General features: G+C 42.6%; 1 protein-coding gene across 1 annotated transcript; it reads left to right on the top strand.

Annotated features, from left to right (window-relative positions):
• Positions 1-37,865: 37,865 nt before the first annotated feature.
• LOC308371301 (fatty-acid amide hydrolase 2-A-like) lies at positions 37,866-42,085 on the top strand. Its single transcript, XM_080846146.1, has 8 exons — positions 37,866-38,033; positions 38,815-38,897; positions 39,262-39,401; positions 39,806-40,015; positions 40,862-40,983; positions 41,236-41,299; positions 41,533-41,721; positions 41,902-42,085. The coding sequence occupies exons 1-8, from the start codon at positions 37,884-37,886 to the stop codon at positions 42,075-42,077; spliced, it is 1,134 nt and encodes a 377-aa protein (XP_080702272.1). The 5' UTR covers positions 37,866-37,883; the 3' UTR covers positions 42,078-42,085.
• Positions 42,086-72,089: the final 30,004 nt, after the last annotated feature.

Raw genomic sequence — 72,089 nt, 5'->3', positions numbered from 1 at the left:
CTGAAAAACTAAACTTCTGTCTATGTAAACCTTGTGCGATGTGTTTGTTCTTGCTTCACTTTCAGTCTTGTGCTAGGAGTGAGCCCGATTGTAATTGTTGTTTGTCTAATCAATATACTTATATGCAGCTCCGGAGTCCTGAGGTAACTAGGGTGAATTCTCACTTATCAATGCTGATCATAAACTATACATTTAAGTTGTGTAACACTTGTGTGACACTCTTTTGTATCATCCTTGTTCACTGTTCATTCTTGGCCACTGCTTTTTGTTTGTTGTATGCTGTATATAGTATGCTTACTCTTGTTTGTCCAGATCTGGAGCTTGAGATCAGTGTTCTTCTGGCTCGAACCTAGACATAGAAGCGGCCAACATGTAAATTATTTAGCATAATTTTGGTCTTACAAGTCTAACTTCCTGTAGAAAAAAAACGAAGACACTTCATGGATGTGTGCTTAGCTTATTTATACTGTCCAGCTGTCATACAAAGATGTACAGTAGGTGTTCAATAAAGATTTAGTTAATTATTTGACTGTTATTTTATGTGGCCCTTTGCTCTCAGAATTAATTTGTTTCTGAACAAACAAGCAAACAAATAAAGGCACATACAGAGCTGTTATATTCCAGGAGGAAGATCTGAGTGACTTTAGTGACTATACATACCTTACTATCCAAGTTGGTCCCAAACACCAAAATGAAGAAACCCTTTTAAAGAGAAAAACACATGAGAGAATATATACAACAAATACAACGTACAGAACAATTTTAAAAGTGAATTCAGTTGATATAATTTATGGTAATTCAAATACATACCTGCAAAGAATTCTGGAATGCAAAAACAACATGCAGTCCAAAATTATCCGGTTCAATCAAGATGCCAATGCCAAATCCCCAGGGCCTCGTTTCCCGATAACGATGTATCTTAACGTTCTACGTGGATTTTCGCGACATCGTTGACGGCCGAACTCTTTCTACTTACGAGGGTTTCCCAACCATCAACTTAAAGTCAGGTGCACGAGCGCGACGTGCACGAGTTCTTAAGTAGCTCTTAGGGTGGAGCTGTCCATCACAGTAGTTCTGAAACAACAGCAATCGATGCCAGAAGGGTCGATTTTGAATGAAGTTCCAATATAACAAGTCTCGACATAAGAACAATACCTCAATAATTATATAAAGGCTAGAAAAGATCAAATAAAAACATCACTCAGGGCATAAGCCGCCATAATATGTGACTTAATTCAGATATTTATTGAAAAACAACTACAAAAGGGCGCGTGCTGAATGAATTATTTAAAAACGCGCTCAGATGAACTAGAAAACAGACTATGAATACAAGAAGACCCAAAAGGTAATTGACAAACGCCCACACTTAGGCTTGCCTAGTTGTTCACCTGTGTGATCACTGATTGCAGGTGATTCCAATGTATTGATTATGGACTAGGATTGGCTGATGCATCTTATATTAGGACCTGTGGGTAGTTGTCCGTATGAAAAGATGGATGCTAGAAGAAAAAGACGTGCGGCGTCGTTTGCAAGGGAGGAAATACAAGTACTCCTTGACGAGGTGGAAGAAAATAGGAGCATACTATTCGGCCGCTTTAAAGGGACCGTGTCCAACAAAGCAAAGACTGCTGTCTGGATAGCCACCGCTGAAAAAATGGCTGCTTCCAGCTCCTCCTGCCCAGTCAGAACGTGGACAGACGTGAGGAAGAAATGGCAAGACCTCTCCAGCACCACCAAGACCAGAGGGGCGGTTGTGCGGAGGGAGGCAGTGAAGACTGGTGGTGGCCCCAACACCGTGCTCCCCCTCACCACTGAGGAAAACAGGGTGCTGGCCATCATCGGCCACACTGCCTCCGAAGGGATCCCGGGGGGCATAGATCTGAGGGCGGGGCCTTCCACCTCCCAGCCCCCCGGGGCCTCATCCCCAGTCCTGACGTCCGATGCCTCCTCGCCAACCCACAGAGCCACGCTCACCACATGTGACTTAATTCAGATATTGATTGAAAAACAACTACAAAAGGGCGCGTGCTGAATGAATTACCCAGCTCCCTCCCGACTCGCATCAGACCTCGGACGACAGGTGGCAGGGGGCAGAGTCGCGACTGGCGCTGCACCTGCAGCAAAGGTCTGCTGCAAGTGGAGAGGGAGAGGGCGCAGATAGAGAGGGAGAGGTTGGAGGTGGAAAGGGTGAAGGTGGTGTCTCTGCGGGGAGTGGAGGAGGGGCTGGGGGGAGTGGAGGCGCAGCTGGAGCGCTCCCAAAACTTCGCGCAGGAGTGGCTGGTTATAATGAGGGCCCAACTCTCTATCCAGCAGAGGCAGCTGCTGCTGCAGGAGGAGCAGTCCGCGAGGCCCTCATTAAACCTATTCCTGCCGCCTCAGGGTGAGTAACATTTTACAGTGTCCAATTCTCCAGTGTATTCCATTCAATTTCACTATTCAACCTTTCTTCCTTGCAGATGCCCCACCTCCCGGTCCACCTCTAACCTGATGGCGAGGAGGCATTGGAGCTCCGGCCACCCCTCTGGTGTGGGCGAGTCTTGCCATTTGTTCCTCACGACTGTCCACATTCTGACTGGGCAGGAGCTGGCAGCAGCCATTCTGCTTGCCATAGACAGCGGTCTTTGTTTTGTTTGATGATGTCCCTTTAAGCGGCCCAATAGGATGCTCCTATTCCACCTCGTCAAGGAGTACTTGTATTTCCTCCTTTGCAAACGACGTCGCAATGCCAATAAAGCTCTTTTGTTTATTTGAATTTTATGTGTGTGTGTTTCCTTTACGGTTTCAGTGGAATGGTGTTGGTATTTTGTGCTAAATGTACTTCGTGTCCAGTCATTGTATTATCAAACCTTGCATGAAATGTGTCTGTTTAGACGGTTTATGTCAGGATTCACTTTGAAAAGGAAAGAACACCACATACGTCCTCTATTTAGTTGGCCATGGGCCAGTCGAGGGGTTCAATACTTTGCTACTTATGTTTCGATTAATCATAACCCATATGCTTGGTGATTCTCTGTGCGTAACGTGCGCTTTAAGCATGCAAACTTGGAGCTGGTGAGCTGCTAACGTTGGTTAGCTTTAAGCATGACAATTGTGATTTGATGGGTGCCAAACTGCTGAATGATAACAGTAGGCTCATTGTGGGGTGACATTGGGCTGATGGAGGGGTGGTGTTTGGGTGGTGTTTGTGACAGGTGCTGGAAGTGGGGTGCTTGGTGACTGTAAAGTAAAAGGGGGGGGCGGAAAGAAAAAAGAAAAAAAATGTTTTTAAAAAAGTATAATAAAAAAAAAAAAACGAAAAGGACAAATAAAAAGGAAAATCCAGGAACAAATGTTCAAAAACAGGGGGGAGGGGGGGGGGAGAACAAAACACAAAGGGAAAAACAAAATCAGACAAAGAGGTTGATGATGGTCTGCCGGACCCGAAGACCGGCCTGGTGTAACGCAGCACGACCTTCGGGTGGGGGAGGGTTAGCATCCTCCTCATCATCATCGTCCTCGTCGTCGTCCTCCTCCTCCTCAGGGAGATAGCCCCCTCAGGGTAGCCACTATCCCCGAGGAAGATCCCCCTCCCAAACACTCCTGCGGCCGCATCCCGCCCCACAGCTGAGTCGGCCCAGATGAATGAGTCATGGGCGCTTCCTGGCCATTTCGCCACGATGTCAATGAAGTGGCCTTTAGAGTCGACGACTACCTGGACGTTTAAGGCCGAGTAGCCCTTGCGACAGATGAACGCCCCATCCAGCAGCGTTGGGTTGGCAATTGACCCTTCGCTAAGCCACGCCCAAAAACTGCCCCAGGCCAATCGTAGTTTAGCAACGGGTAACTAAGCGCGGAGGACCTGACAAGCATTTGGCAAAGTGAAGATTCCGAAGCACTGTGCCTATGGGTTGTGCAAAACCGACAGCCGATACCCAAAGAGTTTGGAGGGTGGGGTTGAATTTTTGCTTTCCCAAAACCCAAAACTCAATATGAGAAATGCCGTGAGTGGATAAAGAAGTGTGGGAGGCCCCAATCGTAGCTGAATGTTTACAAAGAACACTTATATTTGCTTACAACAAGCTAATGTTAGCAAGCGAGCTAACTCATCTCAGTATTGCTTGCATACAATTACAGTTCTTTGTTCACAATGCACATATTTTAACGTAAAATGAGACTATAAGATACATATCTACTGTTCTCGTTTGACATACTGTTGAATGTATTTTGGCACTTTGTTAAGTCTCCAACATGAGGACAAGCTAATGTTATCAAGCTAGCGGATAGTTAACTCATCTCAGTATTGCTTGCAAATGATTACGGTTCTTTGTTTAGAATGCGTACATTTTAACGTAAAATAAAATGGTAAGAGACAAGATGCAGGCTCGCTTTGACATACTGTTCAATATATTTTAGCATTTTGTTAAATGACGGCCGACACACGACTTCCCCAATCCGATTGCTGCTCTCCCTGTGTCAGTTCCTACGTGGGAGCATCAGGGGGGTTGCCGGAGGTTTTAATATGTATTTCCCCATTGTCTGACTTCGCGCAGATATCATGTATGTATCCCTCAAAAGCATACTGAAGCCCCTTTTGCCTCGTTCTTTCAGAGATCTCCCCTGAACTCCAGAAATTAGTAATTATCTCTCTGCGGACGTCAGATAACGGCACTTATCATTGAGATTGATATGCCAGGTACGAAAGCTTGTCAGGCGTAGCAACAGTAGTTAAGGTGGGCGGGGCTTAGCGAAGGGTGAATTGGGATCAGGGTGCCATCCACCACCCCAATCACCCGGGGAATGCCCGCCACTTGGTGGAACTGCAGGTTCTCCGTCATCCTCTGCTGTGGCGTCTCTGCCACACGTATGTGTTGCCGTACGTGTTGGGCCAATACAGCCGTGACGGCCGCCACACACTTTGATACGGCTGCCCTGCTGAGCCCGAGTCCATCTCCCACCACCTGTAAGAAACTCCCAGTGGCATAGAATCTCAATGCCGCCAGGAGCTGGACCATGGGACTCAGGGCATGGTTGCGCCTGGTTGCCCTTGTTATCATGGGAGACACGATGTCGAATAACCCGATGATTTCCCCCCGGGGCAGGCGATAGCGCATGAGTACCTCCCCATCTGACAAAATGTCGAGGGGGTTAAAACGTATTCTGAGCTCTGCATTAATGATAACCAGACGGCTGCGGCGTCGCCGAATCCGCTGGTTCATCCGAATTAATCTCAAAACACCTGCCATCTTTACTCCTCGAAGAGTGTAACTCAGCACTACCTTGATATAGGCCTAGCGCAGCGGTCGGGAACCTTTTTTGCCTGGAGAGCCACTTTTACCAATTTTTAATTTTTGTTTTCTCAGAAGAGCCACAAAAAGACAGTTACAAGAAATGTTTTGGATATTTAACTAACAGTTACTTTTATTCGAGTTTTTTTAATACATTTTCTACCAGTTTTAAAAGTTATTGTAGCCTATAACTTGAAATGTAAATGGCAATGGGAAATGACAGAAGTTAACAACGAGCGTAACAACGACATGAAGTTAACAACGTTGACAACACAACACTCGAAATTGAACATTAGGCCTACCAGAGATTAATGCGACTTCTGGTGCTGCATAGACTTGCTGATGGCCTTGTAGTCTGGCTCATATTCAGTGAGGTGAAGCTTCATGCAAGCATTTAGGCTTTCGTTGTTTATAAGCGAGCGCAGGTTCGTCTTTATATTTTTCATATGTGAGAAAGATTTTTCGCATGCATAAGTGGAACCGAACATGGGTAACACAGCAATACTATCATATTGCAATGTGCGATATATGGGCAGTTCATTCCAAGTTTTTAGAAGCAGTTCGTCTTGAGATGGAAGCTCTCCCATGTCAATCCACTTGTGTTCGCTCGCAAGCTGTGCTCGCTGACGTGCGATTCATTCCAGCTGATCGTTCAGTGATTTGAACTTGCCCACCCAGATGCCAGACGAGTCTATTTCGAAATCGCCGATAGAAACACCAGGGATGCACAATACGTTTTTTTCCTTTTCGATATTTTTCTCAAGCCTATCAACTTTAACAATGGAAGTTTTTTCGTTGACTGAAAAGTTTTTTCGTTGATGAGAAATCTATGACTTTGTTAGATATTGGCACGTATTTGACACGAAGCATTGTCATTGTATATAACTAGCATTGACTGTTATTCAAGCCTTCTACTAGGCCTAGGCTGATGCCTTGATTCCACGTTTTTTTTCTCCGTATTTTTTTCCAACCCATTTCTTCCGAGAGCCCCGGCCGTCAGCAAAAGAGCCAGTGGTGGCTCGCGAGCCATAGGTTCCCGACCCATGGCCTAGCGGGTGCAACCCTCTTGATTGATTTCCAGCCCGGCTCAATGACATCAATTTCCTAATATTGCAGCCTAACTACACAAGCCTAACTACACAGTCAGAAAAGCCATCTCCTTAGTTCAATAACATACTATTTTGTATAATCTTTAATGTGTCGAGGGGGTTGAAGCGTACGTCATGCGTATGAGCTATGAAACTAGCGATTGAAAAAAAGTTTCAAGGAAGAACATGGTTGCAAATATATATGTATACAACTGTGTAGGGCACGAAACAACCACCTAGCTATAAAGCTACCATATAAGCCAATGGAGTGGTGGCATAAGCGCTAAATGTGCCATCAAACTACTGTTTGAAAGCTTCAGTCAAGACCTAAATACTCTGCATTGGTCGCGTAGCACATTTCCGATCAAACCGAGTCATTATAAACATACAAAAAGTTGTGTAGATAGCTTTATTCATGTAAAATATTCCTTGCTTCAAGTAGCCATGTTTTTTTTTTTAATTCCCGTTTCTTCCAAACGACGCCCCTGGTGGATTAAATCGCTAAGTGTGAAGTTACTACTGGTCCTGACCACACGTAGAATTCCTCTCAACGAAAGATACACTTAAGCTAAGTGTGGCGTTGGGAAACCCGTCTGCAACGTAGGAATCCTCTTACGAGCGATTTCAAGTGCTTTTTAGGCTAAGTGCGCGTTCGGGAAACGAGGCCCAGGTAAGGCCAAAAAGTGGAGTTAATAAGGCCACACATTTTGCAATGACCATTTCATCATTTTGCAGAGGCTCCGCAACTCCTCCTCTTAGCATTTTGACCAGGACCACAACCATGACACAAAGGTTGATGGCCACAATGACCAAGACAGGGATCACAAAGGCCAACAGGGCCTTAGTCTCAGTCCAGTTAAGCCAGCACATATCATTTGAGTTGATATAGCCATCGCGTCCAGCCGTCGATGCCACAGTTACCACTGTTATAATGAGAGGGCAACCGTAGCCAATAAAAAAGCCAATTAGCATCATGGCCAACCTGGATATGTTTCCGAAGGGCCCCACAATGTGGTACAAGAGCAGTAGGGCAGTTATCAGCATCCAGAAGAACATTGCCAGATAAAAGAAGTGGGCAAAAAACGTAGCTGCAGTGCAGGGCCCCACGTCTGCTCCATTTTCATCCGATACAGCTGCTCCTACGATGAACCAGATGTCAGCAATCAAGAGGGACACAGCAATGTTAACAACGCAGACGTGTCGCATGTAGGCTGTGTCATTCGTTGTCAGGGCACGCCAAACAATGATCTCAATTATTAGGCAGATGACCAAGCTGCCCATTGATATTCCAACTCCAATATATGTTATGTATGCCAGGGCATTTTTGATTTTCTCTGGAATATATGGTGACATGAGAATGGAAAAGGAAGTTGTGTGATTGCACTCGCATGTGACTGTGAAATCTCCATTGAACTTCGGCTTACACCCAAATGAATCCCATCCACCAGTTTTGTTGAAAAGATCAAAGTTCCAAAAGACAAAAAGGGGGTTTGCCAATTCAGTGTTATTTTTCTCAAAGGTCAGAGAGATGTTGTCAAGGCGTTGACTTGTATTGACCAAAACAATGTTGCCATTTAGGGTATTGTCTATGGAGTCATGTAAAGTTCTGACTGGGATTACATTACTAGGGAAAAGAAATACAATAACTGAGACTGAGGTTTTCCTCCCAGAAAGCTTTGTTGCAGGGATCTCAATTTCAGATGAGTTTATCATGAGCAAATTATTGGTTTCAGTCACCACATATTTGTTCAAAGAAAGGGTTTCTGTCACAATCTGATAGGTGTCTTCAATTGCAAGTGCACCTGCCATTTTTTCCATGGCGAGCAACAAGTTGGAGCTGGCGTTTTTACGCGTTTCATTGGCATTACTGTTTAAGCTATTCCAGACAGCATTTGCACCCGGGGACACAAGGACATTCACAGTTTGAAGGAAATTCTGTGAAAATCGATTGACAAAAAAGAATGGGTTAGAAAAGATTTTTGTTGGTAAATGCCACCAAACCATATCAGTTTAACAGAAAACACTCTCAATACGTCGTTTCTGTGGCCAATTCTCAGTTTAAAAAAAAGTTTCAGATTTCAAAACACCATACCTCCATCACTTCCTGGTCCACTTTGATTGCACTGGAAGCTGTTGCAACATTGTCAAGTATGGTCACAATAGATGTGACAGTTGCTTGTGAAGAAACAACTTCAACATCATTCTGCTGTGTGGCATCATTGAGCGCCTCAACAAATGTAGGAAGATCCCCCTCCATTTATGCCCAGTTGCAGTTAATTCATGGGATGGAAATGGATTGTACGGTCATGGAATTTTTGCATTATTTGCAAAAAAAGTATTTTCTTAATCACCACAAGTCAATTTTAAAAGCAATATTTGACAAATCCCACAGCAAATTGATTTTTGGCTGTAACAATCACAACAACCCCTCGCAAGATCTTGGAGGGGCTGGTCTTAAAATAACACAAGGATCAAGAAAATCCTCAATATTTCAACAGAATATTACCTGTGATTGATCTGCCAGGTTTTGGATGACATCTAAAACACAGTTGTCCTGCAGGAGAACCCATTTTCTGTTTGTACACTTATACTGCTGTTGACCAACTTTCCCTTCATCACAGGAAACTGTTAGAATATCTTCTTCTTTTCCAACTCCAAACATATTGTCCTCACAAGATGTTTCTGCAGAAATCAAAGGGACATCAAACATTCAGGACACACTTGTGTGTGTGTTTTGGGTTATGTTACTTATGTACAAAGGCTGTGTATGACAAAGGAATGGCAATATAAGAATAATGCAACTTGAAGCATTGTGTATGCGATGATTTATTTGCTAGTGAACTGGGCCCTGTTCGGCGTACAACTGAAGCTAAGATAATTAATTTAGCTCGCAACTGGAGATTAACTAGCTCGCTAAATGAGAACAGGCCAAGACGGTCTGGCGACGGGCGCTAATTTATTTTAACCTCAAGTTAATTTATCTCGTCAGCTAAATTGCGCGTGCACGTCTTGCTTCAAAAGGCAAGAAAGGTCGATCCCCAAAACCATGATTTTTTTGAAAGGTACAATGGTCTAAACTCAAAGAAAAAGACTCATTTTTTTCTCCGCTAAGGCGGGATATGACCATAAACGCGTTATGAAGAATTCAAGACCATAATCATGTCAAAATTCATCACTGTCGCGACTGCAACAGCATTAAAGAAACTGTCCATAGGCTGTATAAGTAGTGATATCTTTTCTTGACCAAACATGCAACTTTGGTGCAGCGGGCAGAACGTAGGGCTTGCATGCAGTTAATCGCCGGTTCGATTCCCTTCACCTTTGTTGGAATTGTAGTTTTAAATCGCTTTGAATAAAACCGTCTGCTAAATGACTAAATGAAAATGTATTAATAAGAAATTCAATAAATTGAAGCAATGCAAATAAATTGTGTTTCTTTCTTTCTTCTTATCATTCAACCACCTTACCATCCACATCCACCATCCACCACTGCACAAAAACTAGACACGTTTGCAAAACTAAACGTTTGCAATGATGTAAGTTAAAGTAGGTTAAACAACTTTAGCCAAATCTCCGTAATGGTGATGGGTTATGTGCTCAAATTTCCTGGGATCAAAGAAAACGTTAGTATTCATGTGCAAACTAAATATCACGTCTCAGGCTGAGCATGAAAGTTATTTCTGGTTTATCAACTGTACCAATGAATGTCATATAATTATGAGTGCTTTTTTCTCCGCATCGCCGACATTACAAAAATAGAAGACATTCAATGTTCGACGGTGGTGTATGCAATAAATGACTCGAGAAGGTCTTTTAAATTAATTATTCCTTGTCGGGTGGATCGGTAGCACTCATACAAGAACTCATCATGATGGAAAAATGGATCTTCTTGGCGATCGCAAAGAACTCTTCCTACGCTAATCAAACTATTAACCTTGTCAATGGGATCCCTCCTTTTGGCGTGGGTGTGGCAAGTTTAGCCAGCTAAACTTTGCTTAGCCTGTCCTGGAGCAGGCTAGGGCTAAGCGATTAATTACCATGGAAATTGAGCAAAAGTTGCTTTGCCGAATCCGCTAAAACGGTGTTGTCTTTTTTTAGCCTGGAGTTTAGCTCGCGAAACCGCTTAGCGAGTGTCGCCGAATAGTACCCTGGTTGGATATGACTCTACTATGTCTACGTCTCCTGGTAGGCTTAAATCTGAGCTGAACCCTCCAACAATACTCAGACTGACAACGGCTGTATCGTTTTAGCTTTGGCAATATTATGTTTATCAAAGTTTTCAAAATGTTCTCATTTTGGTTCAAGTTTAAGCAAACAACATGCATGTCTGTTGTAGGAGAAAGCCACATCATTCTACAGAACAGTTTTTACTGGACTAATAATTGTATTATATTATATCTACGGCACTGTGTGGTTAAAATGCAAAACAAACAAACAAATAAAAAAGAAAACAATGAGGAAATGTACCTTCATTTTGTGCCCCAACAGTCAATGAAATTTCTTTTTTTCTGTTTTTGAGATTGAGGTTCTTTTCAGTGTCAAGATGGCAAGCAAATGTCAGTGTATTGCCACACTTTTCAGTTTCCGTGAAATATAAAACTTCAGCACAATGCATTTCGCTTCCTGGGATAACTTCCAACATAGACAAAAAGGAAACAACACTATCACTCAAGTTGCCTTACTGTCAAATCTATGACCATCAAAGACCAAACAGTTTAATACTGTAACAACCCCCTGAACCCCGATTAGTCTTGCAGTGGCCTGTGGTTCTTGCAAAACACATCTGCAGAAATCAAAGTAATTGGTCACACCTGCTTAGGTGTTGCCAGTATATCCGGAGCTACCCACGCCTTCCTCCCAGGCTCTCTCTCATATTACTTTGTTTCTCACATACATGCATTTTGACGCACGCACACATACACTCACTCACTTATTCTCACACATAATTACACCTAGATTTTTGATACTAGGATAATCATAACCATGGCGGCGCGTACACACGCAGCGGCTCGGTGCTCTCCAGGCTATTTAATTTAAGTTTCATTTTTAGTAATAGTTAAGTTGTAGTTTTTGTTTAGTTTTTGTTTAGTTCAGTGTAATAGCGACCCGGGATTCTCCCGACGATAAGATTTTACTGTTAGGAAGCGTTTAGTTGTAGTTTTAACTTAGTTTTAGTGCAATCATGTAGTTGGTTACCATGGCGATGTGTAAACAACTTTCCAGACTGCAGTACGAGCGCACTGAACTCCTTGCCATCGGAGAACAGTGTCTGGATTATAATAACGAGGCATATAAAGCTGCACCATCCTCACACCTCGGATCATCAGATCATATCTCCTTGACACTGATTCCATCCTATAAACCAGTTGTCTGTAGATCCAAACCAGTTGTGAAGACAGTGCAGGTATGGAGTGAGGAGGCTGCTACATCATTACAGGACTGTTTTGAGAGCACAGTATGGGAGGTATTTTCGCAGGGAGCCAACCTGGAGGAGTACACCTCTAACGTCCTGAGTTACATTCAGTTTTGCACCGAGACAGTACTGAGCACCAAAACCATCAAGGTGTTCCCTAACCAGAAACCGTGGTTTGACGGTAATGTCAGGTTGCTGCTCAGGACGAGAGATGCTGCCTTCAAGTCAGGTGACACACTGGCCTACAGCACCGCCCGACGAGATCTAAAAAAGGGCATTAAGGAGGCCAAAGGCAAGTACAGGCAGCGCATTGAGGGTCACTTAGTCTAGACAAACATCCTGACACTCCTCCTGGAAGCAGCTCCTCACTGCTGCTCCTGCTTCTTGCCTGCTATCGCTTGCTTTTTTCACATTAATGTTACATTAATGTTACATTAATGCTACTTAGATACTGCCTTACTGCTCTATCCACTATCAAGCCATTTCCTCGGCTCATACGGTGCCTCCCTGGAACTTAAATTCTTTCCTACACCCCTTCGGAACGTAGCCTAGCATAGCTTCAGTTAACCTAGCTTAGCTTAGCCACTCAGCCCCATGACACTCGAAGACTCTCCAGACTGTGTAATCTGTCTCAACTTGAAAAAGAAGATCACGGAGTTGGAGATTCGGGTTTCTGTCCTGTACCAGATCTATGATGGTGAGCGATTTCTGGACGGGATTGCTGATCAGCCAAACCTCGCCGACAAACCTTGCTCTCACCTGGACTTGTCACTATCTGATGAGCCATGGCCTGCTCTTGGCACAAATCCAAAGAGGCCAAGCGCCGCTTCTACCTCCAACGAAAAATGGACTAGCACCCAGGATAAGAAGCGAAAAAAGCGAGGCAGAAACTCTTCCCGCATCACCTCTCCTCCTGTTGCGCTCAGAAATAGTTTTTCACCACTGGAAACCCTCCAAGGGGAGCAATTCTCCACACCCAAGGCCAAAAGGCACAGGAGTGCTATCCGTGCTGCTAACAAGCATAAAGGTCCCGGATCCCCTACACATCATGATGGTCCTCATCTGCTGCACTCGGGAGTCCCCCATTTCAGCCTAAGCCCCTCTCAGACTACTTGGGGCGCTACTCAACCACTACCACAAGATCGCCGAAGACTAAGGTATGCTAACACCACTAGCACTACTGCCGAGGCTTCCCACAGGCCATTAGCACTCAGAGGAGCTAACGCTGCTAGCACTAGCCTTGTAGCTAATACTGTTTACCCAAACAACCCAAGAACTGGCCCCATAACTACTGATAAAGCAACTGTGTGGAATGCAAACACGACGCCACAGATGGCCACTATCTTGGTTGGAGATGCCATGACAGAACATGTCAAACTTGCAAGGACAGAAAATCTTTGCCTTAGCAACACATCAGTCGAGGAACTGTCGTCAGAGATACAAACAATCCTCAAGAATAAACCAAACAATGCAAAGATTATCATCCACACTGGCTCATTTGATATCCTGCAAAAAAAAACTTGCAGCGTGATACTTCAAAAACATTTCACCCAGCTACTGAACACTCTAAACAAACATCAAGATGTGTCTATCAGTGGACCGATTGCATGTTTTCGCAGAGGAAATTAAATCTTCAGTCGACTCCTATCTTTCAACACATGGCTGGCATCTGTCTGTCTTGCACACAACCGGAGATTTATTGACAATTTCAATGTTTTTTGGAATTGTGCAGACCGTTTTCAAGCCGATGGACTCCACCCAAACCGTAGAGGGTCTAGATTACTTACAGCAAACATCAGCCACGCGCTCTTGACGACCTCAAACAGCCATAATCAAGCCTCACTCCCTATTCCTGCTGTGCCTAAGACTGACACACCCCAAACCTCCTTCCATGGAACAGAACAGAACATTCAAACAGCCTCCTCCAAGGACACGGGCCCTGCACAGACCTCCACCACCCCAAGGAATTCCCCTGGGATAAACCACCTTGTGGGGGGAAGCTGTGAAGGCCCATGAACTCAGTAATATGGACTGTCAGCCCGAAAAACAACAATAGAACAGCCACCATGCTATTTCATCAAACATACCGGTCATCATAAACAGCAAATGGCATGGTAAAATGCATGGTTATAAACCCGAAACTCGTCCTAGAAGGTTGAAAACTATCCATGTTCTTCCTATATCTCCCCCAGTTTTACCTGTTAATACCCCACAGATGAAACTGACCCTTCTAAATGTCAGATCACTAAATAACAAAACCTTTCTGGTCAACGATCTGATTAAAGAAAACAACTTAGATTGTATCTGTCTAACAGAAACTTGGCTAAACGATGACGCGGCAACAGCAACTTTGATAGAAGCGTGTCCGCCTGATTACAGCTTCCACCAAGTTTCTAGGAAATCAAAAAGAGGTGGAGGAGTCGCAGCTATTTTCTCATCTAAACTGTTGTTCAAAATCACTGAGCTAGGTGAATTTGCATCAATTGAATATCTTGCTATAGAGCTCAAAACTGAATCAGTACTGTTTGTTATTATATATCGGCCACCCAAACACTCACCAATATTCATACAAGAATTCTCTGAACTATTATCACTATGTGTCACCAGATATGACAAAATAGTCCTGAATGGAGACCTTAACATCCACGTTAATAAAAAAGCAGACCAAAGAACTATTGAGCTTTTAAATCTCCTCACCAGTTTCGATCTAACTCAGCACATAACGGATCCAACACACCAGCACGGAAACACACTAGATCTAGTAATAACAACTGGATTAAACATCAATAATATTTCAATAACTGATCTACCGCTCTCTGACCATCATTGTATACTTTTTGATGTGGAAATCATCTTACCAAAAACCACAAAAGAATTCTTAGTCCATAAAAGACATCTAGACGATGAAGCTACGGAGAGATTTTCTGAGCAGATTGCTCTATATGAGCCAACTAGTCATGACTGCTCTCTAAATGAAATGGTAGAAAACCCAAATGATGCATTATCATCTGTGTTAGACTCTGTAGCCCCACTTAAAACTAAAAAGAAGTTTACAAGTAGGACCTCCCCATGGCTAAAAAATAAAAATGTTAGTGAAATAAAAAGAAAATGTCGCGTAGCAGAGAGAAAATGGAGAAAAACAAAGACCACTATCCACCACGGTATCTACAAAGATGCACTAACTACCTATAACAAAACCATCCGTCTAGCAAGGAAAGGTTATTTTTCCTGCATTATTACAGAAAATGCCGGAAATTCCAGAGTTCTGTTCTCCACCATTGACCGGCTGCTAAACACTGTCCCTGCCCCCCCACTATCCTCAGCAGCTAAATGCGAAGAGTTTGCTCAGTTCTTCAAGAACAAAATAACATCGATCAGATCTAGTATCACTACTACTGGAGGCGAAATTGACATCCATAGATCTTGCAACTTAACCATGAGCAGTTTTACATGTATCACACTAAGTGAACTCTCCAAAATCATCATTGAATGTAAATCTACAACCTCAGATATTGATCCTATTCCCACTGCATTCTTTAAGCGAGTGTTTGATAGTGTCTCAGGTCCGGTCCTTGACATCATAAACACATCCCTGAGAACTGGCGTTTTCCCAGATGCCTTCAAAACAGCTGTTGTAAAGCCCCTATTAAAGAAACCCAAATTGGATACCAGTACACTAGCAAACTACACAATATCAAATCTTCCCTTTATTAGTAAAGTCCTTGAAAAGATAGTATTAGTCCAAATAAATTCCTTTCTGGAACAAAATAACATATTGGAAGTCTTTCAGTCAGGTTTCAGAAAATATCACAGTACTGAAACCGCTCTCACCAAAATAATTAGCGACCTCAGACAAAACTCTGATGCAAATAAAGTTTCTATCCTTATCCTATTAGATCTTAGTGCAGCATTTGATACCATTGATCACGACATCCTAATCAATAGACTTGAAAATCTTATTGGGTTCTCAGACTGTGTATTGAACTGGATCAAAACATATATTAGAGGAAGGAAGTTTTGCGTTAGTCTAGGAGACCATATGTCAGAGAAACATGAAAGCTGCTACGGGGTTGCACAAGGGAGCTGTTTAGGTCCATTACTCTTTTCTCTTTATATGTTACCACTCAGTGACATCATCAGAGAATACAGTATAGATTTTCATAGCTACGCGGATGACACCCAACTGTATATTTCCGCTGAGCCTAATGATGCGAAGGCCATAAACTCCATTACCAACTGTTTATTGGCAATAAACAAATGGATGAACAATAACTTTCTAAAACTAAATGAGGACAAAACTGAAGTCCTACTTATCGGCCCCAAATTAAAAAGAGAGATGCTAATCAAGAATCTAGGAGGTTTAACCCGGTGGATTAAACCTGAGGTGATAAGTCTCGGTGTCATCCTGGACTCAGATTTGAATTTCAACTCCCACATTAACAAAGTGACCAAAACAGCTTTCTTTCACCTCAGGAACATAGCAAAGGTACGACCATTCATAAACCAAAATGATGCCGAGAAGCTTATCCATGCTTTCATATCGAGCCGGCTAGACTACTGTAATTCACTTCTTGCTGGTCTTCCCAAGAAAACAACTGAAAGACTCCAGCTCATTCAAAACTCTGCAGCTAGACTATTAACCAAAACTAAAAGGAGAGAACACATTAGTCCTGTCCTAGCTACTTTACACTGGCTTCCTGTTACCTTTAGAATTGACTTTAAGGTCCTCCTCCTCACATACAAAGCTCTAAATGGACAAGGCCCTAGCTACATTGCTAACTCTCTTACTAACTACACACCAGCTAGAACACTGCGATCATCAGATACAGGTCTGTTACAGGTCACCAGAAGCAGTCATAAGAAGATTGGTGACGCAGCCTTTGTCAACTACGCCCCAAAATTATGGAACACATTACCCATTAATATTAGAGAAGCAAACACGCTAGACACCTTTAAAAAGCAGCTTAAAACCTTTCTTTTTACCAAAGCATTTTATTAATTTTATCTGGCACTATTTATTTCTCTGTAACTATTTTTACTATTTCTCTTTTAAACTGTTTTAAGGGTTTTTTTTATTTATTTTATCATGATGTTAATAAGCCTATCAGAACACCAGGTTCTGATACGATGTTGATCATTTTGTATTTATCTTTTACTCCATGTACTGCTCCTGCTGCTTGCTTTTATTGATTTTATGTAAAGCACTTTGAATTGCAAATCTTGTACGAAATGTGCTATATAAATAAAGTCTTACTTACTTACTTACTTACTTACTTTGAAAGCAAGGACGCCAGGAGCATGTGGACAGGGACCTCCCAGACACCCTAAACCGCTTTTTTGCCCGCTTTGACAAGCAGCACAGTGGGGTAACAGTGGAGCATCAGATGTCAGGGTCAGAGGAGGAGCAGACTCTCACTCTTCAACACCACCAAGTGAGGTCCACCTTGAGTAGAATTGACACCAGCAAGGCCACTGGCCCTGATGGGGTGTAGGGACGTATACTAAGATCATGTGCCGACCAGTTAGCAGGAGTTTTTACAGACATTTTTAACCTCTCCCTGCAACAAGCCGTAGTCCCCACCTGCCTCAAGACCACTACCGTCGTCCCTATCCCCAAAAAATCTGCCATTACCTGCCTCAATGACTACCGCCCAGTCGCCCTCACCCCAGTAATCATGAAGTGTTTTGAGGGGATGATACTGGCGCACATCAGACACCACATCCCTGTGGACCTGGACAGCCACCAGTTTGCCTATAAGGCAAACAGATCCACAGAGGACGCTGTCTCCATCGCACTCCACACAGCCCTGTCCCACCTGGAACACCCGAACACATATGTAAAAATGCTCTTTGTGGACTTCAGCTCTGCGTTTAATACAATAATCCCCCATAAGCTGGTCCTCAAACTCATTAATCTTGGTCTCCCTACCTCACTGTGCTCATGGATCCTGGACTTTCTCTCAAACAGACCACAGAATGTCAGAATAGGGCATATGACATCCTCAACTGTAACCTTGAACACAGGTGCACCCCAGGGGTGTGTACTCAGCCCAGCCCTCTACACGCTCTTCACCCATGACTGCGTGCCTATACACTCATCCAACACCATAATCAAGTTCGCCGATGACACCACTGTGGTGGGGCTCATTAGTAACAACAACGAGTGCCATTATAGGCAGGAGATCGAAAACATGGCAGAGTGGTGTGTGGACAACAATCTGGTCCTAAACACAGCAAAAACAAATAAGCTCATTGTGGACTTTAGGAGGCCCAAGAGGACCACGCAGACCCCACTTACCATCAACGGGGAAGAAGTGGAGAGGGTGGACTCTGTTAAATTCCTAGGGACGTACATCACCAAGGACCTTACATGGGCAACTAACGTCTCCAATTGGTAAAGAGGGCCCAGAAGAGGCTCTTCTTTCTACGGAAGCTGAAACGGGCTGGCTTATCCCAACACCTGCTCATAAACTTTTATAGGAGCACAATTGAGAGCATCCTCTGCCAGGGCTGCAGTGTGTGGTATTCAGGCTGCACAGTGGAGAGCAGGAGGGACCTGGCCAGGGTGATCAGGTCAGCAAAAAAGATCATAGGAGCTGAGCTCCCAGACCTGGAATCTGTGTGTAATGACCGCCTGAAGAGGAAGGCAAGGTCAATAAGTACGGACAAAACACACCCTGGACACACCTTGTTTGTTTCCCTACCATCAGGGAAAAGGTACCGCACACTGCGGGCCCGCACCACAAGACTGAGGAACAGTTTTTTCCCAAGAGCTGTAGCCTCCATCACCCCCTCAACCCCCGCCCCTACCTGACCCCCTAACAAAGCACTAAAGACTTGATGGGCACAATATGTGCATGGTGATGTGTGTGGGTGTGTGAGCGAGTGAGCGAGTGAGTGAATGTGTTTTTGTGCATGTGTGTGTGTAATGATATATTTGCACTTCACAACTGCCTTCCATTTTTAAGTATTTATATATATATATATATTTTTTTTTTTTTTTTTCAATAATAATTTCTGTAATTTGGTCTTTGTCCTTGTCATATTTGTAATGCTCTTATTGTGTCTTTGTGTGTTGATGTTGGGGGATAAAAAATATATGTTTCACAGTGGTTGCAGACAACTGTAGTGAGTCCCTAAATTTTACTTTAACAAATGCTAGTAAAATAGGGTTGTTGTGTGCACTGGTCATCCTACCAAGGGGTTTGGTAGACGAGGTTATCCTACCTAGATAGAGGTAGAAGCGGAAGCATGCTTGGGATATTAGCAGACGGTAATCCTGCCTAAAGAGAGGTGGAAGATATGCATATATTTCCTGCCAAATAGAGTGGTAGGAAATGTGGGGTATTTGATAAGGAATTTGTCACACTTTGTTTGCTTTACTCTGATTTAGGCGTGAGGTAATTGGGAAAAAAAATATCACTGGGACATTGCAAAAATTAGGAATAATATGCAAAACTATTAACACACCTAGAGGAGTTGTCAGGCGGGAATCGAACCCGGGTCGCTGGCGTCGTGAACCAGCGAGCTACGGAGTGAGCTAATACAAGGATCCAATTGCGGTTAACAGTCAAAGTACTTGTTTTATTAAACAACAGAAATCCAACGCACAGGAGACAAACGAGAGAGGTCAAACAGTTCCAAAAGCACAGAAGAAAACTCCAGAAAGCAAAAGAAGCAGCGCAAAAACGGCAGTACAAAAATCCCAAAAGATACAAAGTACAAAAACGGCAGTCCATAAATCCCAAGAGATACAGGTGGTCAAAAACGGCAGTCAACAAATCCCAAAAGATACAAAGTTCAAAAACGGCAGTCCATAAATCCCAAGAGAAAAAGGTGGTCAAAAACGGCAGTCAAAATATCCAAAGGATACAGAAAATCAGAACGGCAGAGAAAATCCACAGGCAAAAATACAATAGGTACACGAGGCAAAAAGTACGGCAGAGAACCGCAAACCGAGAACAGAGAACAGAGAACCAATTACTCACTTGACTGGAGACTCCTAACAACGCAGAAAAGAACAAGTGAAAAAAGCCCACTACTTATACCCCGCTTAACAAGCACCAACACAGAACAGGTGAGAACAGAAAATGAGAATCAGGTGGGCAACAGGTACACAAAGCAAACAATCTCCACTAGATGGCGCCAAAGTCATAGAATCGGTCACCGAGCGTGACAGTACCCCCCTCCTTAGGGGCGTCTCCTGACGCCCCCTTGGGGATCCGGATGCTTCTGATGGAAGTCTCTGATGAGGGATTTGTCAAAAATGTTCCGTGCTGGAACCCATGAGCGTTCCTCCGCATTGTAGCCCTCCCAGTCCACCAGGTACTGAATCCCGCGTCCCACCCGGCGAGAGTCCAGCAACCGGCGAACAGTGAAAGCGGGTTGCCCGCCCACGATGCGAGGAGTAGGAGGGGACCTGGAAGCCGGAGCCAGGGGTGAGGACAGGAGGGGTCGTAACAGGGAGACATGGAATGAGGGGTGAATCCTCAGGGAGCGGGGGAGTTGGAGCTGGTAGGTCACCGGGTTGATCTTTCGGACGACCTTGAATGGACCGATGAACCTAGGGGCCAGCTTGCGAGATTCCACTCTCAAGGGGATGTCCCGTGCGGACAGCCACACCCTCTGCCCAGGACGGAACGATGGAGCAGGTCTCCGGCGCCGATTAGCCTGGGAACGGTTGGTCTCAGCCGTGCGCAGGAGGATCTGCCGGGTCCTCCTCCAGGTCCGCCTACACCTCTGCATATAACGTTGGACAGACGGCACCCCAACGTCCTCCTCCTGATCAGAAAATAGAGGAGGTTGGAAACCAAACTGGCACTGAAAGGGGGAGAGGTTAGTGGCAGATGACTGGAGGGTGTTGTGCGCGTATTCCGCCCAAGGCAGCCATGCGCTCCAGGAGGAAGCATTGTCTGCCACCAGTGTCCTCAGAGTGGACTCGAGCTCCTGGTTCAGCCTCTCCGTCTGCCCGTTGGACTGGGGATGGAAACCAGAGGAGAGACTGGCCGTTGCCCCGATGACCTTACAGAAAGACCGCCACACCCTGGAGGCGAACTGGGGACCCCGGTCGGAGACTATATCCTGAGGAAGGCCAAAAACTCTGAACACATTATTAAAAATCAGTTTAGCAGTTTCAAGGGCAGATGGCAGTTTAGGAAGCGCAAGAAAACGACAGGCCTTTGAGAACCGGTCGACAATAACTAAAATTACAGAGTTACCGTCTGACACCGGAAGACCGGTCACAAAGTCCATAGAAATGTGAGACCATGGGCGGTGTGGGATAGGGAGCGGATGCAGCAACCCCTGAGGTCGCTGGTGGGGGTTCTTGCTCCGTGTGCAGACGGGACAGGACCCGACGAAGGACGCCACATCTTTCGCCATGCCAGGCCACCAGAAGCGTCTCCTAAGGAACTCCAGCGTTCGTTGGGCCCCAGGGTGGGCCGTGATGTGCGAGGCGTGGCCCCACTGGAGCACCTGGGAGCGCACGGCTCGGGGAACGAAGAGGAGTCCGGGTCTTTCTGGTCCCGTGTTGGGCTCGTCCTGCTGCGCCCTTCGCACCTTGGCCTCGATTCCCCAGCGGATGGACGCCAAAATCCTGGAAGCAGGGATGACTGACCTCTCCTCCCGATCCTGGCCTGCAGGGGAGAATTGCCGGGACAAGGCATCGGGCTTGAGGTTTTTTGACCCAGGGCGGTAGGAGAGGGTGAAGTCAAAGCGACAAAAAAAAAGGGACCACCGAGCCTGGCGTGGATTGAGACGCTTTGCCACCTGGAGATATTCCAGGTTCCGGTGGTCGGTCCACACCAAGAACGGATGTTGAGCACCCTCCAGCCAGTGCCTCCATTCCTCAAGCGCCATCTTAACGGCCAACAACTCCCGATCGCCGACATCGTATCGGGACTCCGCAGGGCTCAGTCGATGGGAGAAGAAGGCACAGGGGTGGATCTTGCCGTCCGGGGCCCGCTGGGAAAGGATAGCCCCCACCCCCACCTCCGAGGCATCCACCTCAACAATGAAGGGCAGGGCTGGGTCGGGAAGGACGAGGATGGGCGCGGATGAGAAGCGGGTCTTGAGTTCGCGGAACGCCTTGTCCGCCCTAGAACTCCAAACAAAGGGACCCCTGCTCTTCTTGGTGAGAGCGGATATAGGCTCCGCCACTGTGCTGAAACCCCGGATAAACTTCCTGTAAAAGTTAGCGAACCCCAAGAACTGCTGGACCCCCTTGATAGAGCTAGGAGGTTCCCATTCCCTCACAGCTTTAGTTTTCCCCGGGTCCATTTCTATCTGGGCCTCTCGGAGGATGTAACCCAGAAAGGCCACCTCAGACTTATGGAACTCACATTTTTGGGGTTTTACAAAAAGGTGGTTCTGGAGAAGCCTCTGGAGCACCTGTCGAACGTGAAGGCAGTGTTCCTGCAAAGAGCTAGAAAAGATTAAAATATCATCCAGATAGACAAAAACAAAACGGTTAATCATGTCGCGGAGACAGTCATTAATAAGGGCCTGGAAGACAGCTGGAGCATTAGTGAGACCGAATGGTAAGACCTGGTATTCGTAGTGGCCTGATGGTGTATTGAAGGCCGTCTTCCATTCGTCCCCCTTCCGGATGCGAATCAGGTGGTAGGCATTTCGCAAATCCAGCTTAGTGAAGATGGTCGCCCCTGCCAGTAGGTCGAATGCCAAAGACATCAGAGGAAGAGGGTAGCGGTTTCGGACGGTGATCTTGTTCAAGGCCCTATAGTCAATACAGGGCCTCAGGGTCCCGTCCTTCTTCCCCACGAAGAAGAAGCCTGCTCCAGCAGGGGATGTGGAGGGGCGAATGAAGCCAGAGGCCAGCGCATCCCGGATGTAGTCGTCCATGGCCTTCCGTTCTGGGCGGGAAAGAGAAAAAATTCGCCCACGGGGCGGGCTGGTGCCCGGATGCAGCTCGATCGAGCAATCGTAGGACCGGTGGGGAGGAAGGGTAGCAGCTCGGCTCTTGCTGAAAACCTCCTGTAGGTCCAGATACTCCGCGGGAACCTGAGATAGTTCAGAGGGGTCGGGAGGGTGGGGAGGCAGAAAAGGAGGGTCCACGAAAAGGCAGGTGGCATGACAGGTAGGACCCCACCCTAGGATGTGGCCAGTCACCCAGTCGACATGGGGGTTATGGCGGTTCAGCCAGGGGTAACCTAAAATAACAGAAAACTCAGGGGAACAGATTAGGTTCAAATCAATCTCCTCACGATGATTACCTAACTGTAATCTCACCTGAGAAGTCACCCGGGTCACACTGCCACTCCCCAGAGCTCGTCCGTCAAGGCCTGTGATGGCCAGAGCCTCATCAAGGACGACCAGGGGAATCTTGAGCCTCCGTGCTAGGCCTTCGTCAATAAAATTGCCAGCCGCTCCAGAGTCCAACAGAGCCAGGCAAGAATAGTCTGTCTCCCCCCAGGAGATGGAAACTGGGAGGTATACTGCCTGATCGGGGAGCTGGGAGGATAAGGTAGCGCCCGTCACAACCCTCCCCTGGTCGGACGGACATGGCCTTTTCCCTGAAGCTCGGGACAGGAAGAGCGGCGGTGACCTAGCTCACCGCAGTACAAGCAGCGCCCCTCACGCAGTCGCCGCTCTCTCTCCATGGTTGACAGTCGTGATGCTCCTATCTGCATGGGTTCAGGATCGTCATGGACCGGAGAACGCCAAGGGCCTCCCTCTGGTGTCTTCTGGACGAAGCCCTGACACCTGCGGCGCTCCCTCATCCGAGTGTCCAACCGGATGGCGTGGGCGATCAGTGGCTCGAGATCGGTGGGGCAGCCCACAGAGGCTAGCCCATCTTTCAGGGAGTCTGAAAGCCCGTGATGGAAAGCAGTAACCAGGGCATGCTCATTCCAATCACTCTCCTTGGCGAGAGTGCGGAATGCGATGGCGTAGTCTGCAACACTCCGCTTGTCCTGGCGAATGGTCATAAGGAGCCTTGCTGCATCCTGGCCAACTGCCTTCTGGTCAAAGACCAGTAGCATCTCCTCCTGGAATGCTGCGAAAGTACGGCATTCGGGACCCTGTTTGTCCCAGACAGCTGTGGCCCATTCCAGAGCCCTGCCAGAGAGTGTGGTAATCACAAATGCAATGCGAGACTTGTCTGTGGGAAAGGTTAAAGGGCGGAGATCAAAGTTCAATCTGCATTGGGTAAAAAATCCTCTGCACCCACCTGGATCGCCATTGTAGTATTGGGGAGTGGACAGCCGAGGCTCTGGGCTTGCATGGGAAGGAGGAGCGGTGTACCCAGGTGCTGGTTGCTGTTGCCATGTTGCCCCAGCCTGAACCAGTTGTTGCAACCTGTGCTCATGGCGAGCTAAATCCTCCCGCTGGCGCTCCAGATCCTTTTGCTGGCGACTTAAACTCTCACCTTGTTGCACCAACGCCTGCTCGTGTTGCTCCACGCGTGCTTGAGCGCGAAGAAACAACTCCTTCATGTTCTCCATCTGTTCGGAAACCCCCGCTGGATCCATAATGTCTGCGTTGTTCTGTCAGGCGGGAATCGAACCCGGGTCGCTGGCGTCGTGAACCAGCGAGCTACGGAGTGAGCTAATACAAGGATCCAATTGCGGTTAACAGTCAAAGTACTTGTTTTATTAAACAACAGAAATCCAACGCACAGGAGACAAACGAGAGAGTTCAAACAGTTCCAAAAGCACAGAAGAAAACTCCAGAAAGCAAAAGAAGCAGCGCAAAAACGGCAGTACAAAAATCCCAAAAGATACAAAGTACAAAAACGGCAGTCCATAAATCCCAAGAGAAAAAGGTGGTCAAAAACGGCAGTCAAAATATCCAAAGGATACAGAAAATCAGAACGGCAGAGAAAATCCACAGGCAAAAATACAATAGGTACACGAGGCAAAAAGTACGGCAGAGAACCGCAAACCGAGAACAGAGAACAGAGAACCAATTACTCACTTGACTGGAGACTCCTAACAACGCAGAAAAGAACAAGTGAAAAAAGCCCACTACTTATACCCCGCTTAACAAGCACCAACACAGAACAGGTGAGAACAGAAAATGAGAATCAGGTGGGCAACAGGTACACAAAGCAAACAATCTCCACTAGATGGCGCCAAAGTCATAGAATCGGTCACCGAGCGTGACAGGAGTAGAGAGATCAGGATGTTTGAGGGACAGGTATACAAAAAATATGGACCTGAATGTGTAGATGAGAACTGACTAAGGAAGGGAAAGAATGTAAAGTAAGTGAAGAAAGTTAACTGAAGGTAGGGCTATGATGGAAAGTGGAAGTGTATGGGAAATGGGAGAAGGAAGCAATGGATAGAGAAGAGAAAAGCTAGAGAGCAGAGGGAAAGAAAGTTTTTTTTACAGAAGAGAGAGGGGAAATGGCTGCCCAGAGGACTACAGACATGACAGCAGAAATGTTTGTGCAGAAGAATGAACCAGAACCAACAGCCACACTCCCTGTTAAGACCCCAGCCACCTTTGCCTCAGTCACTTCAGCCTCAGGTATTCCCGAAATCATTTCAGACTCAGTTACTCCAGCTATCTGTGCCACAGCCTCCCACATAGCTTACACAACCAGCTGCTGTTGCACAGGCCACTGTCCCCAGACCAACACAGTTTCACAGCAGGCGACTGGGAAGGAAGAAAAGGGGGGCAGGAGTGGATAGCAACAAGTATTGGCTGATTTGTTTACTGAACTGTGAACTTGTTATACAGCCACTGAAGATTGGACTAAAATGGCCATCTCAAGGTTTAAAACAAACAGCTAGAGAATTCTTGGGAAGAGTGGCACAGGCAGGGAATAGACATGGAGGAGGGACCACAAATGCAGCACAGGAGGAAGCATTGATAAGACAATATTTCATCCTAGGAGGAAAAAAAAGAGCTCATGGACTGTGTTAAGACTTATCTTGTTATGTGGAGTACTGCACCTCCCAATGAACTGTTATAATATGCTGAAAATTGTGAGAAAAGTGACCAAAAGAAGCAAGATGAATTTCAAGCACTTTCAAACAAGTAGGCAAACAGGAGGAGGCAAGGGGGGAAGGGGAGGACAGGGAGTGAGAAGAGGACAACAGTCAGCCCTTGGGCCCTGGGACCTTTTGTTGACACTTCGGATTTACTGATTGGATTGTCTGGATGCTGCAGCCCAGCCGAAACTCTCTCTCTCTTTGAATGGACATATTTTTCTTTTTGATTGATACAGGGACAGATATTAGTATGTTAGGAAAGAAGGATAGTGGAAAGTGTATGAAAGTGTATGACAAGTGTAAGAAAAGTACCAGAATAGTGACCGTTATGGGAGCATCAGGTCAGTGGATAGCAAAGTCAGTTTTTACTCCAATATTACTACAATAGGAACACAATGCATTACAACACCAGTTCATCCTCAGCAGTGTTTGCCCTGAAAATGTACTGGGCCGAGACTTAATGTGTAAACTACCGCTTACTATTTCACTCACACATAATGGGGTTGGTTTAGAGGGGTCCCTTTTGTTTGTATTATCAGATAACTTGCCCAACTTGAAGTGGAGTTTTAAAGTCACCAGTCTTGGTCCAGGGAGATAAGGAACTTCCAGAGTGTTTTGCAATGTGTGACGAATTCTTTCTCAGATATCACAAATCCGGAATACTTAGGTACCAAGTCAATCATCTCGTTAAAGAATATTGACATAGCTAGCATTATTATGACTAAAAGCTACGCTGCAGCTGTAGTAGACCTGAAACCTGGTCTGAAATATTTAGTTTGCAAACTCAACTTTTTCTCCCCATGTGCCTTTAGAAAAAAAAAGGGAATTGTGTGATTGTGGACTTTTGGTTAAAGCATGTGTACATGCTGATAATTGGGTGTCCATTCCACACACCCCTGATTTGATTTATTCATCCTCTCTGGAGGCATATTTTTTTTCAAAAAATGGAGCTCCTTAATTGTACAAAGACATATTTTTGTAAAGCCTGAACCTTCCTATTTACAACAGCAAGAGACTTTAACTTTGTCTGCTGAGGAAAGAGCAACTCTGAGACATTTTGTGCTTGTATATTAACTTAGACAGAGAGGGCACAGCCTCTCCAAGCATGTGCAAATAATTGTAAACCTTGACTGACTAATTGACTTGGACTGACAACTCTGATAAAGTTTGTGTTGATTTAAGGTAGGCGTTGGACGTCTTCTGCCGGCTCCAGGGTTTACTAATCCACCTACCTTATAGGATGTAGATATAAAAATGACTAGTTACATGCGAGGACTGATTGCTGCTCTGTCTTTTGTGTCTCAATAGTTTCCAAAGGACACACCCAGTTGAGCCAGGAGCCTGGGTTCTGATCAAAGATTTAAGGAAGGACGAATTGGGATCAAGAGCGGTGGCGAAGACCGTTTGAAGTACTGTTATCTACATCTACGACTGTGAGGAGGGCTGAAAGAGACACTTGGGTACATCTGTCACACTGCAGAGTGGTGAAAAATCTGGAACAATACATCAACTGAATTGGATTGGTAATAAGAAAGGATTGGTAAACAATCTTCAGGAGGCTAAGGAATATAGGCGTCAGGATAGATTCATAAGTATCACTAGCACCACATCAAAGTATTTTTCTCAGTTTAGCTAGACAACCGTTACAAGTTTGTTGTTTTTTGTTTCATTTTATTTGGACAGTAACCTGAGGCGGGTCTAACCAACCCAAGTCAGCTCTGCTGTTGAAGATCTAGGGATATAGGTTTTATTTTTGAGTTTTTGAATAACTGAGAAAACAAAAGATGTTGGTGTTGGTATTGTTGATTATTTACCTGAGGGTTAGATCATCTACCCTAAATGAAGAAGTGTGTGGAACTAATAAAGTCTGTGATTTAGCTTTCCGTGCCAGAACAATACTAACAGAAACTAATGATACATGTTGGGTATGCCATGACAAATCATTACAAGTGCGGGGGTTCCCATATAGAACGTTTCAGGACTCTTTATGTGCAGCCTCCTGATTATGTACCAGCCCTCAATGTCTTTCAGAAGTAGGTTTAGAAAACATAGCAGCATTTATGGATGGCTCATCATTAAATATCCTGTTGACAGTAATGGATTCAGTATGGTTGTATGAAACAGGAGAAAGGTCACAAAGAAAGTTAGGATGGGTTAACTCTGACAAATCTGTAAAATATGACAACTATTGGCCTGTTCAAATCACACAGAATCAAGATGCGCCTAAGGTAGTAAAATCGTATACCATTTGTAATAATAGTGGATTTCCCTTAACCCATTTAAGCCGGGAAAGCATTACCGCTGTTCTACCATTAAAGCCGGGAGCGCTGTTGCGTCATTCTACCTTTAAGGCCGGGAAAGCGTTTGTGTCGTTTTTCTGTATAAGGGGGGTTTTTGCCCAAAGTGTCAGCCTCTGGGCCAATGAAATGCATCAGAATAGACATGTGATAGTGCCTCAAATGTTTTGCCATTAGTAGCTTAAAAAAAAAATCGTTGGCTTTCTTGCTTTGCTAAGTAACGTCTCCTCCGCGACAGCCAGGATTATAGCTCAAAGTAAATTAGGCATGGAGTGAGTTGTGAGTACTGGTAGTTACAGAATATGGTTATCTGTAGTTGTTAACGATTGTTACTTGCTTAAATGTAGGTTTACTCGAGGTAAATGAAAGGGAATATGGTATCATAGAGGGCAGTGACGTGCGGTGAAGTCAGTACGAGGGTAGGCACTGAGTTATGAAAGCCAGATTAATTTATTTATTGTTTAGGCTAATAGGCTACGTCACAACAGTAGGTACAAGTGCGGCACACAGGCACGGTCGATCGATATATTAAAAAAAAATACAATCACGATAACATATCGTCTCCCACACGCACGCACACACCAGTTAATGTCCATCATCAGAATGCAACCATCTTTATCCGCACAGCGGCCAATTATGTGTCAGTCAGCAGCAATGAGAACACACACTGCTCAATTGAATATGAAAGCAAATGGCTTGCAGTCGGCATTAATTCAACCCCACACTTATCATTTCAAAATTAAGCTCAAAATAGTTTCTAACTCACCTGACTAGCACAGCCACAATGCCAATCTTTTTTGTCATACCAGTCCGTTTGAAACGACAATTTTTGGTCCCTTTTTCTGCAGAAGTTAATTTAGTGTTGGAATAGGCCTCCCTCTTGCTAGTTTCTATTAAAGTCGAGTTTAGAGAAATGTCTAAGTTCCACAATATCGGTAGATACCGTGTTGTCATTTTTACTTTGATTTTCGCGGGGATTACGCTTAGTTTGTGTAATGACGTCAGCTGCGCAAATGTCCAGTAATATCTCGATTTTAATTGGTCCATGTTTGATACGTAACGTAGATGATTACTGGCATAACATATTTACGTGCAAAGGCACAGTAGAGTTGTGCCTTTCGACGTACATATTAAAGAATACAGAATCGAAGTGCGCATGCGCGACATGACTTTTCCGTTGCCGTTCATAATGAATGGACAGTAAAGGCACTGCTTATTCTACCGGTTTTTTGTATTTGTTTATGCGTAACTGATACAATTGTCATCGTAACGTCTAAACAATTGGAATAACGTATGTATTGCATTTATATATCACAAGAATACTCGGTACAAATACAAATACAAGTTAATTAAATAAAATGATTTAATAAACATTTTTACGTTTGAATTTTGTCAGGGTAGGCAGTGCCTACCTTGCCTACCCTGACTGCACGTCACTGATAGAGGGCTATATTAACACTAAGCTAGCTTGCTATGTTGTTAAAACTTTCTCCAGTGAGCAAGAGTGTGAACGAGCGAATTATATCGACATCTCTCTATTCTTTGCATTACTATATATTCTAGTATTTCAAAACAATAATCAGTCCCTATAGAATGTTGTTTATAATCAGTTAATGCTATTGAATCCTCGTTTGACTTTATTATAGTGAATGCTTTGGTTGCCTTCCATTTCAGCCCAGCATACAGGATTTATCAGTTGATAAATAAGATGTACTTGAAATTTGTTTTGTTTTTTATTTGAATTAGTCCTGTTTTTTCCCTTTGAATGGAATATTTGACACTAAACTAGTTCATATGTATCTCAGTGATAGTATCCAAATGAGCATTAAAATATCACTGGTATGTAAAAACTACATGGACAACAAAATAGTTATAATTGTTGATCAAAATCTTATTCCCTTCTGCTCATAATACAACAAGTAAACAACTCAGAGGTTGACACTGTCAGGTCCATTCTCCATCCATAGTGTCCAAATGAGCATTAAATATCCCTGGTATGTAAAAACTACACGGACAACAAAATAGATGTTAATCGTATTCCCTTCTGCTCATAATAAAACAAGTAAACAACTCAAAAGTTAAAACTTTCCCTAAAAGAATTATATATTTATAATTATATAGTTATATACTTTATTTCACTTTGTTATATACTTTGTCATATAGCTTATTACATTTTTTTCTACTGTTTTGTGCTGATCCTGCACTTTTACATATTTTGTTTACTTTTGAGAAGGTGTATGTAAATATTGTAAATATTTGTAAATACAAATTCCCATGAAAGCCACAGGTGTAAGCTCTCAAATACTTTTTGAATTGTGTTCCTATCTGTTACAGGGGCTGAGAAATCAGTAATGTAGTAGGCGTTGACACAATTGCTGAATTTCTAGAAAAACTTCAGGTTTTGGGGGCTTTTCTGAAATCGCCTATAGGTTTTACAGGCATTTTTTCCAGGCGTTTTAGGCCTAAATGGGTTAAGGTTGGCTGAAAACCTTGACAGTAAGCAAGTACCAGCTAAAAAAGGGTTTGTGTGTTTGTCTGTTAAACCTCCTAACCAAGATAACATGACTAGAAAAGAGTTAGGACAGAGTAGATGTCAATATTATCTCAAAGAAATGTATGACCAGCCAAAGGAGGGAGCTAAACAAACTAAGCCTGGAATTTGGATGGGGGGAGAGTACTTCCCACTGATAAGGTATAGCAGTGTTCCAAGTGCTAACTTTAATTTTGCTCTTCCTATGGGCATGTATTGGGTGTGCGGTAAGATGGCTTATTCCTATTGGCCTCCTAATGCTGTAGGAACATGTTACATAGCTGCCATTGCACCTACAATTTGGATCTTATATAAAAAAACAGTATAACCAACAGCAGTCTACTACACATCCCCATAGAGAGAAAAGAGAAATGACTTATACGTCAGGATGTATGAGTAAATGGACATAACAGCTTTTGATTCAGTCCTAGAGGATTTTGAAAAACGATTTGGGGCAACGGCCTCCAAAATACTAATGATAATGTTAAAAATTGGATTACCATTCCTAGTCCCTTTAGTGACTTTTATCATGGTTCTGTTTGTGGGAAAGTTTCTATTAACCTGTATAATGAGTGCTTTAAACAAACAATTCACAGGGAAAAAGTATGTGGCTGTCAAAGCAAGGAAACCTGACAGAAATGAGTACACGTTTCCAAATAGTCCCGTGCCAACTGAAATGTATGAAGATGTTTTTCCATTCAAAGAAGTCCCGAATAATGAGAGAGAGGAAATATGGTAGTAACAGAAGTGTACAATGTGTCTGACCTAATTTTGAAAAGACCTGGTTTAAATGATGGATATACAATTGGAAGTTCATGTTGTGATTTTATTTTCCATGAGTAATGGGGGTTTCTTTTATTTTCTATGTATAATATGGATGTAAACTTGAATAATTAGATCACTTAGAGAAAGTAATTTGTAACCATGTTTTGCTATTATGTGTGTTTAAGGCTTGTAATCAAATGGAATGATGATACATATAGTTGCTCTAGGTGTGGTACTATAGTACCACCCCTGCCAACACACCCATGTGGGGCCCATATGGGTTGCATGTGGGCTGGTGAGTGGGCCCCATTTGGGCTGCCCAGCTGGGCCCCAGTCAGTTTTGTCCGGGGGTTCCATGGTGGCCCCATGTGGGCATGCCCAGATGGGCTCAAGGTGGGTTTCACATGGGCCCTAGGCAAAACCCACATGGGCAACCCAGGTTTCTCCCAGCTGTGGGCTCATGATGGGTCCCTTATTGTACCCTAAAGGGTAATAACCATTATCATTATGGGCATACAAAATAATTTTTACTTACTTTAGTCAGCCCATAGTACAGTTCTTTACAAAACTACAATGACAAAGAGACAAGTTATACAATTCATAATTTTTTTATTGCAATTTAGAGAGGCAAGGCTATAAAGAACACCAACTGTCAGTCTCCCCCCTAAATGATCTTGGCATTGGTTTAGTTACCAGTTTTGTGTTGGATTATATGCACCTTGTGTGCTTAGGGGCAATGCGTAAGTTGATATTTCTTTGGATGAAGGGGCCTTTGAAATGCAGGCAGTCTGTGAAGTTTTTTATTGCAATGTCCGCATATATGGTTTCTATCAGACAGTATTTATTTAGCAATTTTGCAAGGAAACCACGATCGTTGTTTGAATTCAGCACATGGAAAGCTACAGAGCTTCGCCAATTTTTACTTTTCACTGGCCCTGCTGTTCTTCTCAATAATATACCCAGTAGAATGTACAGAAACTTTTTACTTCTGTCTGTATCGATGAGAATTCTTCTGAGTCCTGCCTTATGTTGTCCTGACAATTGTGACTATGCTGACTATGCTGAGGAGATTTTGAAACTCTTTGTAACAGATTTCGTTTCAATTTATGGCACTGAATTTGGCAGCTACAACATGCATTCATTGATCCACCTAGCTCAAGATGCACGAAAATTCGGCCCATTGGATAATGTGTCAGCTTTTCCCTTTGAGACGTTTTTAGGTAAACTGAAAAAACTTGTCCGTCGGCCTCAAAACCCTGTCCAACAACTGGTCAGGCGGATCCATGAGAAGCAGAAATTGCAAACCCAAAAGACCACGTCTGTTGTAAGCCCAGTCAGACAGCTCCACTTTTCTGGACCTATGATTCATTCAGTTGCAACATGGGAACAATACAAGCGTTACAATGACAGACAGACACTGATCTCCTCCTCTCGTGGTGACGACTGTTTTTAGAGTTTTTTCAATCAAAGCTGAGGGGCTGCCTGTCTGGCCTGACGGGCCCCCCGGTCCCTCGCACCAATCAGCCACTTTGAGACCGCCTTCTCTGCATCATTTCGTGTGATCTGGCTGGTCAGGCTTTCCTTCTTCAAGCCTCCTGCAAGGAACAAATATAACAGCGACTTACTTCACGTGATAACTATCAACCAGGATTGCAAAAGCAACAGTGGGTCTCAAAAGATTAGAATATTGTGGAAGCCTGTTAAAGGAGAAATCCGGTGTGAATCAATCAATAGACCTGTTGTTCAGTATCTATCAGTATCTATAAGAAAAGGGGCCAGAAAATTTGATGCAACATAAAAACGAATAACGAACCAATAACTAATGTTAATTGCACAGGGCATAACAAATTTAAACTGAAAGTTACTATGCCCTATTCACTTAAATGCATACTATGCAACGTTTTTAGGTTTATTTATCAGCTTTGTAAAGACTTAGATGTTTATATGGCTCATTCCGGGGTGAATGAAGGCTATTTTGCATAGTACTGCTTTAGTGTTAGTTGCCAGTTCAATACATACTGTATGTGGTCTATGCTGTATCACACTGACAGCCTCAAACAACAGGGCTTGTAAAAAAGGCCCTGGGTTTATGTTCCATATTGCACATTGTTTATCCTTTTCGCGATTGGGGACTTTTAGTTTGACATGGGCAGCACCGACGTCATGCTCCCACATTGTTTTATTTACCGTGTCGCGTTGAGATAGTAAAACTGCGTGCCTCATGTGTGAACGACAAACATTAAGCTCGACGTGTGCGTCTATGAAAGTTGTAAGTGTTCTAATGTCATGTTAATTTCCTTTCATAAGCAATGTTATATGTTTAGAGAAGTCATTGTTTATCGTTAGTGTTAAATGAGTAAAGGAATGCTAGCATTTATGTATGAATGATGTTTATGTTAGCTTGTTAAATTAGCCTGTTAGGTTAAAATGTCAGCATTGACATGTGCGCGAGGGCTACGTAGTGTACTTATGGTTTTCCCATGTTTTACTCTGTTTCAGAACCACACGCTCAGTACACCTTATATGTTTTCATATATTTCCACACTGTTGTTTGTACAAACGGAAGATCTCTGTTAGAGGATTCTTATGCTGCTGATATTCCTGCACCTTCAATACAGCTTGGTTGTATCAGATCTTGCCTCCTGAGTAATCCATATCCAACCTGCACCTCCCTTGCCCTGAACATCCTGGCCGTGAAGTAGTGTTATGGCCGACACTCATGATTGTGTGTGATTATACATTCGAACAATTCAAATACAGTCCTACCTCAACACATACCGCTTTATCTATTAACCCTCACCCACAGGGCTATTTATTGATTCACACCAAACTTCTCCTTTTATGTCAGTAATTCAATGTAAAAGGTGAAGCTCATACATTATTTAGATTCAATAGACATTAATGGCATATTACTAGCCATTATTTGTGTTCATTTTGATAAAGAAAACCCCACAATCAGTATCTCACAAAATTAGGATGTTTTCTAATATTGTACAACTTAAAATATCATACACATGCACACCTACCATATATTACTTCAAATAACTTTAAGGACTTGAATTCCCTCTTCCCGTTGCGTCCCACAAAGTTGTACTGCCTGGATAGGCCATGGTCGAAGAGGAAGGCCATCATTCTTCTTGTGGCCTGCTCAACAGAGCCCTCCCCCCTATATCAGCCACAGCTGCAATCTGAGGGGGAACAAAGGCAACACAAGGCAGGTTTATCTACAGTATATTGTTCACTGGAATAAACCAGTCAACATGAAAGAACTGCCAGATGCATGGATATGAGCACTCTTGGGAAGTTTCAGATCAAATTCACTGTTAATGAGTTGAGTTGCATTACCCTAGATAATAAAGGAAAAATAAAGAGTCAATCTGTCAATCCGTTCAATCTGTTCTTTGAGGCTTCTGAGTGTTGTCAATAGGTACCAGAATGACAGCATGACAGCAATAGGTACATTGTGGACCGAATTTGCAAACTGGCAGCTAAGACTAACAGATGTGGGCGTACGAAAACAAAACTGCTATGCCCTCTTCAGTTAGTGTTAGCTGCCGTTTCGTTATTTGGTCCACTGTGCATGAAATTCAGTCGTTCTCCTAAATATCGACAGCACTTGGCAACATGTAAAAACAGAGCTACGGGTTGATTCACTCCAAATGATTTAACATACATACCAGTTCTGACATGAAGTCTGGGTTTGCCAGTCTTCCATGTGTTCAACCTCACTAACTGTCATTATCACGTTCGAGAAAACCGGAGTGAACAGATAAATGCACACACACAGCAAACAGCACGACAGTTTCCTAGCATCAGAGCTTCGTCCAGAATGAGAATGGATAGAGAATGGATAGGAACCCTAGCTGCTAGCCGAGAAAACGTTGCAGACATTCCAAGTCTTTAATCTGCCTTACTAACAAATACACAAACAAATCCTTCTGAACTATAAGGCAACCACGCAAAATAAGATCGAAAATAGCTTGATATTGACTTAACGATTAGCACTAGATATCTGTGTTCAACATCAAGGTTTAACCAGGTTTAATTACCAAAGCTAGCTACACATGCAGCTACATTCTTACATTCGCTTAAAGATAGCTAGTTCCTGTCCTTTTGGTTAACAGAATGTCCTAGTTATTAAAGCGTATAGCTTGTATTATTCAGAGATTATTCAGAGATTGATTCTTACCTGCTTTTTGTCCAGCCAAACTCGACTCTTGCACTTGTCTTGAACGTGTTTAATGAATCACTGGCACATGACAGTCAGCAGCAGCAGCAGACGTTAACGCAACGGCGCGAAATGTTTCAACTTTGCTTGGGGGAGGGGCGGGGAGGGGGTGGAGGAGTTTCACCATCTTCTTCTTGTTAGCAGAATACATTTTCATTGAGGTTTGATTACGACATTACATTATCTGTTATGCTCTAAAATTGCGGAATTTTGGACCCAGTCCAGCTGGAATTGTAAGCACAATCTCATGACATCATTTTGAATTGGAGACCAGCTGGAACCCACTTATTGCCTATGTTTAGTTTAGCCCATCTACGGCCCACCTATTACCCATGTGGGCTCCAATGACAAAGCCCACGCGCTGCCCATGCTTAGTTTAGCCCATGTAATGCCCACCTATTGCCCATGTGGGGCCCAACAACAAAGCCCACTCGAAGCCCATGCCCAGCCAACACCCAACTAGCCCAGATGAGGCCCATGTGGGCCCCAACTGTATGTGTTTGCAGGGACAAGGGGGGAATGTGGGATAAAAAATATATGTTTCACATTTAATTAAGTAGGTTAGTATAGGATTCCATAGGATAACATACATTGAATTGGTAACTTAGTGTGGCCATGTATTCTGTTTGACCTGTTGGGTAAGGTTTGATGAGCTAAGAGAGTTAGTCAGGACTTGGGGTAAGGGGATCCTATGTCAATAGTCTTATCTATAGTGGAGGACAAGGAGGCCACAGTGTATTAGTCTGAGGGAGGGGTTTTAGGTATAAGAGCTCAGTTTGCCCAGAGACTGATGGGCATTGTTGTGCCATGGATTGCTTGTAACAATGCTCCCGATATCGTTAATAAATCTGCAGTACCACTCCAGTTGTCTGTAAGTAATTTTGACCACAGAGCTCTGTCCCTTGATGGATGCAGGGCACCAGGAGGCCAGTGTTTCCCTTGGTGACCCCTCTCCTCAGGGCATCAGTGCTCAGGCGAGAGGGAGGCTTCGCTTTTGCCTAATGTACCACTCTGGCAATACATATAAGATTCACTGTATGCAAGATGCACCATTAAGAGATGAATATGCAGCTGTCATATCACCCCTACATTATGATGAACGAATACCGAAAATATGCATGTAAAGTAGTGCATTTTAAGTTACAGAACTTTAAGAATGCAGGAACTTTGAAACAGAAGTGTCAGAAATGGCCAAACAGAGTAGCCTGCTCTTACAAAACCCTGCGTCAGGTCCCTGCATGTGTGAGAATAAAGCAGCACAAAGCAAGTGACACACAAGGTATTCTAGTAGTAAATATACACCCACAACAGAATACGGCCCGGTGCATGACGGGAGGTGATATGACCTCAGAGAGTTGAGAAGTTGATTGCTGCAAGGCAAACATTTGAAATATTTATTAATTTGTGTAAAACCGTTTACACTGGCACTGCACACACTGAGAGAACAGAAGTGTTTTTGGATCCAGCCTCCAGCCCTCATATGCTGCCTTGCTGAGGCTGCCCCTGCATTCAACACAAAGCTGTTGGTGGTGCCAGTCGTGCATGTGTGTGTGTGTGTGTGTGTGTGGCAACTGAACTGAAACAAACTGAAACTGAAACAATTCATGAGGGGAAACACAGTAGCATTCTACAGTCATACTGCGACATACAGACACAACTATAGGCACACCATGACATGAGAAGTTATTAATACAAACATTTCAGTAACACACAACCAATTCATGATATTGAACACGCACATAAACTAAAACTACACCTGAATGAACACCGTGAAAAAGATAATAGTGGGACTCCAATCTCAGAGGTATGACAGAAGCAGCGTCTACTCAACAATTGTGCTTCTGATCTTTGCGCAAACGTGTGACGCCATCTAGTGGAGAACCGATTATACACCCCTTTGAAAGTGCAGATATTGGTGCGCCTTTATTGCTGAACGTTTTCATATTTCTTGCCTATTCGCTTGATTTGGGTTATTTTGGTTAAACATTTTTAAAACGGGCATATGCTTAACAATTTACCGGTCTAGGGTGCAGAAACAGGTTTTGTATCTTTAAAGCATTTTCTGACTCAGCTATAGATTTGGACACATTCTTGGAACGGAGAATTACGGAAGATCACGAGTGTGGGTATAATATCTGACTCGTTCTATGACGCACCATTGCATTATCATTTGGTATTCTAGTAGTAAATATACACCCACAACAGAATACGGCCCGGTGCATGACGGGAGGTGATATGACCTCGGAGAGTTGGGAAATTGATTGCTAACTTGAAGCCTGAGAGTGAAGTTTACACATTGACACCATGTCGCTCTCCCGCATGGAGCGATTGCAAGTGTGGGTTATGAGCGCGATCATGGCCGTGTTATACGTAATATTTTGGTTGCTGAGTCCAAGACCGAGGGCTGGTGCACCTTCCAAAGTTCCTCCAATCACCAACCCGCTGCTGAAGCTGTCTGCAACCCAACTTGCGCAGAAAATACGTCGGAGAGAGGTCTGCATCTTATTCTCATATTATGCAATTCTCATGCAATGTTATTCTCATCGAATTGACGAGTTAGCCTAGTTCCGAGCCTTAAGCGCATATAGCAGTGGTCGCTTACAGCCAGCTATTTGCTGTTTGACATACAGCTATTTAATAGATCTAGTCTTCTGAACTCTGTGATTGCTACCTTCCTTAACCCTCCTATTATCTTCAAATGTACTTACATCGTTTATGTTGGGGTAAATTTGACCCGAGCAATTTTTAACCTCCAAAAAATTATTAGAATTAATAATGTACCCAAGTTTATGTGTCTGGTACTTTATGTTTGTTTGTTGACTACCTAAATATCCCTTTAAATAAAACAATACCCACACCTATGCGCACAGCATACCTACGTATGTACAGGACATTGAAAACATATAATTATGTTGATTTTGTGTTTACCCAGTTGTCCCCATTACATTAGGAAAAGTAATTTAATATGAAGCAAAACAAAAGATGTCAATCATTTATTTAGAGGTGTTAAACATTGAATGTGGTCAAATTGACCCCATAGATAATAGGAGGGTTAAAGGGTTGCAGGTGTATTCTGTAAACACCAGAATGACTGATTTTTTTAACCTCTGTATATTTTAATCAGTTGCATATTTTCCCTTTGCTCGGCTGAAAGGGCTCTTTGTGTGGTAAGAGGTAGAGCCATAAAAAGCCATAAAAGTTGGATAATGGTGTCTTGTCATCCCACCACACGGATACTGACTAGAACTATGTTGGACACATTGTGTGTACGCAGCTGTCAAGTGTGGAAGTGGTCCAGGCTTACATAGACAGAATCCAGGAGGTGAACCCTCTACTCAATGCCATGGTCAAGGATAGGTCGGTCCCCCCTTCTTTGTGTGTGTGTGTGTGTGTGTGTGTGGGTGTGTTTGTGTGTGTGTGTGTGTGTGTGTGTGTGTGTGTGTGTGTGTGTGTGTTTGTGTGTGTGTGTTTATGCGTGTGTCTGTCTGCACACTATGTGTGGCAGTAGGGCAAGTTTATCACTCCAATACTGCACTCACTGCACAAGTATCTGTATCAGCCCATGTCCAGAATCTGTCATCAATGCATCTCACTCTCTCTCTCTCTCTCATTCTCTCTCTCTCTCTCATTCTCTCTCTCTCTGTCTCTCTCTCATTCTCTCTCTCTCTCATTCTCTGTCTCTCTTTCATTCTCTTTTTCACTCTCTAACTCATACTGTCAGGTTCTCTGCTGCCCTGCAGGAAGCTGCTCAGGTAGACATACTGATAGAGGAAGAGACTTCGGGAGCAGAGGAAGCCCTGGCTGAACGCCTCCCACTACTAGGGGTCCCACTCTCAGTGAAGGAGTCTTTCGCCCTTCAGGGTACACACACACACACACACACACACACACACACAAACACACACACACACACACACACACACACAGCTTTTACAGAAAACACAGATATGGACACACACACACACACACACACACACACACACACACACACACACAATACCAAGCTGCCAACAACGACCGTCACACATACACCCTAACTGGCTGACTCCCATGTATGTACTCATACACAAACATTGCCCTTAAAGGTGTTATAAGGCTCCATCACAGTCACACAAGCAGGCAAAGCTCAGTTAACTCTTCACCTCAACTGTTCACCAGCTACTTCACCCCTCCCATCTCAGGTCAACCTGCAATTAGTGTCACTATAAGACATTCTTCTAGTTATTCCACGAAATGCTATACCTACTCCCCCACTCCCATCTCAGGCATGCCTCACACCTCTGGCCTGCCCTCCAAGGCGGGGGTGTTGGCGAGTGTGGATGCCCCCAATGTGGCCTACCTGAAGAGGGCAGGGGCCATTCCGCTAGGGGTCACAAACACCCCTGAACTCTGCATGTGGAGCGAGTGCCACAACCGCCTGTACGGGATCACGAGGAACCCCTACAGCCTGGACCGCACACCTGGAGGGAGCTCAGGTGAGTGCATACACACACAGATAAAAACACATACACACACACACATATACATATACACACAGGTGGAAAAAACCACACACACCATCAACTTTACACATCTCTGTTGTAGACCCATGTACATTTACCCCAGATGCTGCCAGAGAGGTCCGAAACTCTTTAGAGGTGATGTGTGGGTTGACTTTTACCTGATTTATTCTTCTTCTGGTGCTTCTTGGTGATGGTCTTGATGGGCGTCCACTTCTAGGCAGAGATGCGGTCATGTTGAATACCCTCCATTTCAAAATTATTTGTCTTGGATGGATGGATGGAGCTGGAATCTTTTGGAGATGGTCTTATAGCTTTCCCAAGACTGATGGGCTGTCAGTACCTTCTTCCTGATGTTCTCGGATATCTCGTTTCCTCTCGGCATTGTTGATCTGTGTGGGTACACCTTGGCACTACAGTAGTTTGGTTGGTTTCCTCTCTCTTTTAATCTGTATGGCCCAAACCTTTCCCTAAGGATGTCTCAGATGATCGGTTTGCTCAATTGACTAATTATTCACCCAAATAAGTTTCACTGAATCTGTTACCTGCTTGACTTTATCAATTCAGCTGGGGGTTCACTTACTTTTGAAATGGACTAATTCCATGTTTCATGTAGTTTTTCAGCCTCTCAAACAATTTCCTCTAAACAAGTACATGCAAATAATAAACATAAACCTGACATTTCATCTATGGAAAATTGGTGATAAAAAAATGAAAAATCATGGTAAAACAACAGAAAACGCTTAAGTCCTCAAGGGGTTCACATACTTTCAAGTGGCACTGTATATATACATGTATGTGTGTTTGTATGTCTTTTACTATAGGTTGTGGAGCACCTGGAGGCAGACCTTGGGGTCAGAGTTCAGGAGTTGCGTCTACCAGAGCTCAAGTATGGCCACCTGATCTGGGAGCTCTTCATGGGCCTACCTGACAAAGCTGGAAAGGTAGGTGTGTGTGTGTGTGTGTGTGTGAATGTGAGTGTGCGTGTGCGTGTGCGTGTGCGTGTGCGTGTGCGTGTGTGAGTGCGAGTGCTAGTGCGAGTGCGAGTGCATGTGTGAGTGTGAGTGTGCGTTAGCGTGAGCAAGTGTGTGCGTCTGTTTGTGAATACTTGTCATAAATACCAATTGAGTGTATTTCCTGTGTTGAATGGTTGTGTTTTCTGCAGCCCCCACAGCCCTTCACAGAGCTGATGTCAGAGGGGGGGTCAACTGTTAGTCAAGTGGATGATTGGAAGATCCTCACATACTATGGCGTCAATAGGTAAGGACACACACACACACACACACACACACACACACCACACTCACTCACTCACTTACATTTTCTCTCCTTCTCTCTCTCACACATACACATACACACACACATACACACAGACACTCACTCCCTCACTGTCATTTTCTCTCTCTTTCTCTCTCTATACAGTCTATGTGCATGTCAGACAGACAGTTTTTATGGTGTAAAAGCATGCATGTGCATGTGTGTGTTTGTCCTAGGTCTAGCCCTCTCAGAGATGGCTCACTTTGGCAAGCCATCGCAGTTCCTTCTGCAGCAGAAGGAGGCGCTAGAGAGGCGTCTGGAGGAGCTACTGGGCACTGATGGGGTGCTTCTGTGCCCCCCTCATCCCCATCTGGCCCCTAAACACCACCACCCACTCTTCACACCCTTCAACTTTGCCTACACTGGTAACTGTAGTAAACCACCAACCACTCTTCACACCCTCATTTTGGTATCTCACATATTTAAGGTATGACATCTAATACATGATACACTGTTAAGCTGTCATGCATATGTAAATTCTTATGACTGTACTAAAACATGTCTCTCACTGTGTCTCCTCCTTCTCCACCTCCTCTCTGCTTCAGGCATTTTCAACATCCTTGGTCTGCCGATTACCCAGTGTCCTCTGGGGTTGAGCCAAGAGGGGCTGCCGCTGGGCGTGCAGGTGGTTGCCTGGAAACTGCAGGACCGCCTGACGCTGGCCACCGCCCTGTATCTGGAGAAGGCTTTTGGGGGGTGGAGGGACCCAGGGGATCCCTGACTGAAGGAGCAGCACCCCAGTAGGACAGACCCAGTGACCTTTGACCAGGTGCGCAGGTTGCAGGTTCAGGAATGAATGTTTTTGGTTTTGTTCTGTGAAATTGGGTATTGTCCTTGCTTTTCCAACGAAGTATATGCTTAATTAGCCTTTAACTCCATAAAAAGGCCGTCCACAAGTATGTTGTTATACCTTGACCAGCCAGAACCAGTTCCCACAGAACGACTCATGGTGTCTTCCTCTTTCAACCTTTACAAATGTTTGTTCATGTGGGCCTCCTGAACCGTAAGAGAACATGTATTTTCTGTGTCGGACACTTTAAGAATAATCTGAACACAACTGTGTTGCAGCAACAGACCACAATAAAAACTACACTCCTATCTTTCACACTAAACAGACCTTGTTAAGTCTTTTGAGTCCTTGGTGTCTTCATGTTCAGTTAGTTAGGTGAGATTTATCAAGTAGGGAATCCCTCAGAAAGAAAAACCTCTTTCCCAGGTCTTTGACAGAAACATAGGGATTTTCTAACTGGCTGATGTTTCTGAAGTTTGATCTCTTTCCTGTAACCCAGATCACTTCACCTGTGTACCAGATGTATGCCTTACTCAGTATGTCTTACTGGCAACAACTGACAGCAAAGATTATGTTGTTGTGTCCTGCTGCTCAGGTACATAATTGAGAGGGAGCACAATGACAGAACTTTTGTTTGTTTGCCTTTGGTAAACTTGTGTGTGTGTGTGTGTTTGTGCGTTTGAGAAAGAAAGCAAAGGACAGATTAGAAGCATTTACTCTGGATTTAATAGTGACCTTTTACATGCAAATGAGTTGAAACATGTTTAGCTGTGAGAGAGTTTAGAAATTGAGATGAGTGTGAGAATTGTGTGATTGTGTCAGTCTATGGGCCTCATTTTTAAAAAGTTGCGTAGAAACCATCCTACATTTTGTCTTAGACATTTTCTGAAGTGATCGTAAGTGAGATCCACATAAAACGAACATTCACACAAAAAAACACGTGTATTCCAATCCTTCGGTTATAAATCACAAATGATCGTGCAACTGAATCCCCGCCCTCATAACGCCCCTATTAAATCGAATTAGCATATTATCAATGCACAAACATAACGCATCCTCAATGCACAAACTCTGTGACAATGGCAAGCAAGAAAGACCCTTGTAAACAGAAGAATTAAAGTGAAGCTAACATCGATGTTCTGCTGATGGAAGAGCAGATGCGGGCCAAAACATTGTTAGAAAGCCTGTCTGGTGGCGTAATGGCAACAGCAAAGTATGTGACATGTAGTAGACACGTCTCCAAAGCACCAGCGGCCACACCTGCTGCAAGAGCAGCACCAGAAGCCGCATCTGCGGCAGCAGCGCTTGCTGCTCCAGCATCGGGGCCTCGCCGGCCGTCGCCACCTTCCCTTCAGCATGCCTTTGCTGTGCTCCACTACCAACTGCGCACGGGCATGTCCTGTATTGAAGTAGGCTTCCTAGGCTGTCTGAGTGTGCACAATCTGGAAGAGAATACATTGGAAACCCTGTTTTATGCAGGAAATCCTCTTTCACATTTTGCTGTTCCTGGGCACTGTATGGAAATCTAATAAATTGCGGACATATAGAGGGATAATACTGCGAAGAACATTGGGCAAAATTCTGCTCAATGATGACTGGGATATACTCGACTGGTCTCCAATTTCTCGTCGGAACGTTCCTGTAGCCAGGAATCCAAGGGCAGCCAAAACCTGAACGGGTATGTCCTGGTTGCCTCTGGTGCGCCTCTGTAGACGAGGGGCCATCTGGTCACAAAGCTCTAACAGCCGTTTTCAGCAAGCGGTACCAGCTTATCAGCCGTACATCACCCTGTGTCAAAAAATATGCGCGATCACGAAAAACCCCTGTCTCTACTTATTGCACCGTTTGCAATATCCTCTAACAACGCCAATGCAGCCATATCTCCTACTGAAAACAAAGCCAGTAATAGACTTTTTATTGGATATACCTAGAACCAGTCAGATCAACGTAGTATGACCATCGGGGCCAGCTGATACATTAAACTTTTACCAGATCCCGTAGGAAGGACGGCAAAAACATCCTTTCAATCAACAAATGCCTTGATCGCGTTTCTCTGTTCCTCTTTCAAAATTAAAGCCCGCCCTGACAATTTCATTGGTCCGGTCGAATCTGAACTTCTGATAATTTCTCCCCAATGGAGCAGTGCCAGAACGAACTTCCAGGCCTCAAATGTTGTGGACGGGGCTATGTTCGGTCTGGTATCCAGGCTACACAAATGTAGGCTTCCTCTGCCCACTTCAGGCAGTACACACAAACATAGACATTCTCTGCACACTTCAGGCAGCACACACACACACATTAATGTGTGTAACACATGCTGCTGCTATGTGCTTATACACATGCTCAGCCAGTGCAATCAGTGTTCATGTGTGCTGATTGAATGGGATTATTGAAGGGTATCTGTGACTGGGGGGTCATATTAAAACAAGGAGGCACTCAAATGGTGATGTTGAAGAGGGCAATTGTTTATTGTCTCCAAGCAAAGTCCAGAGGACCCATGTGCCGCTACGCTGACGACCTGGTGCCCATGCTGAAGATCATGGCAGGACCTAATGCTCACAAGTACACACACACACATACACAAACACATACACTTACACATACACACACACACACACACACACACACACACTCAGAACACTTTAAACTTCATTATTTAGTCTCACACCTGCAGAGCTACACACTTGATCAATGTGTGTGTGTGTTCATGGATGTGACTGTGTTCTCAGGCTTTCCTTGTCTGAACCTGTGGACTTGAAGAAGATGCGTTTCTTCTCTGTTCCTCATGATGGAGGAAGCCCTTACAATTCTCCTGTGGACAAACAGCTCATACAAGCTCAGAGACAGGTCACAGACCGACGCGTACACACATTCATGCTATCACATAAACATATGTTTGTTAACTAGTTTGTGTGTTTCTTGTTTGTTTCACAATTTAAAATATTTTTCACCTTAAAAGTGGTCGGATTGTTGTGTAAATGAAATGATGTACCCCCTAATTCCAGGGTGTAAAGGCAGAAATACACTTCTGCATCCTTCTCCGGCGGGTGGTCGGATTCAGAAGAATTTGAACGTACTTACAGGCCCTATACACTTCTACGAGGGCTGTGGGTGCTGAAATTAATTCACTGTCAGACCATTGTAGGATCCGCACCATTGTTCAATACTGTTTTAACATTAGATGGTGGACCGGGATGAAAATGTGACCTGTACTTAGGTGAATTTTTTTATTGTCGTCAGCGTATTTATTGCAGCGCGACCAAGGAAAAAACTTTTAGTGGAGCATGAAAGTGTAGTGGACGAAAGTCCTCGTTTGAGAGCCACTGACATAGTCTACACAGTATGCAGAAGTTGGTTAATTGACACACCTTATAAGGACGGCAACAGCGCTTTAAAACAACTTTTTACATTATTCAAAGATGAAAGATTAAAGCAAGAGAATCGCCAGGTGTAGGCTACCTTTTCATTATGTGTGTGTGTTGTCAGTGTTTGTAATACAATGGTGTTGGCTGTAAGTTAACTCCACTTTGCGTTTTTGACAATAAAATAAATCCCATTTAGGATAACAGCCTTCTTCCTATGTGCGGGAGGTTGTTTATGCCTGGGTGTAACAACGCGATTACAGGCGGAACATTGGTATAATGTCATTTGGAGAGTTTAAAACAATACAAAACGAGGGGAAATCTACTGTATGGACATATTTCTAGTCAATGCTGGTGTACCACTGCATAAAATGTCGGATTTACGACAGTCTTCGACCCTGTGTATTGCCGTAGAAGCCCACATTGGTGTGAAAGCCCCCCCACCCCTTCCCCTTGACCAGGCCTAGGTTTTGTTATGTTAATTGAATTGACCTGGATTGAAAACAACCCCCCCCGCCCCCCACCAGGGAGGCACCCCGTCACTGCTTCACTGATTTAAAAAACCTGAAAGTCAAAGGTTCGATCCCCACTAGTGGCAACCATGGCCCAAGTTGCTTAACGACTGTTAACGACTCTTAATGACTTATCAGAGTACGCCTGAATCTGTATAATTACATGCCAGAAACGAATCTCAAGAACATTAAGGTGAAATAATAATATATAAGTTAGGAACATTACACATAGCCTAAGTTAAAACTTTTAAACACATACCACCATAAACATGTGAGATAATTCGACAAGAGACATTGAAAGACAGCTTACTCACTGCTTCGTCAAAAAAGAGAGATCAACTATATATACAGTGGTGGCCAAAATTATTAGAACACTAGACATATTTAAGAGTTTTCAGTTGTTTTTGTTGAATTGGCCATTAAAATACCCTAAAAACTAATTCAATATGTACAAAGTCATCATTATGCTCTATTAATCATAGAATAGAGCCATCATAATGAGATTTAGGTCATTTTCCGTACAAAAAACAAGCTAGGCCTATTTCACTGTCAATGTCACACAATCTAGTTCCTGCACAGAAGAAGCCAAATTACTTGTGTAATCATTGTCAGGTGTTATTGTGGTTAAATTGATGGTGATTCAAGAGTCTTAGGACACAGCTTGGCGATTCTTTTGAATGTTCAAGGCCTATCCTGCTCATTAAGTGATTGGTAACGTCAGGGTTTTGCCACTGAGGCCACACCACAAAATTGTATAGATCCAAAGCCTCTAGAAGCAGTCTTGAAGCACATGTTGCTCTTTGAACATGGCTAAGGTGAAGAAGGAGCTAACGAGTGAGCAACGGGTTCGAATAAAGGCTTTTTTGATGCTGGCTGGAGTTACTGCCCCATAGCCAAGGACTTGAGATGCAGTCCCAGCACTGTAAAGTACACTTTAGACCACCATGGCACCAGAACCGAAAGGAGAGAGGTTTCAAAAAGAAACTCTCAGACACACAAGTGAAGCATCTCAAAATTCTCAGTCTTCAGGACCGAAGAAAGACTTTACAAGAACTGTGTGACGAGATCAACATCACAATGACTAATGGTGCAACAGTGTCTTCAAGAACTGTCTGTCGGAAACTGGGAGAAGAAGGACTTTTTGGCAAAATAGCAGCAAAGAAACATTATTGAAAGAGAAGAATTGAGTGTTACGCCTGAAATTTGCAAAAGAACACAAGAAATGGACAAATAAAGATTGGTTTAAGTGTTGTGTACTGATGAGTCCAGGTTTGAATAATTTGGCAACAAGCAAAGCGTGTATGTTCCACGAAGTGAGGGGGAGAGATATAAAAATTAGTGTCTCTTGCCAACAGTTAAACAAGGAGGGGGTAGTATTATAGTGTGGGGTGCAATTTAAGCCTCAGGAACAGGTGACTTTGGCTTATTTGATGGCATCATGGATACAAAAAGTATACCACAACATTCTGGTGAGGCACAGAGTTCCTTCTTGGAGACGTCTTATTGGGCCTGGATTTATTTTCCAAGAGGACAATGACCCTAAACATTTTTTAAACTATTGCCGGATCTACCGGCGACAAGGAATCTGCTGGAACATTGAAAATTATGGACCGGCCCTCTCAAAGTCCGGACTTCAAACCCATCAAGCAAATTTGGGGCAAGTTGGAAAATAAACTCGACAGATCTACTGTAAATTCCAAGGAAAGCCTTTGGCTTGAGTTGCAGAAGGCATGGGATAACATTATTGTTGAAGTTCTCAAGAAATATATTGACTCTATGCTAGAGAGATGTGCTGCTGTAATTGCTGCAAAAGGTGTACGTACCACATAATAAAGTTAAAAGTGGATAAAAACAGTAGGAATCACTTCATCTGATATTTGTTGTGCTCAGAACAGCCATCTGCATGTTTCATGAACATTATGAAATTAAATCATGTTTTGGAGGCAAACAAAAGGTAATTATTCTTAGATCTGTCAGGTGTTCTAATAATTTTGGCCACCACTGTATATACCAGTGGCGGTCCGTGCATTTCACGACTAGGCCTTCAGCGATGTCCTACACGATGTTAAACTGAGTGAATCCACCGCCTAATACCATCATTACGACGCCATGGCTCTCGAACCATTATATTTATACAGAAAGGCAGTATAAGGCCCCGTCCCATTCATCTTCCCTTCGCCCTACCACTTCATCGAAGTGAACTTCACTGCGGAGGGCCCCTTCACAACGGAGTGAGAAGTGTTAAGGGATTTAAATCTTTACCTGAGAAATGGGACACCACTCGATCACTCATATCCAGCTCCACTGTAGGCTACCTTTCACCAAAAACGCAATGCAAACAGTGTTCCTATGTTTGCGAATTTGAACACACGTCAGGTTCTCAGGTTTTGCCAAACATATATACCCACATGTCATAAAATAGCGTTTTTTACATCCTAACGTTAACGTTACTCGGCTACTCTCAGCAGCATACAGACGTTCATTTGTGAAAATAGTGATCTTTTTCTAACTATCATATTCTACTCAACTGTAAGGAATATTATTCTGCACAATGATCGGCTAAATATCCCGATGTGTTTCACATTTTTTAATAGTTATTTGCGAAGATATCCATAGATTTGTAAACTTCTTTTTCTGCACTGGCAGCCATCTTTCTTAAATTTTTTGGAGTCGGTTGGTAACCAAGGTGATCGCAAGGCATCATGGGAAAATGTAATCTTTCCCTTCAAACGAAGTCCGGTTCTGATCACACTCCGTTTGAAGGGGTCGTTTGAAGGGTTGAACAACACTTCCCCTTCGGTCCAAAAGAATTGGGACACCCTACCCCTTCACGCGAACGCGCAAACGAAGTGGAAGGGTGAAGTGCTAGGGTGAAGTGGTAGTAATGGGACAGGGCCTAAGTGAGCATTGCATCACCTTAACATAGTCGAGTACAACAGACTTTATTAATATTTCCGGAGCATTTAAAATCAATACACCCGTATTAACAATACATTAAGAGTAGTAAACTCACAGTTATATGATCGCTTGGATATTACTGTCACAACTTAAAAATAAAAGGCGATTTTCAGGGATTAGTCTACAAAGTTTTATTAAGTCCACCGAAAGTAGCCTATGTGAGCTTTAACAAGTTTGTCCACTAAACATCGCATTGTCCCACCTGCAAAGCAGTTTCATTAAACTTCCCATCCTCACAATATCCAATTTTTCTTGAAAGTTCCGTCTTGAAAATGGCGTGTAATTGTATCAAAAACTGGAATTATGAAGTTGGTGTAAACTAGTTTATTTGAGTTGGATAATGTAATTATATTTAGTCTTACCAATTGAAACAACTAGCATAATAAGCATTGAAACCGATGTACGTCGTTTTCGCGTTAGCCAGCTAAACTGAGCACTGAAGCACTGCACCGGTCTGCCTCAGTATCCAATCAAAGGACATTTACGTGTCACGTTCAACGCGAAAACACAAAATCTTCCGGGCCTTCTAGAAGGCCCAATGTCGCCAACTCGAAATCTGATTGGTTGTCACAACTGTCTGTTTCAGTTCATTCAACTTAAATGAACTGAAACAGCCAGTTGTGATAACCAATCAGATGTACACGGGCCTTCAATGTGAATTCTGAAGGCCTCAGGGAAGATTTCTGTTCTCGGGAAATATTTCTTGGAGCGTGGCAACACATGATAGCTGAAATATGATTGGATGAAAGCTCTAACATAAATTTACAACGCTGGAAGCTATGAAATGAAGATAATGGACTATGGGGAATAATTTAATACATATTTATGAAAAGAAAATATTAAAATTAAATGTATTTTATTACATTTATTTTCTGATGATGTTTAGGCCAGCAGAGAAGGCCTTGAAGGCCCTGACCGACCACCACTGATATATATATCTGGAAACCACTTACAGATTCCGATTAGCTAAATTTGCGTCTGGATGGAAAGGTGTTATCTTTCCCCACCCCACCCATGCTAAGCCATTTCTAGCATAACATGCGATCTACTGTGGAAAACAGAAGGCAGGCGATTTTTTTTATCAGTTCTCACCACACAACGACGTCTCATCTTTGCTCCTTGAATGTCCAGTGTTGTAGTCCAGTGTATACGCAGGTATACGGAGTATACCCACTTATTTTTCAGTCAGCATTACCCACCACTTCTCAAAACAGGGTGTTTATCCTGTGCTGTATGAATACATAAAAAGTATACCCACTTCTCCAGGGACCACTACACCACTGTGAATGTCGATATGTAATGGTATGGTGTTATTGAAACTTGCTACGTGTAAAAAAGACTAGAAATTGAACGTTTATTAATCGAGTCTAAAGTTTCTAATGTTGCCTCGGGCGCCTTTACATGAACATAATTAAAACGTCACATAAGTCCACTAAACAATTCCCAATTCGCACGCTCCAGTAACAGAACAGAAATACCCCAGAGGAGGTAGGAATGATAAACCAGGTACTTCGTCGCACCGACGAGCTAGATCCTTACCAGCAACGTGGCTAAGCGGTTAGACACAGGTATACAGTACCATTAACCTGAAGAGGGCAGGCTCGAAGGTCGCGAAGCTCACGCAAGATTTCTAAATCTACCTGAAAAGACACAGGATAGATATTCACGAGTGGCAAACATGTCCCAAGTTGCGAAATGACTATGTCAATATCAGAGTAAGCCCGACTTTGTATAATTAAATGCCAAAAGTGAATCTCAAGAACATTACAGAGATGAAGCTCCGGAATATGAGTCGAACAGCCTCCAAAGTGCATTGCAACCCTCGAACTCTGAAAATGAAAGGCAAAGCAAGAATCAAAACCCTAAAGACAGAACTCTGAAAACGGAAGGTGAATCAAGAAATGTGATAAACCCGGAGCAATACCCTAAAGACAGAATATTAATAAAATTATTATCGTGTACATTTTAATTTCGTTTTTATGGGGCAATAGCTGTAAATGGGAGGGGATACGTTTAGTCAGTTGAAAGCTGACCTATAGACAGAATCTCATTCCGTCTCATCACAAGACGTTTTAACTCAATTCCTTGTCGTTTTCAACCAATGGCTGCAGCAGGGTGTGTGTGGCTAGACTGCTGACAGTCAATATGCTAATAAGAGCATTTCGCACCTCTGTCAGCGGGAGGTGAGAATGCTAAACACATCGGTCCCCCTCCCCTCGCAGGTTCCTTCCCGGAAAATTCCGTCAGTATGCGGCAGACGGATATTTCGGGGGAATGTCTGCGATCAGCCAGGAATGGTGATCATTCGCGGCTGTATCACAGCGTATACGGGCCCGATAATCTTGCTTTTCGTGCAGTGCTTTACTTCAGATGAGTCTTGTTATGGAGATTTTCTCCTTAGTTCTCAATATGTTAGTCATCATTCCTACACTAAATGTGTCAACATTCACACACTTCAGCATTAGGTACAAGGCCTCTCCACTATGCCCACAGTGTCACAGCAACACACAGTCACTGCGCTCTAAGCCGCCAACTACACACACACACACACACACACACACACACACACAAACACACACACACACACACACAAACAATCACACCTAATAGCAGAACTAGGCTTAAGAACATAAAAATGGCCATTACACATAACACCCCAAAACAGAATCCTATATATTATAACTTGCCTAGTTCTGGTGGTTGTGGGTAATGGCTCTTTTGATGGGGCTATGAGTGATGTGACTGTGGGTGTGGCTGTGTGAGTATGGTGTAAGTCACCATAATGGAGAAGCCGTGCATGGAAAGCTATGGGGTGTGGAAAAGGGTAATATTAAAGATAAAACCTGCTCATTAAAGCTAGAAGGAAGATATATTATAATGGTAGCAGTTCACCTAGAGGTTTAGTACTATTTTGTGTGTGGCAGACTCCTAAAGTTGACAAAAAGTAATAGTCCAATATAAGTAGGTGCTGACTACAGTGCTGTCAATTCTTTGTAGGAAGGAAATTAGATGTTCCAACAGCAAGTTCTGCACATTCTAGAGGGATCTTCACTGTTGAGGATGAGACTTATATTTTGTGGATAAAATTAGCTGAGAATACAATTTCATTCCTCCTTCAGGAGAGATTCAACCTGCAGCAGACACTGCCTAACGCTTCTCTCACATTGTTGCGTTGGAATGCGTTGATCAAACGGAAGGCGGAGGAGGAGTCTGGCGCATGGGGTTCTGTTGATACCGGAGACGTTATAGTGAGATTGGCAGGTCATCAAACCAATCACGTCACTAGCAAGCTTTTCCCCTTTGAGTAGTAGCATGCTATCATTAGACAGGGTGCTCAGAGACCTCGCAAATCCTATGATACGTATTTTTCAGTTACAATAAAGGGGTTTTTACATTGTACAGTGTCTATTTCTCTGTAACTTTAAAAAAATCTAACCAAAAAAAAGTCAATCAACCAACTTGTAGGTACAAATACGACCATCTACGGAGTTTGGCAGCCATCTTTTTTTGTGAGTTTGCCGCTCTGTAGACGTGAGCATATACCGGATATGATTGGCTAGCGCCTTAGTTATGCATGAAAGGCAATATGATTGGCTGACGCATGCATTGCCTCTCGAAAAGTTCAACCTTCTTCAACTCTTGCCGCAAGCAAAGCATGAAACGCAACGCACGCGAACCAAACTGAGCCACAATTCAGTTCGGCAAAGGATGACGTCACCCCATTCAAAGTGAATGGGGATGCGTTAACCCTGACGCATCAACGCATTCCAACGCAACAATGTGAGAGAGCTGTAAGCGGCTGTTCTTGGCCCAGCATTGGCGTGTTGTACCGATCCGTTGTTTGTCTTTGACTTGTCTCTGTTAGATATGATTTGGAGTTGACGCAGAGGTTTTGCGTACGTGTCTGTTTGGATGATTGCACCGCTAGAGATTTAAATAAAAACCATCTTTGGACATGGTGAAACCTACTCCGTCCGCTATTTGTTATGTCACTTCAACCCCTAGTTGTGACACACACACACACACACACACACACACACACACACACACACACACACACACACATCTTCTTCTCTACTGCAACACAATTTAAACACAAACATACCTAAACACTGACTCCCTCCTGTGCACACAAACACTCATAAACCAACAAACACAAATTTGCACCCTCTCTCCATTCACTCTTCACATGTTTCAGACTCAATGAGTCCTCTCTGTGGTCAGTCTGAGGTGTACAGCCAACTGTGAGTATCTCACAGAACTTCAGTTTTTAGCTGAGTGAAGTGAGAACACGTGTGTGTGCACGGACGCACGCACGCACGCACACACACACACCACATACACACACACACAGACATACACACACACACACACACACACACAAACACACACACACACACACACACACACACACACAGGCAGACAGACTCCTCAAACTACAAAAGGACCTCTAGATGTATGATTACAGTAAGACTCTAAACCACACTGCAAAAATGCTTTTCTAACCTAGTGTTATTATAGTGCTTGTTTTAAGCAAAATTACTTATTTTAAGAAATCTTAACAAGCCAAATTTGCTTAACGCACTGGCAGCCAAATTTGCTTGTTTTAAGCAGATTTTGCTTAAAACAAGCAAATTTGGCTGCCAGTGCGTTAAGCAAATTTGGCTTGTTAAGATTTCTTAAAATAAGTAATATTTGCTTGAAATAGGCAAAAATAACCTTACCAAGACAGCACTAGGTAAGTACAATTTAGCTAGAAACAAGACCAACTAGATTTTTTCATCTCAATATAAGAGTAATAACACTAGGTTAGAAAAGCATTTTTGCAGTGCACTTTTAAGTTGTTGCAATTCTATTCAGTTCCATGCAATGCACTTTGTTAGTGGAGATACATTTGATTCTGCCTATCACTCAAATCAGTTCAATCTTAAATATTGAGGATAATGACCAGTAAAGTTTTGGTACAGCTATGTACAATTAAGTGCATGTTTTTGTTAGTTAATTGAATTTCTCCAATTGTCTGTTATTATGGCTTGGTTATTGCTATCCTGGTTTGATTTTTGAATCCTTGGGCCCATGCAGCATTTTGGGCATTTGTTGTTAAGCACTTACAAAATAGAATATATTGACTCCTTCAGTATGATGTTATAATTAGTGTGCCTGCCCGAAGGGAAGCACACTATTGTTCTTCGTTTTTTACTATTTTTTTTATTCTAGTAGTTTTTCTTGCAGCTAACTACTCCTCGCCCGATTGAGATAGAGACGCCGTTCAAATGCCAAAACGTCCGGCCCGATCCGGTGCAAGCTGCTATGACTTTTCGTGGCGGTACTCCTTGCCACTCCTTTTTTATTCCTCTTTTTCCATCACCTTTTTTCTCCATAGACTTGCATGGCAGAACTTTGAGGCATTATGACATCATAATAGGCTCATTAAACTGGCTTGCACCTGTGATTCACTGACAACTCTCACTGACACCTGCGCACGGTTCCTCTTCTCTCTCTGTCCCTCTCCATTCAACTGTATAACTAGGAATATTAAGAGACACCTTCCATACCAGGGCTCTACTCACTCATGCATACTCACTCATGTTTACTCACTCGTGCATACTCACTCATGCATACTCACTCGTGCATACTCACTCATGCATACTTACTCATGCATACTCACTCATGTTTACTCACTCATGTTTACTCACTCATGCGTACTCACTCATGCGTACTCACTCATGTTTACTCACTCATGCATACTCACTCATGCATACTCACTCATGTTTACTCACTCGTGCATTCTCACTCATGTTTACTCACTCATGCATACTCACTCATGCATACTCACTCATGCATACTCACTCATGCATACTCACTCATGCATACTCACTCGTGCATACTCACTCATGTTTACTCACTCATGCATACTCACTCATGCATACTCACTCATGCATACTCATTTGTGCATACTCATTTGTGCATGCTCATCCAGCAGGGAGAGCTGGAGAGCTGACACCTGCCCCAATTCCAAGGCACTTGTTCTCTCGGTCATGGCCGCAACAGAGCAAGCACACTCTCGCAGTTCGTTCACGAAACGCATTCTAGTTTCTTTATTTGTTACCGTGATTACTCATATCCTCCGGCCCCCGACTTTGCCTCATTTTCAAGAACCGGCCCCAGCTCCAAACTAATTGAAGAGCCCTGGTGTAGAGGAATACTTAATGTGGAATAAAATGTGAATAGATTCATGATAGTCCAGATATGTTGATATGTTTACAGTTTGGATCATTCTGAAGTTCAGAGAATAGCTGCAGTGCTGAGGGTCCAGGCTGATTCCCATCAAGCTGCAGCTCTCTGAGGGCTGATAGGTTTGAACTCAGTGCTGATGCTAAAGATCTGAAGCCTTCATGTGTAATACTGCAGTCTTTCAGGCTGTAGAGAGAAAGAAGACAAGACTATATTAGATCAGCTGAGGGACGCATGAGGACAAAGAGGGAAGCAGTTATTATCTCATGATGTGTTCCATACATGTTGGCCATGTAAGACATACAAATAAACCATATCTATATTTTTGAAATGGGAGAGTTTAATGTACAAAGTACAATGTGTGAGTGTGAAAGAGTTAATGCTTTTGTTTTTCAAAATTATGAGAAATGTATGTGTGGCTCTATAATATGTTGCATGTGTGTGTGAGATGGAAAATGAAAATTCCCTGTCAGCAGAAAATATTTGGTCCTCTGATACTCACAGACAGTAGAGAGAAAAGAACAAATATTCTTTGTATTGTGCGTACGCGCGTGCGTGTTTGTGATGAAGGTGGGAAGGAGTAATACTACTGTATTGCAGTTTTTTTAGATTCATTTTCAGTGAGCTTTACAGACACATCCCAGAGCACTTCAATTAACCTTTGGTGCAAAATGCACTACAACCACCAAAACACTTCATACTTGGCCCACTGCCATAACTATAGCATATGCTGTCTCCCATTACAGTTTTTTTCACACTTGTTTCAATACCATGTATACTTTTTCAAATACTTCACACAACCACCATATCAGTAGACTATGTGAACTAAACTGTGCATTTTCCATTGCTTAGATACACAATGCATTCAATGACCAATTCTTCCAAAATTCATAGATATCTGCCCAGGAATTGATAGTTTTCAGCTGACGTCAGAATGACCAGCTGGCGGGCAAAAAAGACGTTCCACAGCAGTTTAACACGGGAGTTAATACAGGAATCACCCACCTTTCAAGCTCTTTTAATATAAACTAGAATGCATTTCGTGAACGAACTGCGAGAGTGTGCTTGCTCTGCAGTGCAGTGGCCGAGTGCGCATATGTTGTTGAGGGGCCTAACAGACTGATATCTGAGAACAAAATCTGTATAGTACTGTGTTTTCTGTGTTTAGTACAACGTTGAATGCAGATTGTAGGATGAATCTGCCAGCCTTCCAATGTAACTGTCTGCAGTGACACTGAATACACCTTTTTGTTTTCAACCAATATATTTTAGCAAGCAACCAAGCTCAACCATTATATTTTGGCTCCACTGACGTTTAGACATATGAGGGTATCTTTGTTGTTCTGTTTTTGTTTGTTTGTTTGCTTGTTTATTGTGAAAGGGTCTAGTGTGTTACATTTAGCTTGAAGAAGTCTTAAAATAGGCTCCAAGTGACATTATCTCTTATGGGGTGTAATTATTCCTCCAAAGGTCGTGTTAATCAATGAGTGCACCTGAATTGTGCGGTATTTGTTGAGGGAGACTTGGGCTTGTTTTGATTTTGTATTGGTTGCGGATGCAATAAATCTTGTCTGTGCTTCAAATGTAAATATATTTATTGTCTCTCTGTATTATGAAACTTGCATATTTACTAAGCACAAACATTTCAGGTGTCAGGGTCATAATAGTTCCAGAGTTTCGTTATACTGACTTACTGAGCTAAGTGAATTGTTGAAATTGTTATCTTGGTAAAAGGAAACATCTCTGCAACAATATTGGAATGAATGCGGTTACATAGTCAACTTTACTTAAAGTGTATTGTAAGATATCTTGTTACTGCTTTAACGCCCCCTAATGAACCCGCGGGCGGGCCCGTACTGGATAAATCGCCAAAACAAATCCTGAAAATTCTATTTCTGAAAATATGATTCAAACTCCCATTTAATATTTTTTTGTGGTAATCCAACTATGTGTAAATCGATTTTCAGTTGTCTACATGCATCCGTTACAAATAAATACAATTTTAAACACACCATGACACATCCTCATTTTTTACATATGGAGCAGCCTCCTCCCATAACTAAGCCATTTAAATGTGTTTCTGCATTATCCGTACCTTAAATAACGTTATAGAACATTCATTTACCTTCAAAACATCTAAAAAAACAGACTTGAACTGCATGGTTATGTCCATAAAGTTGTTTATTCACTTGCTCACGACATTGAGAAAAAACGTTCACTTTCTTGTATGTTTCTGATGACGATCTCCTCGCTCTCTTCCTGACAACACTACACAAAGTTATCACGTGATGTTATATATAGTTACAAAGCTTAAGACCCCCTCTTTCAGAATCTTTGGATTTTATTGGCTGTTAAACACATGTTTGTCATGAGTGACAGGCATTACCACCAATGGCATCAGCTCTCAATCATGAAGCTGCTCTGGCATGTCCTATCATATCACTTTACACTTCTTGTAAGACTTCTCAGTAGTGATTGACACCTGTTTTACCGAATAATAGAGATTCTACCAAAAAAGTAGGTAGGTCATTTGCCCTGATTGCTCAGTCCTGGAGTTTAGATTTTTGAAAGCGTAACTCAAGAGTCTCAGCTGCGCTCCCGGTGCGTAAATGGGCCATTTTGTTTACCTTCAAATGCGCACAGCAAGTGGTTTGGTCCACACGATCCTGAGGGCTTGTTTGTGCATATTTTTGGCTGCAATTTGTCTCCCTTGTACTCATCCATCATGGCAAGACGAGGATTGCAGATGAGTGAAATACATGGGATGATTTTTGATGATTTTCGGGGAAGCCAGTGGACTCAGCATGGACTAGCATGGACTCAGCATGGACTAGCATGCTAGCATGGACTCAGTGGAAGAGTGAATGGAATCGATGCCATCCTCGATGCGTAAGTAATTTAAACCAACTACTTTTCAGTGCATACCAGTAAGCTATGCATATGCCTTATTCTCTTTAGTGCTTTATTTTTTTTATCATTGTGGGATGTAGTTTGCTAGTAATGGATATTGGTTAGCATGCTGCTGCTGTATTTACGTAGCTGCAATGTAGGCTACAACATACAAACATAGCACAACCTGCTTCTTGCCTCAAAACGCATAGAAATGTTTTATTTACATCTGCTAAATGCATGCTAAATGCATAATGCCTATGTTATTATCACACTTCAGCTTGACTATGGTGTTTTTTTTACATATGTTTACATTTTACATATTTGTGCATTAGCTTAGTAAATAACATGAAGCAAAATTCAATTGTAAGGCATGACCCAGTCAAAATATTTATATTGTCCAACGTTTTTATCTTGCAGTGACCCAGCCCCAGCTCCAGCTCCAGCTCCAGCATCACCCTCACCCCCACCACCACCCCCGTCGCCACCACCACTACTACCAGCTGCACAGCCTCCAACAGTGACACAATCCAATTTCAAAAGAAATTATAATATTAGTCTAAAATGGAGTTATATATGTCTGTACAACGAAAAAAAACAATGATATACAATGAGAATTTTTTTTTATGCATTTGGAGAGCTTGGAGAGGTTTTGGACACTTGGAGACGCCTGAATGCACCATTTAGATATTGCTGTGCAACACCTGGACATTTTTAGATATCTGCTCCAAAATTTGTACTTTGTTTCTCAGGAACATGTTGAATCAGGAAATATAGAACATGACAGAATTTTCTTCCCTTGAAACCATCCACACACTGTCAAACATAAAAATGAAAGGCGTTTTTTACATTTTTTACATTTTGTTCTGTATATGATGCTTTGAAATTGATACTTAATTATGAAAATAAAAGTCAGGAGGTGAATGCATGTCTTGGCCCATTTGTCTTCTTCAATTTAAGATATGAATGATCTTTGTATCATGTGTACAACTTCAGATATTGAGTGTTATTATGTGTAAGTACAAATCGTTCCAAATTAAGGCGAAATATCCCACTGCAGTAACAGGATATAGCTTGTTAGACTTAATGCACTAAGAGTTAGACTGTAGGTCTAGTATCTAATGTAAGCAACACTTTTACTGTATAGATAGAGAGCATGTGTATCACATTGGTTTATAGTCTGTCAAATTAGTTCTAGTTATTGGTGTTCGTTGGCATAAAAAGTTAGTCTTCTCTTATAAGACTAGGTAGTACATCTGATTAGAGCTAGCAACCATGAATTGCAGATTAAGGGGTCCCCTATCTCAGTGTTCATTTTGGCAGCTATTTTTAGATTCAGTCTTAAGACAAAAATGCATAATAGTTTTAGTCACATTTAGTCATAGTTATCCTTCTTAGTTTCAGTCTAGTTTTCGAAAACTCATTACAATTTAGTCTAGTTTTAGGCACATTTAAAATCCCATATTATAGCCACATTAAACTCCTTCCCTTCCCTTCTCAGGCCCAGGGACCTCCTGTGTTGTGTCTACTGCATAGTAGTCTAGCTTGCAGTACTTAAATTGTGGATGCAATTAGTCTCCAAGATACAGATCATCTGAATTCCAATTAAATCAATGTAAATAATAATTTAAGGCAATACTTGATTAACAGAATTGTCATTCAAATATATGAGAATATCACGTCTAGATTAAATCAACCACATATCCTCCATATGAAATGCTGTGAAATCTCATTACCAACAGATTTAGCTAGACGGATAGTTTTGACAGTTGAAAGTGGTGTCAATGATTATAATAACAATTGCCCAAATAAACAAGGCTATTCAAACCAGTCACATATTCATTTATTTTTTGCTTGATTAATGTTGTGCGTAGCCTGTCCGAAATTGTTATCTTGGTAAAAGGAAACATACTGCAATGAGTTTACTAGCTAGCTATCAAAAGCTAGTATAAGTTGGGATATGCTACCTCATTGTTAGCTAACGTTAGCTAGCTAAACGTTTACCGAGGCTAACGTGAAGCTTCAATCGAAAATGATTAGCTAGCCCTGTCCTTTAGCCCATACTGCAATGAGTTTACTAGCTAGCTATCAAGCTAGTATAACTTGGGATATGCTACCTCATAGTTAGCTAACGTTAGCTAGCTAAACGTTTACCGAGGCTAACGTGAAGCTTCAATCAAAAATTATTAGCTAGCTTTCCAAGCTAGCTGACACAACCTAAACACTCGACTGCCCCTTTGAAGTCAACTTAACGTTGGCTAATATATTCTAATAACTAGTTATCATTGACAGTTACAAGCTAATTTACCAAACTCCTTTCTGTCCTAAATTGAGCAGTTGCTGGTGTGAGCTACAATATGGGAGCTAGCAAAGCCATTTCTAGCTCTACTTCACAATACTGCTGCCTAGTGTAATAAGTTAACGTAAAACATAAATGTTTATAAAGTATCAGACATAAACAGGATACAACACACCAGTTACCAATTGATATTATGTGTTTATATATACCGAAAATGTCAGTAAATCCAGATGATGATTATGCTGCTGCTGCTGTTGGTCCCGTCGAAAACCCTGGAGTCGCGACCCTGTCACTTGTTTCCATGTGAAATCAATGGAATGCTTCACTTTTTGGCGCCGTATTGACAACTGTCTGTCACTCGCACACTGTGCTTGTAAATTATTTTTCAAGTTTGCACGTACCTATTTATGCGAGTGAAATACTCGCACTGTAGAGCCCAAGGTGTCTCTTAATATTCCTACAGTTAAATGGAGAGCGACTGATAGAGCGGGTGACGTCACAATGGCTCAACCTTCCCCATGTTAGTCAATGACAGAAAAAGGGGATGAAAAAGAGGGATAAAAAAGGAGTGGCAAAGAGTATCGCCACGAAAAGTCATAGCAACCTGCACCGGATCGGGCCGGACATTTTGGTGTTTGAATGGCGTCTCTAGCTCAAACGAGCGAGGAGTAGTTAGCTGCAAGAAAAACGGGGAGAATAAATAAATAAAGAAAACTTGACGATAACAATACTGTGCTTCCCTTCGGGCAAGCACACTAACTAGAATGCGTTTCGTGAACGAACTGCGAGAGTGTGCTTGCTCTGTGACAGAGAGAACAAGTTTATAATTTCAGAGTGTCCTGTACCATTCCTAAATCTGTGCCCCTACAAATGCATATTGATGAGTTGGTGTGAACAAACCTGTGACACCTCTCGCAAAGACAAAGGCCATATCCTAATGGCCCTAGAATGTCTTTGTGGCCCAAACCCCCCGGAGTGAATCTTGCCACATCATGACCCAATGGAGATCACTGAATCACCATCTCCTTATCATATGAATAGCTGTCATTTTCTAATGGGTGGGTCCTTAGCAGCAGAAACCCCACTCAGATACTAGAAAGTGCAACACATCAGTTCTATTCCCCTGACAAAGTGCTTATTTATTTTAAAATTTTGAACTGTATATATTATAAAAGAAAAGGGTTCAATGTTTCCGTGGTTGTTCTTTTTATGTCTCTAAGACGAAAACTCGCGGAGCTTTACATTTTTTTTGACAAAAAAATAAAAATATCCCGTACGAGGGATATAGACCTTAGACAGTTAAGACAAAAATGCATATAGTTTTAGTCATATTTAGTCATAGTTATCCTTCTTAGTTTCAGTCTAGTTTTCGAAAACTCATTACAATTTAGTCTAGTTTTAGGCACATTTAAAATTCCATATTATAGCCACATTAAACTCATTCCCTTCCCTTCTCAGGCCCAGGGACCTCCTGTGTTGTGTCAACTGCATAGTAGTCTAGCTTGCAGTACTTACATTGTGGATGCAATTAGTCTCCAAGATACAGATCTCATGCCTACAGCTGAATTCGAATTTGTTTGTAATAAATAATCGAATGTGATGATGAAGTACGGTACGCAGCGTCTTAACTGAAGCTCAACTGAACTATTACAGCAGCTAGCTTGCCGCTAACGCTAACTGAAAACACATCGGAACACAGTGGCTAGCTAGGTAGCTAGCTGCTAATAAGTAACATATATAAGTAACACATCAGCAGTAATGAATCAAGTGTACTGATATTAAATGTACTACTAAATGTACTACTAACATGCCATTCTTAAATTAAAGCCAGTGACATGATGGTTAACGATTAACGAGTTAACGATGGATACCGACAATTAGCATACCTAGCTAGGTAGCATTACCATTGGATTTCAATGGCAGTTATGCTAGCTCTGGCTATCCAGTCAAAGGAGCCTTGTTTCTGGACACGTATCACTTGACGAGCGAGGGCAATACAGTCATCTGGAAAGTTTAAAATGATACTAAACGAAGGGAAATCTACTGTATGGAGAATTTTCTGCTCAGTAGACAATGCAGATTCTAATTAGGCTGGTGGATATGTCCAATGTAAGAAGTGTGAAGTTTTAATGAAATATGATTGATGCAACTGTCGTTCTCCATAACAACTTGGATTAACCTGGATGGCTGGATGAAGTTTCAGACCGAACGTCAAAGATCTTCAATGGTAAGACTTGTCGGTTGTGCCTCTGTTGGTGTCTCGTAAAACGTGAATTTTATTAAAGCATAGCGTGTGTATTGTGTAGCTATTTCATTCCGAGATTGCAGGGGAGTGAAATGCTCCGCTCTGCTGCTGGTATACAGACAGCCGGAAAGGTTAACAAACGGAATGAAATAGCTACACATTACACACGCTATGCCTTAATAAAACCCACGTTACTCACATACTGGTTAACACTGTTAGAGCGGGTGTATAAACTGTACCTGAAACTGTTGCCACTACATTCGTTTTAATATTTTGCACTCTCTATCTAACCACTTCTGGCATTTAAGAGAGCTTCTCCTATGTCAACTGATCTAATGTCAGTTGGCTAGAGTGCGTGACGTCACAATGGCTCAACCTTCCCCATGTTAGTCAATGAGAGAAAAAGGGGATGAAAAAGAGGGATAAAAAAGGAGTGGCAAAGAGTATCGCCACGAAAAGTCATAGCAACCTGCACCGGATCGGGCCGGACGTTTTGGTGTTTGAATGGCGTCTCTAGCTCAAACGGGCGAGGAGGAGTTAGCTGCAAGAAAAACGGGGAGAATAAATAAATAAATAAACTAGAATGCGTTTCGTGAACGAACTGCGAGAGTGTGCTTGCTCTGTGACAGAGAGAACAAGTGCCTATGAATTAACATGTATTTACATCTACTCAATCAGTGTAGTGGGGCCTTCTTCCAATATATTTTAGCAAGCAACCAAGCTCAACCATTATATTTTGGCTCCACTGACGTTTAGACATATGAGGGTATCTCAGAGTTTCGTTATACTGACTTACTGAGCTAAGTGAATTGTTGAAATTGCTATCTTGGTAAAAGGAAACATCTCTGCAACAATATTAGAATGAATGCGGTTACATAGCCAGCTTTACTTAAAGTTTATTGTAAGATAGGCCTATATGTTAGACTTAATGCAGTTAGAGTTAGTCTGTAGGTGTAGTATCAAACGTAAGCAACACTTTTACTGTATAGATAGAGAGCACGTGTATCACATTGGTTTATAGTCTGTCAAATTAGTTCTAGTTATTGGTGTTCGTTGCCATACAAAGTTAGTCTTCTCTTATAAGCCTAGGTAGTACATCTGATTAGAGCTAGCAACCATGAATTGCAGATTAAGGGGTCCCCTATGTCAGTGTTCATTTTGGCAGCTATTTTTAGATTCAGTCTTAAGACAAAAATGCATATTAGTTTTAGTCACATTTAGTCATAGTTATCCTTCTTAGTTTCAGTCTAGTTTTCGAAAACTCATTACAATTTAGTCTAGTTTTAGGCACATTTAAAATTCCATATTATAGCCACATTAAACTCATTCCCTTCCCTTCTCAGGCCCAGGGACCTCCTGTGTTGTGTCAACTGCATAGTAGTCTAGCTTGCAGTACTTACATTGTGGATGCAATTAGTCTCCAAGATACAGATCTCATGCCTACAGCTGAATTCGAATTTGTTTGTAATAAATAATCGAATGTGATGATGAAGTACGGTACGCAGCGTCTTAACTGAAGCTCAACTCAACTATAACAGCAGCTAGCTTGCCGCTAACTGAAAACACTTCGGAACACAGTGGCTAGCTAGGTAGCTAGCTGCTAATAAGTAACATATATAAGTAACACATCAGCAGTAATGAATCAAGTGTACTGATATTAAATGTACTACTAAATGTACTACTAACATGCCATTCTTAAATTAAAGCCAGTGACATGATGGTTAACGATTAACGAGTTAACGATGGATACCGACAATTAGCATACCTAGCTAGGTAGCATTACCATTGGATTTCAATGGCAGTTATGCTAGCTCTGGCTATCCAGTCAAAGGAGCCTTGTTTCTGGACACGTATCACTTGACGAGCGAGGGCAATACAGTCATCTGGAAAGTTTAAAATGATACTAAACGAAGGGAAATCTACTGTATGGAGAATTTTCTGCTCAGTAGACAATGCAGATTCTAATTAGGCTGGTGGATATGTCCAATGTAAGAAGTGTGAAGTTTTAATGAAATATGATTGATGCAACTGTCGTTCTCCATAACAACTTGGATTAACCTGGATGGCTGGATGAAGTTTCAGACCGAACGTCAAAGATCTTCAATGGTAAGACTTGTCGGTTGTGCCTCTGTTGGTGTCTCGTAAAACGTGAATTTTATTAAAGCATAGCGTGTGTATTGTGTAGCTATTTCATTCCGAGATTGCAGGGGAGTGAAATGCTCCGCTCTGCTGCTGGTATACAGACAGCCGGAAAGGTTAACAAACGGAATGAAATAGCTACACATTACACACGCTATGCCTTAATAAAACCCACGTTACTCACATACTGGTTAACACTGTTAGAGCGGGTGTATAAACTGTACCTGAAACTGTTGCCACTACATTCGTTTTAATATTTTGCACTCTCTATCTAACCACTTCTGGCATTTAAGAGAGCTTCTCCTATGTCAACTGATCTAATGTCAGTTGGCTAGAGTGCGTGACGTCACAATGGCTCAACCTTCCCCATGTTAGTCAATGAGAGAAAAAGGGGATGAAAAAGAGGGATACAAAAGGAGTGGCAAAGAGTATCGCCACGAAAAGTCATAGCAACCTGCACCGGATCGGGACGGACATTTTGGTGTTTGAATGGCGTCTCTAGCTCAAACGGGCGAGGAGGAGTTAGCTGCAAGAAAAACGGGGAGAATAAATAAATAAATAAAGAAAACTTGACGATAACAATACTGTGCTTCCCTTCGGGCAAGCACACTAACTAGAATGCGTTTCGTGAACGAACTGCGAGAGTGTGCTTGCTCTGTGACAGAGAGAACAAGTGCCTATGAATTAACATGTATTTACATCTACTCAATCAGTGTAGTGGGGCCTTCTTCCAATATATTTTAGCAAGCAACCAAGCTCAACCATTATATTTTGGCTCCACTGACGTTTAGACATATGAGGGTATCTCAGAGTTTCGTTATACTGACTTACTGAGCTAAGTGAATTGTTGAAATTGCTATCTTGGTAAAAGGAAACATCTCTGCAACAATATTGGAATGAATGCGGTTACATAGCCAGCTTTACTTAAAGTTTATTGTAAGATAGGCCTATATGTTAGACTTAATGCAGTTAGAGTTAGTCTGTAGGTGTAGTATCAAACGTAAGCAACACTTTTACTGTATAGATAGAGAGCACGTGTATCACATTGGTTTATAGTCTGTCAAATTAGTTCTAGTTATTGGTGTTCGTTGCCATACAAAGTTAGTCTTCTCTTATAAGCCTAGGTAGTACATCTGATTAGAGCTAGCAACCATGAATTGCAGATTAAGGGGTCCCCTATCTCAGTGTTCATTTTGGCAGCTATTTTTAGATTCAGTCTTAAGACAAAAATGCATATTAGTTTTAGTCACATTTAGTCAGAGTTATCCTTCTTAGTTTCAGTCTAGTTTTCGAAAACTCATTACAATTTAGTCTAGTTTTAGGCACATTTAAAATTCCATATTATAGCCACATTAAACTCATTCCCTTCCCTTCTCAGGCCCAGGGACCTCCTGTGTTGTGTCAACTGCATAGTAGTCTAGCTTGCAGTACTTACATTGTGGATGCAATTAGTCTCCAAGATACAGATCTCATGCCTACAGCTGAATTCGAATTTGTTTGTAATAAATAATCGAATGTGATGATGAAGTACGGTACGCAGCGTCTTAACTGAAGCTCAACTCAACTATTACAGCAGCTAGCTTGCCGCTAACGCTAACTGAAAACACATCGGAACACAGTGGCTAGCTAGGTAGCTAGCTGCTAATAAGTAACATATATAAGTAACACATCAGCAGTAATGAATCAAGTGTACTGATATTAAATGTACTACTAAATGTACTACTAACATGCCATTCTTAAATTAAAGCCAGTGACATGATGGTTAACGATTAACGAGTTAACGATGGATACCGACAATTAGCATACCTAGCTAGGTAGCATTACCATTGGATTTCAATGGCAGTTATGCTAGCTCTGGCTATCCAGTCAAAGGAGCCTTGTTTCTGGACACGTATCACTTGACGAGCGAGGGCAATACAGTCATCTGGAAAGTTTAAAATGATACTAAACGAAGGGAAATCTACTGTATGGAGAATTTTCTGCTCAGTAGACAATGCAGATTCTAATTAGGCTGGTGGATATGTCCAATGTAAGAAGTGTGAAGTTTTAATGAAATATGATTGATGCAACTGTCGTTCTCCATAACAACTTGGATTAACCTGGATGGCTGGATGAAGTTTCAGACCGAACGTCAAAGATCTTCAATGGTAAGACTTGTCGGTTGTGCCTCTGTTGGTGTCTCGTAAAACGTGAATTTTATTAAAGCATAGCGTGTGTATTGTGTAGCTATTTCATTCCGAGATTGCAGGGGAGTGAAATGCTCCGCTCTGCTGCTGGTATACAGACAGCCGGAAAGGTTAACAAACGGAATGAAATAGCTACACATTACACACGCTATGCCTTAATAAAACCCACGTTACTCACATACTGGTTAACACTGTTAGAGCGGGTGTATAAACTGTACCTGAAACTGTTGCCACTACATTCGTTTTAATATTTTGCACTCTCTATCTAACCACTTCTGGCATTTAAGAGAGCTTCTCCTATGTCAACTGATCTAATGTCAGTTGGCTAGAGTGCGTGACGTCACAATGGCTCAACCTTCCCCATGTTAGTCAATGAGAGAAAAAGGGGATGAAAAAGAGGGATAAAAAAGGAGTGGCAAAGAGTATCGCCACGAAAAGTCATAGCAACCTGCACCGGATCGGGCCGGACGTTTTGGTGTTTGAATGGCGTCTCTAGCTCAAACGGGCGAGGAGGAGTTAGCTGCAAGAAAAACGGGGAGAATAAATAAATAAACTAGAATGCGTTTCGTGAACGAACTGCGAGAGTGTGCTTGCTCTGTTTTTCTCTCATGTTTGCTTGTTTATTGTGAAAGAGTTTAGTGTGTTCGTTGGCATAAAAAGTTAGTCTTCTCTTATAAGCCTAGTTAGTACATCTGATTAGAGCTAGCAACCATGAATTGCAGATTAAGGGGTCCCCTATCAGTGTTCATTTTGGCAGCTATTTTAGATTCAGTCTTAAGACAAAAATGCATATTAGTTTTAGTCACATTTAGTCATAATTATCCTTCTTAGTTTCAGTCTAGTTTTCGAAAACTGAGCACACTACAATAGCTACGCTGTGTCCAGGTACATCCTCAAACGTTTTTCAGGTAACCTAATGGTTCAAGGTCTCTCATGAATCATTACTCCCAGGACACGGGTTAATGTTAACTCACGCTATCGGTCCTCTCCAACCACATTAGCAACAAAATAAACTGGTGAGCTAACAAGGTAACCATTCTTTCAGTATAAGCTACTTTTGCATATCTACAACGTATAGGTATTACAGCTGCTTAACACAGCTAGGATAGCTAACGTTACCGTTGTAGGAATACAAGCCTTAACCCACTATATCAATCCACACAACTAAATTCATGAATTACTTCAAAGGTTTACTTCAAAACTTGAATTAAGGAAAAGTATCCCCTGTTACGGCTAGCTGAAACTGCCAGTGGATACTCCCATGGATGGGAGACGTTAGCTGCTACGGCTAACACCATCAGTTTCCATTAAAATTTCAGTCAGTACACTGAAAATGCTGCCATTCAACTCACCTTAACGAAGTGGAAATACGGTAGCTAGGTTAGAAACTGTAGTTACTCTTATTCTTTTTCAAAGTTGAATTGAGAGGGACTGAGAGACGAGGTTCCTTGAATTTGGCGCAGGTGTCAGTGAAGCACAGCTGCAAGCCAGTTTAATGACCCTATTATGATGTCATCATGGCAGAGCGCTCTGCCATGCAAGTCTATGGGGGGAAAAGGTGATGAAAAAAGAGGGATAAAAAAGGAGTGACAAGGAGTACCGCCACGAAAAGTCATAGCAACCTGCACCGGATCGGGCCGGACGTTTTGGTGTTTGAATGGCGTCTCTAGCTCAATCGGGCGAGGAGTAGTTAGCTGCAAGAAAAACGGGGAGAATAAATAAAGAAAACTTGACGATAACAATACTGTGCTTCCCTTCGTGCAAGCACACTAATAAAGAAAACTTGACGATAACAATACTGTGCTTCCCTTCGGGCAAGCACACTAACTAGAATGCGTTTCGTGAACGAACTGCGAGAGTGTGCTTGCTCTGTGACAGAGAGAACAAGTGCCTATGAATTAACATGTATTTACATCTACTCAATCAGTGTAGTGGGGCCTTCTTCCAATATATTTTAGCAAGCAACCAAGCTCAACCATTATATTTTGGCTCCACTGACGTTTAGACATATGAGGGTATCTCAGAGTTTCGTTATACTGACTTACTGAGCTAAGTGAATTGTTGAAATTGCTATCTTGGTAAAAGGAAACATCTCTGCAACAATATTAGAATGAATGCGGTTACATAGCCAGCTTTACTTAAAGTTTATTGTAAGATAGGCCTATATGTTAGATTTAATGCAGTTAGAGTTAGTCTGTAGGTGTAGTATCAAACGTAAGCAACACTTTTACTGTATAGATATAGAGCACGTGTATCACATTGGTTTATAGTCTGTCAAATTAGTTCTAGTTATTGGTGTTCGTTGCCATACAAAGTTAGTCTTCTCTTATAAGCCTAGGTAGTACATCTGATTAGAGCTAGCAACCATGAATTGCAGATTAAGGGGTCCCCTATCTCAGTGTTCATTTTGGCAGCTATTTTTAGATTCAGTCTTAAGACAAAAATGCATATTAGTTTTAGTCACATTAAGTCATAGTTATCCTTCTTAGTTTCAGTCTAGTTTTCGAAAACTCATTACAATTTAGTCTAGTTTTAGGCACATTTAAAATTCCATATTATAGCCACATTAAACTCATTCCCTTCCCTTCTCAGGCCCAGGGACCTCCTGTGTTGTGTCAACTGCATAGTAGTCTAGCTTGCAGTACTTACATTGTGGATGCAATTAGTCTCCAAGATACAGATCTCATGCCTACAGCTGAATTCGAATTTGTTTGTAATAAATAATCGAATGTGATGATGAAGTACGGTACGCAGCGTCTTAACTGAAGCTCAACTCAACTATTACAGCAGCTAGCTTGCCGCTAACGCTAACTGAAAACACATCGGAACACAGTGGCTAGCTAGGTAGCTAGCTGCTAATAAGTAACATATATAAGTAACACATCAGCAGTAATGAATCAAGTGTACTGATATTAAATGTACTACTAAATGTACTACTAACATGCCATTCTTAAATTAAAGCCAGTGACATGATGGTTAACGATTAACGAGTTAACGATGGATACCGACAATTAGCATACCTAGCTAGGTAGCATTACCATTGGATTTCAATGGCAGTTATGCTAGCTCTGGCTATCCAGTCAAAGGAGCCTTGTTTCTGGACACGTATCACTTGACGAGCGAGGGCAATACAGTCATCTGGAAAGTTTAAAATGATACTAAACGAAGGGAAATCTACTGTATGGAGAATTTTCTGCTCAGTAGACAATGCAGATTCTAATTAGGCTGGTGGATATGTCCAATGTAAGAAGTGTGAAGTTTTAATGAAATATGATTGATGCAACTGTCGTTCTCCATAACAACTTGGATTAACCTGGATGGCTGGATGAAGTTTCAGACCGAACGTCAAAGATCTTCAATGGTAAGACTTGTCGGTTGTGCCTCTGTTGGTGTCTCGTAAAACGTGAATTTTATTAAAGCATAGCGTGTGTATTGTGTAGCTATTTCATTCCGAGATTGCAGGGGAGTGAAATGCTCCGCTCTGCTGCTGGTATACAGACAGCCGGAAAGGTTAACAAATGGAATGAAATAGCTACACATTACACACGCTATGCCTTAATAAAACCCACGTTACTCACATACTGGTTAACACTGTTAGAGCGGGTGTATAAACTGTACCTGAAACTGTTGCCACTACATTCGTTTTAATATTTTGCACTCTCTATCTAACCAATTCTGGCATTTAAGAGAGCTTCTCCTATGTCAACTGATCTAATGTCAGTTGGCTAGAGTGCGTGACGTCACAATGGCTCAACCTTCCCCATGTTAGTCAATGAGAGAAAAAGGGGATGAAAAAGAGGGATAAAAAAGGAGTGGCAAAGAGTATCGCCACGAAAAGTCATAGCAACCTGCACCGGATCGGGCCGGACGTTTTGGTGTTTGAATGGCGTCTCTAGCTCAAACGGGCGAGGAGGAGTTAGCTGCAAGAAAAACGGGGAGAATAAATAAATAAACTAGAATGCGTTTCGTGAACGAACTGCGAGAGTGTGCTTGCTCTGTGACAGAGAGAACAAGTGCCTATGAATTAACATGTATTTACATCTACTCAATCAGTGTAGTGGGGCCTTCTTCCAATATATTTTAGCAAGCAACCAAGCTCAACCATTATATTTTGGCTCCACTGACGTTTAGACATATGAGGGTATCTCAGAGTTTCGTTATACTGACTTACTGAGCTAAGTGAATTGTTGAAATTGCTATCTTGGTAAAAGGAAACATCTCTGCAACAATATTAGAATGAATGCGGTTACATAGCCAGCTTTACTTAAAGTTTATTGTAAGATAGGCCTATATGTTAGACTTAATGCAGTTAGAGTTAGTCTGTAGGTGTAGTATCAAACGTAAGCAACACTTTTACTGTATAGATAGAGAGCACGTGTATCACATTGGTTTATAGTCTGTCAAATTAGTTCTAGTTATTGGTGTTCGTTGCCATACAAAGTTAGTCTTCTCTTATAAGCCTAGGTAGTACATCTGATTAGAGCTAGCAACCATGAATTGCAGATTAAGGGGTCCCCTATCTCAGTGTTCATTTTGGCAGCTATTTTTAGATTCAGTCTTAAGACAAAAATGCATATTAGTTTTAGTCACATTTAGTCATAGTTATCCTTCTTAGTTTCAGTCTAGTTTTCGAAAACTCATTACAATTTAGTCTAGTTTTAGGCACATTTAAAATTCCATATTATAGCCACATTAAACTCATTCCCTTCCCTTCTCAGGCCCAGGGACCTCCTGTGTTGTGTCAACTGCATAGTAGTCTAGCTTGCAGTACTTACATTGTGGATGCAATTAGTCTCCAAGATACAGATCTCATGCCTACAGCTGAATTCGAATTTGTTTGTAATAAATAATCGAATGTGATGATGAAGTACGGTACGCAGCGTCTTAACTGAAGCTCAACTCCACTATTACAGCAGCTAGCTTGCCGCTAACGCTAAACAACAAACACATCGGAACACAGTGGCTAGCTAGGTAGCTAGCTGCTAATAAGTAACATATATAAGTAACACATCAGCAGTAATGAATCAAGTGTACTGATATTAAATGTACTACTAAATGTACTACTAACATGCCATTCTTAAATTAAAGCCAGTGACATGATGGTTAACGATTAACGAGT

The sequence above is a fragment of the Sprattus sprattus genome (genome assembly GCF_963457725.1).
Source record: "Sprattus sprattus genome assembly, chromosome: 10".
NCBI lineage: Eukaryota > Metazoa > Chordata > Actinopteri > Clupeiformes > Clupeidae > Sprattus > Sprattus sprattus.
Note: the sequence above shows the minus strand (reverse complement) of the source record. Positions and strands in the feature narration are given on the sequence as shown.

What these genes read in the sequence shown, in the direction of transcription:
- LOC308371301 (XM_080846146.1), top strand. Translation starts at nt 37,884, where the DNA reads ATGAGCGCGATCATGGCCGTGTTATACGTAATATTTTGGTTGCTGAGT. An exon ending in CACACCTGGAGGGAGCTCAG is followed by an intron (nt 40,016 to 40,861) that starts GTGAGTGCATAC and finishes GTCTTTTACTAT; the next exon opens with AGGTTGTGGAGCACCTGGAG. An exon ending in CTTCAACTTTGCCTACACTG is followed by an intron (nt 41,722 to 41,901) that starts GTAACTGTAGTA and finishes TCTCTGCTTCAG; the next exon opens with GCATTTTCAACATCCTTGGT.